Source organism: Pristiophorus japonicus, chromosome 22, assembly GCF_044704955.1.
Source record: "Pristiophorus japonicus isolate sPriJap1 chromosome 22, sPriJap1.hap1, whole genome shotgun sequence".
Classification (NCBI taxonomy): domain Eukaryota; kingdom Metazoa; phylum Chordata; class Chondrichthyes; family Pristiophoridae; genus Pristiophorus; species Pristiophorus japonicus.
Window position 1 is genome coordinate 51,853,126 of NC_091998.1, and position 71,540 is coordinate 51,924,665.

General features: G+C 47.8%; 2 protein-coding genes across 2 annotated transcripts in view; one reads left to right on the top strand and one right to left on the bottom strand.

Annotated features, from left to right (window-relative positions):
* Nucleotides 1-2,590: 2,590 nt before the first annotated feature.
* On the bottom strand, nt 2,591-58,063 carry cds2 (CDP-diacylglycerol synthase (phosphatidate cytidylyltransferase) 2). The gene is made up of 13 exons (XM_070866121.1): nt 57,810-58,063; nt 42,323-42,444; nt 40,474-40,570; nt 36,940-37,037; nt 28,968-29,107; nt 25,608-25,666; nt 24,531-24,613; nt 22,106-22,193; nt 19,955-20,023; nt 16,587-16,739; nt 15,877-15,996; nt 12,773-12,876; nt 2,591-10,385 (listed from the first exon to the last, which is right to left on the bottom strand). The coding sequence occupies exons 1-13, from the start codon at nt 57,885-57,887 to the stop codon at nt 10,262-10,264; spliced, it is 1,335 nt and encodes a 444-aa protein (XP_070722222.1). The 5' UTR covers nt 57,888-58,063; the 3' UTR covers nt 2,591-10,261.
* A 9,644-nt stretch (nt 58,064-67,707) lies between these two features.
* The window catches only part of LOC139235029 (proliferating cell nuclear antigen), a 7,546-nt gene continuing 3,713 nt past the window's right edge, over nt 67,708-71,540 (top strand). Inside the window, exons 1-4 of the mRNA XM_070866122.1 lie at nt 67,708-68,084; nt 69,972-70,069; nt 71,064-71,131; nt 71,255-71,449. Of these exons, the coding sequence (XP_070722223.1) occupies nt 67,864-68,084; nt 69,972-70,069; nt 71,064-71,131; nt 71,255-71,449 (582 nt within the window). The 5' untranslated portion in view covers nt 67,708-67,863. The remainder of the gene's footprint in view (nt 68,085-69,971; nt 70,070-71,063; nt 71,132-71,254; nt 71,450-71,540) is intronic.

Sequence of the window (71,540 nt, forward strand, 5' to 3'; positions counted from 1 at the left end):
GCGGTCAGTATCACGTTAACTGTTGAGTCTTCTAGTGGTGTCCCTTCAAATATACCACCCACTCTACCGACCCCCCACCCCCCCCCCCCGCTACCCAAACTGCAACAACAAAATATCCTTTGTAGTAACTTTGCCATGGAAAACACATTCCCTTGTTGTCAGCGAAAGTGGATTGCCTTCTTACTCTCAGCTCCATTTTACATTTATTTAATGATTGGCACCATCTAGTGGTGCTTTTCTAGTTCCATGTTGCAGTGGATTTCAATCGTTTCAGACAAAAGCACTTCTCACTGGGAAACCCAGGGGAAGGGCAAAGAACGCAAGCAGGTCGGAGAGAAGTGCCGATTCGGTGATACCAAACCTGGATTTTAAAAGATTGTTGAAGGAATGGAGGAGTTTCACAGTTTTGAGGTTTTGAAAGAGAGATTCCAAACAGTGTCCAGCATGGACTCGATAGGCCGAATAGCCTCCTTCTGTGCCATAATGACTCGGGCAGTGTGTTAAAAAAAAACAATTGCATTTATATAGCGCCTTTCATGGCCTCGACATCCCGAAGGGCTTTACAGCCAATGAAATACTTTTTGAAGTGTAGTCATTGCTGTGGAAACGCATCAGCCAATTTTTTTACACAGCAAGCTCCCACAAACAGCAATGTGATAATGACCAGATCATCTCTTCAGTGATGTTACGAGATAAATAGTGGCAAGGATACTGGGGATAAAACCCCTGTTCTTCTTTGAAATAGTGACATGGGGCGAAATTCAGCCTCACAAAAAGGCCACTTACCGCTAGAAACCACCGGCGGAGTCGAGCGGCTGCTGACTGCCGGTCCAATGGCCGCCACAATCGAAACTCGCCTCGGGGAATTTTCTGGCGGTTCCCACTGCTGCCAACCGTCTGAAGCGTGTCATCAAAGTGCGCACCGCCGTTCTCTCTCACCTCATGACATCCCCACCCCACCCCCCCGCGAAATCTAGCTGGAAAAATCAGAGATCCACCGCGCGGTGTCCCCCGACAGCTACTTCTGGCGGTGCACCTTCCCTTCAGTGTGCAACCCCACGGCAGCGCTGCGGCCCTTGAAGGGGAGGGCGCACTGCTGCGGCCACCATGTTTTTTTTTGCCGGCCGACTTCCCGATCGGCCAGCCAATGATGGCCCCAGGTTTGGCCGGGCCGCAAACAGGCAGCCTGGCATACCCTCCTCAGTGGCCCAGCCTAAAATCGCGCTGCTTCTCGCCCCTTTAAATGAGGGGAGAGATGTGATGACGCACACGCGCTGTGACGCCGCCACCGCTGAGTGATAGCCACACCCCCACTTCAGCCCCTCGAGAGCACTTATCGCCATACTTCCGCCCCCATTATGACCGACTTACGGTCCGCTCCAAAAAAATTGCCAAAAAAAGCTGAAAATGGATCAAAAGTCCGCCTCGTCTGACCCGACGTTAAAAACGCTGAGAAAACGGGAGGTACACCAGGTTTCCAGCCGGGGTGAAGTTGTTCCCCCGGATCTTTTACATCCATCTGTGAGAGCACAATGTATTTATGGCTCGAGGGGAGGAACTTACAGGAGCAATGGTCAAAGTAGCAGTGAGAGAATTTAAAGACAAAAAAGATCGCGATAGAGAGAAAAAGTGGTTGGTGGGTACAGTTAAACGAAGGATTATCTCTTTTTTATCTCACAAGCTTGACATACAGTTTTGGTTTCCATATTTAAAAAAGGATATACTTACTTTGGAGGCAGTTCAGAGAAGGTTCACTATGTTGATTCTGGAGAGGGGGTTGACTTATGAGGAAAGGTTGAGTAGGTTGGGCCTCTACTCATTGGAATTTGGAAAAATGAGAGGTGATCTTATCGAAACATATAAGATTATGAGGGGGCTTGACAAGGTGGATGCAGTCAGGATGTTTCCACTGATAGGGGAGACTAGAACTAGGGGGCATGATCTTAGAATAAGGGGCCGTCCATTTAAAACAGAGATGAGGAGAAATTTCTTCTTTCAGAGGGTTGTAAATCTGTGGAATTCGTTGCCTCAGAGAGCTGTGGAAGCCAAGACAGTAAATACATTTAAGACAGAAAGCTTCCTAACCGATAAGGGATTAAGGGTTTATGGGGCCTGGGCAGGAAAGTGCACCTGAGTCCATGATCGGATCAGCCATGATCGTATTAAATGGCGGAGCAGGCTCGAGGGGCCATATGGGCCTACTCCTGCTCCTATTTCTTATGTTCTTATGTTATGTTCTTGAGACATCCGGTGGTCGTAAAAGGCGCTATATAAATGCAAGTCTTTTTTTTAATTAACCACTGCACTTCTTGTCACGGTTCATAGAAACATAGAAAATAGGTGCTGGATTAGGCCATTCGGCCCTTCGAGCCTGCACCACCATTCAAATAAGATCATAACTGATACAACGGAATAGCTTGCTGGGCCACTTGACAGGGCAGTGATGAGTCGACCATATTGCTGTGGGACCAGAGTCACATAGAAGCCAGACTGGGTCAGGACGGCAGATTTCCTTCCCTAAAGGACATCCTTGAATTTGTCTTATGGCAAGCTTAGAGAGCTTCATGTTCACTGAAGGAATAGCCAACTGTTTTGTCATTTAATAAGATTCTTTTTATTTGGAACATATATAAATGTGTACTCTTTAACACCATCATATATATATATGTGTGTGTATACTATTATATATATATATATTTATATATGCATGTATACGCACACACTAAAGTTGAAATGGTCAATATAAAAACGGGCACATATACAGTGACACATGGCAGCAAGTTTCATTTGAACGGAATGCTTCATACTTCACGGAGACACACATGGAGAAGCATTAATAAAATAAGCAATTTACTCAACCACTTTACCTAAATAAAGGTCTGCAGTAGTTCTTTCTGTAATCTAACTAGTGCTAAAGAAATGCTATGCCTGGCCTACGAGAGGTTTCAACATTATTGCAGTTCCCTTCATTTTGACAGGTTAAATATTCAGAACGGTTACATTTTTGATTGTGCTTCCCGTGAGCGCCAGTGCATAACTCGCACATCAGATGAGCTTATTGCATAACTCGCTTGTCAAACCGGCTTGCTGTTTAGAGGGTTGAAAGTCAAGCAGTCGTCTTAAGTATCACGGCTCACTCGGATAAAAAGTGCACACACCTGCTCCGTCCTTCTGGACTCTCTCTCGGGGTTCTGGCCTCCCACACCTCTTCTCCCCACCTGCCTGTCCCCGAACTATCTCTCCCGGGCACCCACTCCGTGGGGCAGCACTTGTGACACAGTCAGTGTGCGTTACAATTAAACATCCTGCTCTCTGGGGAACCATGGTGACTGGTGGAATGTCTTATACTTGGGCAGCAGTCTGCACATTATACATAATAGACTCCTCATTTCTTTTTGGCTACATAATATCAGTCATTGAATCCCAAAAATGAATTTATTATGTGATTGATGCAAGAAAGTTTTTTTTAAGTTTGGCAATTCATATAGAGGCAAATAATTTATTTTTAAATTTGGACAAGCAACTTGCAAAATGTTTTAAATTGCATGAATGTTATTGAATTTGTTGTTTGCAAGAAGCTGTACCCAGCACACTGTTTAATGTCCGCTCATGTTCAGTGCCACAGGACGAGTTCGAACTCAGCTCTGCTCAGTTCTCAGCCTAAGCCGTGTCCAGCGAGAAGTCGCTATAAGCTGAGGCGTCTCCCTACGAGAGGGAGCGAAGAGCATGGTACTACATTTCACCACCTCGTGACCCGCTGTAAAGGGCATTGGAGCAGGACTTGGCTTCAGAGGGGTCAGTCTGAACAGATCAAAATAACAGAGCGGATTCATATCCAAAAATAGCCCCAGGAAATCTGGAAATTAAGAAAGAATCTGCACCAACATTTTTTATTTTTAATAAACGCACACCATTTTTGGAACAGAAAGTTGAGAAAAATTTAGAGCATTTTGGGTTTTTTTCTGGCTTACGCACAAATATATATTTACATGCACCCCATTACTTATTTTATTTTTCTCCTCACAGCATTCAAGTGTGCTTGGAAATAAGTTTTCCAAACTGCATGCAAGTTTGGGAGTCAGCTAGGAAATCCATTCAATGTCAGCAAAGCAAGATAGCCTTCAACACTGAACAGCATTTAAACCCCAAATTCGGAGCAGTACTTCACATTGTACCGGAGCTGCGTTACTGTTTTCCACACCTGCTCTCTGTCTGTCCTCCCCCGGGTGTGAGGCTGTCGCAAACCAGAGGTAGCTTTGTGCATGACCTCCAAATGCTGCATAAAACGCCGCTCTCTTTGTAACCTTCCCCTGAGCCGGAGACTTGACAAGTGTCACTCCCTGTCCTGGTTAAGATCAGCCATGATCTTATTGAATGGTGGAGCAGGCTCAACTCCTATTTCTTATGTTCTTAAACATGTTTTGTTAAATTTGTGGCTGTGCTATTTTAATCATTTAAGTGGCTTCACAGCAGCATTAGACTATTGCAAATCAGGAATTTTAATAAAGAGTGTAGCAAACAAGAGGCCTCCAAAAGCAGACATGGCGAATTAAATATCCTCACCTCCCCAGAGCGTAAAATGTGGGGTGTTGCAATGAGCTGTACTTTGAAATGACCAGGTTTATACAAAGTTCTTCACTGCTGTTCAACCCGAGGGCATTGCCCACTTATCCTAAGCCAGTGCAGGCAAGAATTTCATGCCAATGTGTTAAGCATTTGCAGATGATTATTCAGAAGCCTCAAAATATACTTCATTAAAACAGGCAGCAACACCTGTGTGTGATGCTGGGTAACCATTCCGCAGAGAGTTTTTAATCCTTTTTGAAAAGAAAAACACTTGAGCATTGCATTGCATTGTCATCATCCCAAAGGCATCTTAATACAACTTATCCTTCAGTGACTGACAGCCCATGTGACAGAAGGCAGCTGTAGCGCGTGTTAATTTTTCTCTGGTGGCGGATGTTGGAAGGACCAGTACTCCAGCGAGGCAGCTGCCACAGACTGGTTTTCAGGACATTATTGGGTCTGCGGCGGTTAATGTGTCCCAGATACACTGCAGCTGACTTTCAGTGTGCAAGATCAGAGTAGCAGATTATATACAAGCCGCGCAGCCTTTACAAACAGTACTAAATATAGCTTGCAGTGGGATTCTAGTAGTCAAATGAGGACTTCAAATGTATATATTTTTTTTTAAATACAAGGTGGTAACTTATACCAGTTTTTTGTAACAGAACAAATCCTAAACATGGCAACAACTTTGTCCTTCATCGAGCTCACAAAAAAATGTCTTTCCAGAATTGATTTTTTTTCTTATTAGTCCGATTTTTCAGCAAATTTTTAAAAAGTGTTCCCTCTTAAAGATGCTTTTGGTTCTTTTTATATAAATAAAGATTCAATCTGAACCTAACACTGGGACGCTGCGGAATTTTCTGGTCTATAAATGTGCAGCCGTTTTGAAGCTGATCACCATGTTACACAGGCTCCTGCTCTCAAATTAAACACACAGCTTTGTAAAACTATTTTCTACAGACATTTAACACCGAATATTCAGACAATCGGAAAAGTAAACAACAGAGACATTCTTAATTCACAGTATACAAAAAATACGTTTAAAAAAAAGGTTATATGCTGAATATATTTTGTGTTGCAATGCAGAAATCCTACTCACAGGGTTCACGAGACTCACAACAAGACAGGCAAAAGGAATCAAGGGAAGGATACTGCAATGCAAGTGGGGTTGTACGGGGATTCAGTGTGGCGCAGATTAACTGATTCCAACTGGTTCAAGAGAAAACCTGGAGCCCTGGACCATTCACACACCACAAGAGAAGCTACGACCCTCACTGGGTCATATGGGCGGCAGCTGCTGGTCCGGGGGGGGTGGGGGGAAAGAGAGGGAGCGAGGGGTACCATTGCTGCCTTGTGCATCTTCAAGTTGGACGACACAGGATCTGTTTGACCTCTCCTGTCCTTGCTTTGATCAGCGCCGGCAATGTTGACAGATTACCAGGCCTGCACCAATTCCCTGGGCACCCCCCCCGCCCCACAAGAAGGAACTGGCTCCAATGCCCACATCTAGCAAATGGGCAGAGGTGGCAGTCCACCGACCCCCCCACCCCCAACGTCACTCGGTAGCAGTGCAGATCGAGGGTACCTTGTCGGGACTGAGAACATTCTGTAAGCACACAACGTGTCGTCCAACTCGAAGATGCACAAGGCAGCAATGGTGCCCCTCGCTTCCTCTCTCCCCCGCCCGACCAGCAGCTGCCGCCCGTATGACCCAGTGAGGGGGGGGGGGGAGCGACAGACTGCTCCGAGGGAAGAAGTGACGACCGAGGATGACTGACTGTTCTTGGTGGTCTGCGGGTGCTGGCTAGCATCCAGGGTAAGGGAGGGGACACTGCCCAGTCTGGCGTGGGCACTGCCCAGCCTGACATGAGATGGGCACTGCCCAGTCCGACGTGAGATGGGCCGGCGGCTTACAATTGTGGTGCGGGAGCCCCAAGCCCCAAGGGAAAAATCTGCTGAGCGGTGGTGATGGAGCAGGGGGAGAGGGATTCATTCTCTAGCTCTACCAAGGAGACGGCACAGGCACGATGGGCCGAATGGCAGCCCGCTGCACTGTATCATTCTGTGAATCTCCAGGTTGCCGATCTCGAGAATTCCCTTTGACGGGTTCGACAATCTTGAGGGAATTCTCGCAACTCAACCTTTGCATGATCAGAGTATTTAAAAAATGATATACAATCAGTTTGTCAAACATTGAACTGGCCTCATTCAGAATATACAGGGAGCTGGATACCAATTTGATGCCAATACTATTTTTTGAACCAGCCATAATTCATTTATATCTTCAGCAGAACAATGAAAAAGTCTGGGGAAATACTTTACTGCCTGGGTCCTGTTTTTATTTCCGTGAAATTGCCGAGTTGATGCTGAATTATAATATAGGCTCCTACCCACCTGGATCAGAGTGGACACCGCCCCAAACTAGCTCTACGCTGCAGGATAGCTGTGGTAACAGTGACAAATCTCATCAGTCCGGGATGGATTGAAAGCAGAGTTTGAGGACTGGATGGACACGTGTCACCTCGGGGGCTAATCCACCCCTTCTCCTGGAGAATACACAGTGCGTTTAACTTCATGGAGAGAAGGGAATTGGAGTGACACTTGCTTCTTTGCCAGAGTGGTTTAACGATGGTGAGATGCATCGAGCATGCACTTTACCTTGGATACTCCTCATTTCCCAAAGTAATGCTGTGTGATCAGATCAGCCGTGATCTGATTGAATAGCGGAGCAAGCTCGAGGGGCCGAATGGCCGACTCCTGCTCCTATTTCTTATGTGATGCTGATCCCCATCCTTAAAACCCAAGAAGCAAGGCCATTGGTTTACAGGCCCTGACCATAACCCGTCACCTCTTTCACTAAACGTGCCATTGCTGTTGCACATCGCAGCAACCGTCCAGTGAATATGAAGCCACACCTTTCCCACTGAAGTCCCTCAAGTGATTGAAACTCAACCAGAAAAACCAGTCGCTCCAGAAAGAAACACAATCTGGCGCGGGGCAATCCTAGAGTTGTTCATACTTGTCCTGTCCCATCACCACCTCTCCCCGACTCGTCCCTCAAACAGTGCCCAACCCTACCTCGGCCCACCACAAAGAAACACAATGCTGAATGAAGGTCTCAACTAATCTACCTGCCGATTCTTCAGACAGCTGCATGCAACAATTCTCAGTATTTTTCTGCATGTGCACAAACTCCACTCTTTTTTTCCAGCACTTCCACATGCAGCAGGACAAGTAATCATGCAGAACAAAACAAAAAGGGTATTGGAGTGAAGGCTAAATAGAGAGAGAAAATAACACAAGCTGAAGATGCTAATTAGTGGGAAAGTATGTGACAGCTTAAACACGTTGGTCTCCTTTCATTACCCACTGAATATCGTCCAGTGCATGAACTGCACACTGAAGGGGACTCCACAGATCAATCCTTGCTCCCAAGGTGTGCGCACTTCATTGTTAAGGAGTGCCTCCTGCCCGGTTTACACACGGACTGTCCACACAGTATTTTGCCTGCGGAATTTGAATGACTTTTCACAGCAGTTGATTTTTGATGAAACCAAATACTGGGAATTGACAGACGTTGGGGTTATTTGAAATCCCGGGCACTGGATCAACAGGGGACGTGGGAGCTGGGGGAACTTTAACAAAGGGAGCCAGGCGGCAGAGCAGCTAACTTTAAAAATATCACTTTTGAAGAATTGGATGTTTATTTAATCCCAAGTTTTGTTGGAATACCGATGAAATGATCTGCGCAATCTCCTTGGACTATTCCGCCGTCCCTCAATGTCTCGTACTATCGTCAGCCGAGTGACATTTTACTGTCCTGTTCCAGTGGGATTCTCCAGGCGTGCCAGCCACATTAGAAAAATATGGCTGTGCCTGCCTTTTGGCAGCCCATAGTCCTGTTAGATGCTCATGGACACAATCCCTGCCCACGCTACCATGACCTACCACTTTCAAAGGTGGGGTGTTGTCATGGGTACTGCTGAGTGGAGGCTAGCCTGCTTTTACACTGCCCCAACCCCCACTTGTTGGACCAGGGAAGAATAAATGTGATGGCAGGTTAGCACCGGGGGCTCGGCAGCTTGTCCTGGTGACCGGCTAAAGAACAACCCTCTCACAAGCCTGTGAGAGGTCTCCCTGCCTACCTTCAGTGGAGCAGCGCTGATCCAGACCACCCTGTTCTGCAATATATAGTTTAGTTAACTGACAAAGTATTTACTGAGCACAGATACAGGCCAATTGTCGAAACTCTGTGCCAAGTTAACTGATCTCACCCAGGCTGCGAGAGGTGGGGGGGGGGGGGGGAATGCTGTGACTGATCCCACTGTCCTTGGGTTGGGAAGGGGTAACTCACCCAGGGCTCCCGATTACAATCCAGCGTGCTTGTATCGATACTGGGGGAGGGAGGGGGGGGGGAGGGGGGAGAAGTTGGCCTTCGTTGTGATACCTTCTGTAGTGGAATAGGCTGCAGATACCATCTAGGCTTGTACGTGAAGAATGGCCACATAGCTGAGGTACCAGAGCACACCTGCAGTCCTTAAAACCATTCCAGCGTCTCCCCCCCACCCCCGCCAAAAAACTCCAGAATTCAATTGAATCCACGTGGCAGCGATTCTCTTGCAAGACCTTATATGACACCTTTGTGAAGATTGTAGGTAATATCTAAATACTACTCGTGTGCACATATTCTTTTCAGATATATATATATGTATATATTATAGTTTCATAAAAGCAAACATTTTTTTTTACTAATTGATGGGGACACCAGGTTCTGTTAAATGGAGATGTTTGTCTTAAAGGGACTGCACCACCTGTGAAAATTTCAGAACCAGATAATGCTTTTAGCAGTGGTATAACTTCATTCAGGTCGCAGGGCCACCGGGTCACCGTGTCGGACAAGTGACGTATATATCTGGAGAATTCTGTCCTTTGACACCCCACTGCAAATGCTTCATCACTGTTCTGGTGCCTCCATTCTCCCTTGTTGCAAGCTCTACTTGTTTCTATCACACTTCTCTACCTACTAGAATACAGCCGGTGCACACATGGGTATCGGAAGCTCCTTTGGCTGGCTCAAGGAGCCCTATGGATACAAACTGTAAAACTGCACGGTCTTTTTCCAAAACTACACGGTTCGTGCGACACCAATTTCTACATCTACTCCACCCTGAAGCTTACATTTGGGCTGAGGAACAAGTAATTGTGGGAAATCAGTCAGACCTTAAATGCGAGGCCCCTGCACCGGGCTTGGGTTGGCACTCGACTGGGCTAAAGTCCATGATTTACACACAGTTCACATTCAGCCTCACAACCTACCTTCATTCGTTGTGTATCGCAAACAGCAATGGTTGAATCATTTGCAAAAAGCAACGCAATTTATGTGTGTGTGTGCGTGTGTGTGTGTGTGTGTGTGTGTGGGTTTAATGGTTAATCGTGAGCGCGGCCCATCAGCGGCCATTACGGCTTTCAACCGTTTTACTAATGGGACCGAGACTCCATGATTAAACACACACCCACACCTTAATTATTGCATCAACCGGTACGTGAAGAGTGCTTTGTTTAGTGCCTCTTGGTTACATAGGGAAATTGCTGGTGGGATACTCGCACTGTGTTTGAGAGCAAGGTCGGTCGCAGGCTGGACTCTCTTCCCCAGGCCGTTTCGCTGCCACCGCGTCATTCAACTCCTCAGTCCTTACGCCCCAGCCGGCAGCAAGCCCTTCTCGATCAGGTTGGCCTTCAAGCTCTTGAATATCTGGAGCTGCTGGTCCAGGCGGAGGGCCATCAGCTGCTGCAGAAGTTTGCTGGGATTCGGGCCCCTAGGAACCATCAGAGAGAGAGACAATTCAATACGGACCCATTCCCAACTCCAGCTGCACTCTCCTGGTGAAGGAACATTGCTCACCGGGAGAAAAAAAAAAAACGACTTACATTTATATAGCGCCTTTCGCAAACTCAGGACGTCCCAAAGTGCTTCACAGTCAACGAAGTACTTTTTTGAATTGTAGTCACTGTTATAATGTAGGAAACGTAGCAGCCAATTTGTGCACAGCAAACTCCCACAAACAGCAAAGTGATAATGACCAGATCATCTGTTTTAGTGATGTTGATTGGGGAATAAATGTTGAGCAGGACAACAGGGATAACTCCCACTGCTCTTCTTTGAAATAACGGCCGAGGAATCTTTTACGTCCACCCGAGAGAGCAGACGGGGTCTCAGGTTAACATCTCATCCGAAAGACGGCACCTCCGACAGTACAGCACTCCCTCAGCACTGCACTGGGAGTGTCAGCCTGGATTTTGTGCTCAAGTCACAAGAGTGGGACTTGAACCCACAACATTCTGACTCAGAGGCGAGAGGGCTGCCCACTGAGCCACGGCTAACTGGCCACGGGTGCAGCCTATGATTTTCCATGCATTGATGGGCATGGACTACACGCGCACAATTCCGATAGATGCTTCTGGTGGGCAAGGCTCGACGCAAGGAGTGAGTTATGGGAACATTTACCCTCCAACTTATCCAGTTGAAGCGCACCGTGCAGAAACAACAACTTGAAGTTATATAGCACCTTTAACAGATGGAAAAAGTCCCAAGGCGCTTCAGGGGATGTAAACAGTCATAAATTGACACTGAGGAGATATTAGGAGAGATACTTTGGGTCTTGAAGGAGGAGAGAGAAGTGCTGAAGCGGAGGGGTTTAGGAAAGAGAATTCCTGAGCCTAGGGCCCAGTTGGCTGAAGACACTGCCTCAAACCGTGAATAGGAGGCCAGAGTTAGAGGAACACTGAGCTCTCGGAGGGTTATAAGGAGGTTACCGAGCGAGGCAGGGGCGACAAAAATGGTTATTTCTACTTATTCATAACATAGAAACATAGAAAATAGGTGCAGGAGCAGGCCATTCAGCCCTTCTAGCCTGCACCGCCATTCAATGAGTTCATGCTGAACATGCAACTTCAGTACCCCCTTCCTGCTTTCTCGCCATACCCCTTGATCCCCCGAGTAGTAAGGACTTCATCTAACTCCATTTTGAATATATTTAGTGAATTGGCCTCAACAATTTTCTGTGGTAGAGAATTCCACAGGTTCACCACTCTCTGGGTGAAGAAGTTTCTCCTCATCTCGGTCCTAAATGGCTTACCCCTTATCCTTAGACTGTGACCCCTGGTGCTGGACTTCCCCAACATTGGGAACATTCTTCCTGCATCTAACCTGTCTAAACCCGTCAGAGTTTTAAACGTTTCTATGAGGTCCCCTCTCATTCTTCTGAACTCCAGTGAATACGAGCCCAGTTGATCCAGTCTTTCTTGATCACAATACTCCAGGTGTGGCCTCACCAAGGCCCTGTACAACTGTAGCAACACCTCCCTGCCCCTGTACTCCAATCCCCTCGCTATGAAGGCTAACATGCCATTTGCTTTCTTAACCGCCTGCTGTACCTGCATGCCAACTTTCAATGACTGATGTACCATGACACCCAGGTCTCGTTGCACCTCCCCTTTTCCTAATCTGTCACCATTCAGATAATAGTCTGTCTCTCTGTTTTTACCACCAAAGTGGATAACCTCACATTTATCCACATTATACTTCATCTGCCATGCATTTGCCCACTCACCTAACCTATCCAAATCAGAACCCCCAGAACCAGTCAATTTACAGCACTGAAAGAAAGTAGTCCTTTCTCTCAGCACATTGTGGCCAAACTACACTTCGGGTCCATACGTGCAATCATGGGATGTTTTGCTATGTTAAGAGTGTTACATGAACGCAAGTTATATAATGCCTTATTCCAAAACGCCTCACAGCCAATTTATTCCTTGTGGAAGCTTGAGCCATCCTACGCTGAAGTGAAGGGTGCTCACAGTCACTAGAAGGAGACGGAGCTTTGCAATCACTGAAATTCTGGCCTCTTGCAAATCCCTGATTATAATCGCTCAACCATTGGTGGCCTTGCCTTTAGCTGCCTGGGCCCCAAGCTCTGGAACTCCCTGCCTAAACCTCTCCGCCTCTCTTTCCTTCTTTAAGACGCTCCTTAAAACCTCCATCTTTGACGAAGCTTTTGGTCACATGCGCTAATTTCTCCTTATGTGGCTCAGTGTCAAATTTATTTGTTTTATCTTATAACACTCCTGCGAAGCGCTTTGGGATGTTTTAGTGTTAAAGGCGCTATATAAATACAAGTTGTTGTTGTTGTTGAAAGGCTTTTACCTTATGAAGCTGGCAATGTAGACGTTGACAAAGGTCGCCATGAGATACTGACAATCGAAGCGGTCCATAATCCCACCGTGTCCAGGAATGGTGTCGGCAAAGTCCTGGGACGAAAAAATGACCAATTAGTTCATGGGAATTCCACTTTTTCCTTGCGGTTATCTGTTGGAACAGTGATCCGGATCAAGAGCAGGCTCCGAGGGGAATTGTGCAAAGACTGAGCTCTACAGCAAAAGTCTCAATCTCCATTTTAAATGGTGAACTAGCTTTAAAAGTACGTTGATCTGTACAAAATGCGATAGCAGTCGTCGAGGACTGCTAACTCGGGAGACCTTTGCGAGACCCCCTCCTGAAAGCTGTGCCTTTGGCCATCGGAGACGGACCAGCACCCCCGATCGGGTGTGGGATTCTTCGGGGAAAAATGTGGGCTGTTGCTAATATAGCGCTGTGGAACCATTCACGGGGGTGCTCTGGGAAACTCCGGATTTTGCACATGGCCACTCCACCCGGATAATTGGGAGGAATTAGCTGAGCACTTTTAAAGCAACAGTCTGAAGAGGAGGTGCTGTCAATGCTGCAGTAAACACAGCCAAGGCGCTTTTAAGAACATAAGAATTAGGAGCAGAAGTAGGCCATACAGCCCCTCGAGCCTGCTCCGCCATTAAATAAGATCACGGCTGATTTACCTCAAATCCACTTTTCCGCCCGATCCCCATATCCCTTGAATCCCTTAGTATTAAAAAAAAAATCTATTGATCTCTGTCTTGAATATGCTCACTGAGCCTCCACAGCCCTCTGTAGTAGAGAATTCCAAAGATTCACAACCCGCTGAGTGAAGAAATTTCTCATCTCAGTCCTAAATGGACGACCCCTAATTGTGTGAATGTGACCCTGGTTCTCGACTCTCATGCTAGGAAAAACATCTTCTCAGCATCCACTCTGTCAATCCCTCTTAAGAATGTTATATGTTTCAATTAAATCACCTCTCACTCTTCTAAGTGGCAGAGTGCTTATAAAATGTTTCCAGATCGCCTGAGAGCAGGAGGAAGTTGCAATGGAACAGTAGTAGAGAATAGCTATTACGGACACATCAATGATAAAAGTCTCCCCAAGGTCAGTAACCAGCACAAGCGAGGGTTGAGTATAACGGAGATAAGAATTACTGAGCAGAACTGTGAGAACTCACGTGCTAAGCAAGTCATTTTATTTGACTTTACTAGAAAGATTATGAACACCAAAGGAGGTGAAATTTTTCACACCGCTAATTTTACCAAACGTAAGGTTACAAAACAGCAAATCTCGGTTTGCATTCTGGCCAACCGAAGGACAGGAGGGATTTCACACCTCAAGTCGTTTCTGATTTGAACACCTCATTAAACATGAGTGGCATCAGGTCATGGTGACATTCATTCCTCTTCCAAACCCCTTCTCCTCATCTTCCTGGGCTGATTGACATCTGTACTAGGGGGGGCAAGCGACTGACTTAATCCCGATCTCTGCTGATGCTATTAGGAGACACATGATGGGAGTCTAGGTGCAACTTTCATTTTCTCTCTCTTCCCCACCTCCCATTGCATGATGTTGGAATATTTTTAAAAATTGGGAGAAAAGAGAAGGGGTGGGGAGAGTGGGACTAATTGCATAACTCTTTTGAAGTTTTCTAATTTTTGGGCTCTAGGGGGGGATCTATGGAGATCAGACGGGAAAGTGGAGTTGAGGTCGAAGATCAGCCATGATCTTATTGAGTGGCGGAGCAGGCTTGAGGGGTCGAAGGGCCTACTGCTGTTCCTATTTCCAAAGTGCTGGCACAGACACGATGGGCTGAAAGGGATGAGGGAGTTCAGTTATGCGGCGAGATCAGAGAAGCTGGGATTGCTCTCCTATAGAGCAGAGACGGTTAAGGGGAGATCTAACAGAGGGGCTCAAAATTATTAGGGGTTTTGATAAAGTAGAGAGAAACTATTTCCTCTGGCAAGTGGGTCGGTAACTGGAGGTCAGAGATTTAAAATAATTGGCACAGAACTAGAAACATAGAAAATAGGTGCAGGAGTAGGCCATTCGGCCCTTCGAGCCTGCACCACCATTCAATATGATCATGGCTGATCATGCAACTTCAGTACCCCATCCCTACTTTCTCTCCATACCCCTTGATCCCTTTAGCCATAAGGGCCACATCTAACTCCCTTTTGAATATATCTAACGAACTGGCATCAACAACTTTCTGTGGTTGAGAATTCCATAGGTTCACAATTCTCTGAGTGAAGAAGTTTCTCCTCATCTCGGTCCTAAATGGCTTACCCCTTATCCTTAGACTGTGACCCCTGGTTCTGGACTTCCCCAACATCGGGAACGTTCTCCCTGCATCTAACCTGTCCAATCCCGTCAGAATTTTATGTTTCTATAAGATCTCCTTTCATTCTTCTAAATTCCAGTGAATATAAGCCTAGTCGAACCAGTCTTTCTTCATATGTCAGTCCTGCCATCCCAGGAATCAGTCTGGTGAATCTTCGCTGCACTCCCTCAATAACAAGAATGTCCTTCCTTCCTCAGATTAGAAGACCAAAATTGTACACAATCTTCAAGGTGTGGCCTCACCAAGGCCCTGTACAACTGAAGTAAGACTAGAGGGCAAATGAGCAGAAATTTCTTCATACACAACGCACTACCCGAGAGGGTGGAGGAAGCAGAATCCATGAGAACTTTCAAAAGGAAATTGGACATGTACTTCAAGAGGACTCATCGGTTATGGTGAAAAAAGGGACAAGGGAGTAAAAGGTTATGGGGAGCGGGCAGGGAAGTGGAGCTGAGCACAAGATCAGATCAGCCATGATCTTACTGAATGGTGGAGCAGGCTCGAGGGGCCAAATGGCCGACTTCTGCTCCTAATTCTTATGTTCTTAAAGCTGGGGTGTGGGACTAAATTGGACAGCTCCTTGAAAGATGATGTGATGGGCTGAAAGGCCCCCCTCTGTGCTGTAAGAGTCCATGATTGTCATGGTCTGCTTGTGTGCTGTAGGAGTCAATGTATCTTGCTACTCGCAAACTTTGCACAGTCACTCCTCTCTGTCCCAACCCTTTGCCACCAAGCAGAGGCTGAGAAATACCTTGATTTTGAATGCTCTCTTGAAGCCGCTGGCAAAGAATCCTCCAAATGGGCTGATCAGCGACGCAAAGGAGGAAAGGGCGATGCTGTGAATCTGGAAGGGATACATCCGGACCGTTTGCTACAGAAATGGGACAAGAAAAAAACACAAATAATTCATGGATAACAATTCTGCTCCTTTCACCTTTGAGCACATAGCATTAGGAAGGGCTGACTTTGTGAGCCTTGTTCACCAGCCATGCACATGGAGCAATTACTGGACTATTAATCCAGAGGCCTGGACTGATGATCCAGAGACATGAGTTCAAATCCCACCACGGCAGCTGGGGGAAATTTAAATTCAATTAAATAAATCTGGAATAAAAAGCTAGTATCAGTGACCATGAAACGAATTGTCGTACAAACCCATCTGGTTCACGAATGTTCTTCAGGGAAGGAAATCTGCCGCCCTTACCCGGTCTGACCGATATGTGACTCCAGACCCACACAGCAATGTGGTTGACTCTTAACTGCCCTCTGAAATGGCCCAGCGAGACACTCAGTTGTATTCAAGAAGGCAGCTCACCACCACCACCTTCTTAAGGGCAATAAATCCCTGAGCATGGATTGACAAAAAAAATAGGCAGGATAAAAATAAACAACATCTGGGCCCACTCAAAGTCGGAAAATCAGCCGTTAAAACTCGATGAGCTCACAAAGCGTCGTACATACCCAGCCTAAAATGGAATGCAGGCCGCAGGGGATGGTATAGCTCTGCAGCTGGAACAGCTCGGATGGCTCACAGTCCACGGTGAAACTGTTTGCGTCGTTGTTGAACTCGAACGGGCAGACAAAGTACTTGTAGCCAGACATCACGTAGGATAGCTGCAAAGAAAAAGAGAAAGCAGCGAATGAAAACAGCAGGCCGGCACGGATTTCGAGGGACTGACTATGGTGATGATATAACTCCTCATGACTTTGCACACCTCTATTAAATAGCTCATTAACCTTCTCTGCTCTAAGGAGAACAACCCCAGCTTCTCCAGTCTCTCCATGTAACTGAGGTCCCCCATCCCAGGGGCCATTCGAGTAAATCTCCTCTGCCCCGTCTCCAAGTCCTTTTTCTCCCCATAAAATTTAAAGCAACGGCCTTTCGCCCCCTTCAAGTGCAAGCCATTACCTCGGTAAGTAGGAGAATTGTGCCTATGCCTCTCAAACTGAAAGGGTGAAATTCAGGTTGGGGCTTGGGACAGGAGCAGCAGCATCACTAAAACAGATTATCTGGTCATTATCACATTGCTGTTTGTGGGAGCTAGATGCGCGCAAATTGGCTGCCGCGTTTCCCACATTACAACAGTGACTACACTCCAAAAGTACTTTATTGGCTGTAAAGCGCTTTGAGATGTCCGGTGGTCATGAAAGGTGCTATATAAATGAAAGTCTTTCTTTTCTTTCATCATTTTCTTTCACAACTTCCAAACCCGGTTTTACTGGCGTGGAGACATCCAGAGTAAAGGGCCTGCCTCCGCTCACCTTCTGCTGAAACCCTCATCCATGCCTTTTTTTAAACCTCTAGACTCTACTATTCCAAAGCTCTCCTGGCCTCCCACCTTGCATGCTCTCTAAATTTTAACTCATCCAAAACTCTGCTGTCCGTACCCTAATTCATACTATGTCCCGTTCACATATCATCACCCCTGAGCTCGCTGACCTACATTGGCTACCGCAGAGCTACATCTGGCAATGCCTCAAATCTAAATGTCTCATCCTTGTGTTCAAATCCTTCCATGGCCTTGCCCCTCCCTATATGCATAACCTCCTACAGCCCATGTGAAATGAGTAAAGGACATAGAATAATTACAGGAGATTTTAACTAGTCCTAAATAAACTAAGAAAAAAAATAGCAAAAGGAGTGCATGGAATGGGGATTTTACAATGTGTGCAGGACTCGTTTCTTGCCTAGCATGTAAAAAGTCGAACAAGAGAGGGAGCACTGCTGGATCAAGAAATGGGAAGTGAACCAGAACTGATAAGAGAAGCAAGTGTAGGGGAACATCTAGGCAATAGCGATCACAAGATAATAAGGTTTAAGATAAAGATTGAGAAGGACATTAGTAAGACAAAGACCAAAGTAATAAATTGGAAAATCGCTGATTTTAAGGGGATGAGAATGGAAATTGGGAAAATAAACTGGAAAAATTTACTGACAAACAAATAGAACAGCAGAGGGAAACATTTAAAATGGGAATCAAGAGAGTCCAGGATAAATATATTACACTAACCAATAATGACGCACCATGGATAAATAAATAATGAAGGGCAAAACTGAAACTAAAAAAAAAGGCACACACTAAGTACATAGACAACAAAGGAGAGAGTGATGAATGGGAATATAAAAAGATTAAGAAGTCAACAAAACAATTAGGAAGGTAAAGAGAAACTATGAAATTAAATTATCAAGAAATAGCAAGGTATTCTACAGACAGATAAATAACAAAAGAAAAATCAGGACAGGGATAGGACCATTAAGGGATACCCATGATAAACTCACAGGTAATGATAGTGCAATGGCAGAAATATTAAAAATTACTTTGCCTCTGTATTTACCAGGAGACTAACATGGTGGACATAACATTAGATCAAAAAATATATAACGATATTTAAGATAGAAAGAGGGGAGTTAACTGATAAACTTCAAGAGAATAAAACTCCTGGTCAGGGTGAACTGTATCTGTGCATATTAAAAAGTTAGGGAAGAGATAGCAGAGGCACTATTACATGTTAAAAAAAATATGGGCAGGCAGTTCAACTAATTCTCGGCGTTAGCTGTATACCGAAAGTTACGTCGGCGATAATTGGGCGTTAATTTCTATTTTTAATCAAATATGGGCGTTAAACTCAATCTCAGCGGTTAATTGGGCGGTAACTGAGCAGTAGCTGGGCGAACCCGATGGAAAGTTGGCAGGAAAAAAAATCAAATTATTATTTAAATGGAGAAAGATTGCAAAGTGCCACAGTACAGCGGGACCTGGGGGTACTTGTGCACGAAACACAACAGGATAGTATGCAGGTACAGCAAGTGATCAGGAAGGCCAGTGGTACCTTGGCCTTTATTGCAAAGGGGATGGAGTATAAAAGCAGGGAAGTCTTGCTACAGTATTGGTGAGGCCACACTTGGAATACTGCGTGCAGTTTTGGTTTCCATATTTACGAAAGAATATACTTGCGTTGGAGGCAGTTCAGAGAAGGTTCACTAGATTGATTCCAGGGATGAAGGGTCGACTTATGAGGAAACATAGAAACATAGAAAATAGGTGCAGGAGTAGGCCATTCGGCCCTTCTAGCCTGCACCGCCATTCAATGAGTTCATGGCTGAACATTCAACTTCAGTACCCCATTCCTGCTTTCTCGCCATACCCCTTGATCCCCCTAGCAGTAAGGACCTCATCCAACTCCTTTTTGAATATATTTAGTGAATTGGCCTCAACAACTTTCTGTGGTAGAGAATTCCACAGGTTCACCACTCTCTGGGTGAAGAAGTTCCTCCGCATCTCGGTCCTAAATGGCTTACCCCTTATCCTTAGACTGAGTAGGTTGGACCTCTACTCATTGGAATTCAGAAGAATGAGAGGTGATCGTATCAAAACATATAAGATTATGAGGGGGCTTGACAAGGTGGATGCAGAGAGGATGTTTCCACTGATGGGGGAGACTAGAACGAGGGGCATAATCTTAGAATCAGGGGCCGTCCATTTAAAACAGCGATGAGGAGAAATTTCTTCTCTCAGAGGGTTGCAAATCTGTGGAATTCGCTGCCTCAGAGAGCTGTGGAAGCTGGGACATTGAATAAATTTAAGACAAAGATAGACAGTTTCTTAAACGATAAGGGGATAAGGGGTTATGGGGAGCGGGCGGGGAAGTGGAGCTGAAACCATGATCGGATCAGCCATGATCTTATTGAATAGCGGAGCAGGCTCGAGGAGCCATATGGCCTACTCCTGTTCGTTTTTCTTATGAGAGGCACGACTGTATCAACAGGTGGTAGTGACTCTGAGCTTTTCATTCTGACCCTGTACAAGCGATAATTTATTGACTCTCACCAATATGCCAAATAAGACAGTCGCAAAGAATCCTCCGATAAATCCTTCCCAGGTCTTCTTGGGCGACAGCTGTAAAAACACAGACACAACTGAGGATCAGATCATTCCATTGTTTACTAAAAATTGCTTTGAAAATGTAAGTGGATAGAAGTATCTACAACAAAGGAGGAGATCAAGCTAGAATACAAGTCTTTCTATCTTCTCCTCATTACATAGTATTTATAGCACAGAAACAGGCCATTGGGCCCAACAGATCTATGCCAGTGTTTATGTTCCATATGAGCATCCTCTCACTCCATTTCATCCAACCCCATCAACAGATCCTTCTATTCCTTTCGCCCTCATGTGCTTATTTAGCCTCCCCTTAAGGAGGCAATCTGTCTTGACTTCTTGTGGTGGCGAGTTCCAGAACAGTTCTCTCACACAAGAAAGCAGGGAAGTCTTGCTACAGTTGTACAGGGCATTGGTGAGGCCACACCTGGAATACTGCGTGCAGTTTTGGTTTCCATATTTACGAAAGGATATACTTGCTTTGGAGGCAGTTCAGAGAAGGTTCACTCGGTTGATTCCGGAGATGAGGAGGTTGACTTATGAGGAGAGGTTGAGTAGGTTGGGCCTCTACTCATTGGAATTCAGAAGATTGAGAGGTGATTTTTTTCGAAATGTATAAGGTTATGAGGGGGCTTGACAAGGTGGATACAGAGAGGATGCATCCACTAATGGGGGAGACTAGAACTAGGGGGCATAATATTAGAATAAGGGGCCGCCCATTTAAAACTGAGATGAGGAGGAATTTCATCTCTCAGAGGGAATTCACTGCCTCAGAGAGCTGTGGAAGCTGGGGCATTGAATAAATTTAAGACAAAGATAGACAGTTTCTTAACCGATAAGGGAATAAGAGGTTATGGGAAGCGGGCAAGAAAGACTGGATCAACTGGGCTTGTATTCACTGGAGTTCAGAAGAATGAGAGGGGACCTCATAGAAACGTTTAAAATTCTGCCGGGGTTAGACAGGTTAGATGCAGGAAGAATGTTCCCAATGTTGGGGAAGTCCAGAACCAGGGGACACAGTCTAAGGATAAGGGGGAAGCCATTTAGGACCGAGATGAGGAGGAATTTCTTCACCCAGAGAGTGGTGAACCTGTGGAATTCTCTACCACAGAAAGTTGTTGAGGCCAATTCACTAAATATATTCAAAAAGGAGTTAGATGAAGTCCTTACTACTAGGGGAATCAAGGGGTATGGTGAGAAAGCAGGAATGGGGTACTGAAGTTGCATGTTCAGCCATGAACTCATTGAATGGCGCTGCAGGCTAGAAGGGCCAAATGGCCTACTCCTGCACCTATTTTCTATGTTTCTATGTTTCTATGGAGCTGAGTTCATGATCGGATTAGCCATGATCGTATTAAATGGCAGAGCAGGCTCGAGGGGCCGTATGGCCTACTCCTGCTCCTATTTCTTATGTTCTTATGTTCTTATACAAGGGATCAGCCTTGTGGTGCCTCAGTAACTAGAACTGAACAAGGTGCAGCCGAGCCAGCCAGAGCACAAGACAGTCTGAGACTTCAACGCTACTAATCTGGCACCATCCCCTCTCCTCTACCTAGCTCAACACACTGCCCTTTTTTTTCTTCCAACCTGTAAAGCCTTGCACTTATCTGTATTGTGCACCACCCGCTCACTTGTAAATATTGCTTTAAATGCGTCTGCTACTCCTTCACTGCTTCATCAGACTCTACTTGTTTAATATCCGAAAATTTGACCAACTAACATTGCATCAATGGGCAACGAATATTCACAATGAAGCATGACTTCCACACTGGATTGTAGGGCAATTGTTAGCTGCATATAAACTTGTTAGAAAGGGAAGCTTCACGGTGCCATGTACTCCAGTGCTAGCATCAAGCACTCCCGAGTCAAATGGAGAACAAGTATAGCGTGAAGATCCCTCTACTCCACCCCATAAAGCGCTTCAGCCTCCACTCCTTTTGTAGCTGGGTGCCATTTTCCATTTCCCACACCTGCTTGGAGTGATGTCGCCATTTCAATGCAAACCAAGTACTGAATTGGTGACTTCTAGTTTTTTTTTTATAAAAAGAAACTAAGTTTCTCTCCAACGTGGGCGAACATTTCTTCATTGTCCCCACTGACCTTGATGAGTGGAGTTCGGCCAAAGAAGAATCCAAACATGTAGGCCATGATGTCATTGCAGATCACACAGGAAATTGGCACGATGAACCTGAAAAGCAAGAACGAATGGCCAAAGATAAAACAATATCTGGAGACACAAAGGCACACACCATTTTACTTACACAGGATATACAGCACAGAGACAGGCCATTTAGCCCAACGAGTCCATGCCGGCGTTTATGCTCCACTTGAGCCTCCTCCCATCTTTCCTCATCTAAATCTATCAGCATAACCCTCTATTCCCTTCTCCTACATATGCTTGTCTAGCCTCCCCTTAACTGCATCGATACTATTTGCCTCAACCACTCCCTGTGGCAGCGAGTTCCACATTCTCACCACTCTCTGGGTAAAGAAGTTTCTTCTGAATTCCCCATTGGATTTCTTGATGACTATCTTATTGTTGGCCTCTAGTTATGCTCTTCCCCACAAGTGGAAACATTCTCTCTGCATCCACTCGATCAAAACCTTTCATAATTTTAAAGACCTCTATTAGTGCACCCCTCAGCCTTTCCCCCCCCCGCCCCCCCCCCCCCAAGAGAAAAAAGACCCAGCCTGTTCATCCTTTCCTGATATGTATACCCTCGCATTTTTAGTATCATCTTTGTAAATCTTCTCTGCACCCTCTCCAGTGCCTCTATATCCTTTTTAATAATATGGTAACCAGAACTGTACGCAGTTGGGGGCTCTTGATCTTTATTCCACGCGGAAACCCAAGCCATTCCTTTTCAGGCACTCGAATCAGCAATTGACAATTCTACTCTGAATGAGGCAGCACTCTGTGAAGCTGTGAACTATACTGTTAAATGCAACTCTCTGTGAATGTGACTTGTGACATTTTTATGTTGATCTTCAGGTGCCCAGGACCCACAACCTCGGAGCTCTGTACCCTGCAATGTAGCCTATCGGCCCGGAAATCAGCGCGAACCCGGCCTGCAAGATCAGCAGCAGGCCGGGGCCATTAGAGGGAGCAGCATGCGGCGGTATGCCACTGCAGGGAGCAGCGCGTGCTGCTGCAGGATGGTGGCGGCTGACTGCAGTGCGGGCAGGTACAGCAGGAGCGGCGAGGTCAGGGCAAAGGAGCGGCGAGGAATCGTAGAGGGATGTGATCTGGGCCCAAGAGAGGCGCAAGTTCGGGGCCCAGAAGAGGAGAGGGCCCAGGGGTAACACGGGCCAGCCCACATTGAAATGTGTGTGTGCAGTAGGTCTATGCAGCAGAGCAGGTCTCCAGTTGTCTTGATTAATCCTTGCCACTGAACCAAGACCTAGCTCTGTCAAGCCCGTGTGGTGGCTGGTGTGTAACGGCCACCACACTTTAAACAAATCCACGCACAGGCATCTTCCACCCTTCAACATGTAGTTCAGGATCCGGAATATTAGGTCCTTCATTGAAACAACTGTAAACTCATCCCTTTTCAGCGTGGAAGCAAGTCATCCTCGTTTCGAGGGACTGCCTATGATGACGACCCCGCAGTGGGCTGGCTCAGATGTAGGCCTGCATTTGTGGGTTTTCGACATCCGCTGTTAAGACACAGTGCCTTATCCTGAAGAACGATGACAGGTGTGGGAGAAAGATGGGTTTGGGTTTAGACGGAGTTATGCCAACATTAAGTTGCTAAGGCCAAAGTGTCTTCAAGACATATTGAGCATGGATTTCTCATGTGTGCGGTTGGGAAGGTTACATATAATAGACAGCACAGATACAGGCCATTCAGCCCAATCAGTCCATACCGGCGTTTATGCTCCACTCGAGCCTCCTCCAACTCGATCAGCATAACCCTGTATTCCCTTCTCCCGAATATGCTTATCTAGCCTCCCCTTAAATGCATCTATACTATTCAACCACTCCCAAGTTCCACATTCTCCCCACTCTCTCCATGAAGAATTTCTTTAAACGGCGCTGAGAGATGGTTTAGTGCTCCCATATAATAGGACAATTTAACAACGAAATGTGCTGTTGGTACCTGGTGGTATCATTGCTGCTTCTGCTTTAACCAGGAATCTCAGCAACAGCCAATTCCCCAAAGAGGTAAAAATAGAATTTTCCTCACACCTGAAACTAGTATCACTGAAAAACAGGATGCCTAATCTTGTATTTCACTGATTTTTGTTGTGTGCAAAATGCCTGCCACACTTGCCATATAACAGTCACTGACTTCAGAGGCCATTCATTGTGTGAAGTGCTCGGAAATTTCAACTATGCTGTAAAGCTCCATGGGAAAAGCGTGTTCCCATGGGCTTAAAAATCCCACGCAAAGGAATCCTGTGATGGGGGAACAGGTTGAACTTGAGAGAAGTGTGAGAAACTGCGCCAACTGTTAAAATAGGTTTACACGTGCAATTTAAACAATAATGGAGAATGGAACAAAGTTTCTGGGCTGTCACGTACCAAATCATTCCATCAAAGAGGTTGTGGATGATGAGATGAGACTGAGTGACTACAATCAGCAACGTAACGTGGGTCCAGCCAAACTGTAAAGGAAAAATGGACATCAGATAAACCATAGGAGAGGGCTGTAAAATCAGACCAGATTACAAACATTTTAAACCAACTGAAATTTAAACAACCAGATGTTTTTTTTATTCGTTCATGGGATGTGGGCTTCACTGGCGAGGCTGGCATTTATTGCCCCTCTCTAAATACCCTTGAGAAGGTGGTGGTGAGCCATCTTCTTGAACCGCTGCAGTCCGTGTGGTGAAGGTGCTCCCGCAGTGCTGTTAGGGAGGGAGTTCCAGGATTTTGACCCGGGGATGACGAAGGAACAGACGATATATTTCCAAGTCAGGATGGTGTGTGACTTGGAGGGGAACTTGGAGGTAGTGGTGTTCTCACGCGCCTGCTGCCCTTGTCCTTCTAGGTGGCAGAGGACATGGGTTTAGGAGGTGCTGCCGAAGAAGCCGTGGAGAGTTGCTGCAGTGCATCTTGTAGATGGTGCACACTGCAGCCACGGTGCGCCGGTGGTGGAGGAGGGAGTGAATGTTGAAGGTGACAACCGGTCGTGAATTGGGGTTCCAAGGGTACACAGCACAGAATTCTGCTGTTGGAGGTATTGGGACCGAGCCCTGGCAGGACTGATCATCCTTCTGTGGATAGAGCGAGTATCATACTTTAGGAAGCAGGAAGCTTCACAGACTGGCCGCTATATCGGTCTTCCGACACTGTCGGCTGATCAGCACCGCACCCAAATAAGCACCCGATATGTGATGGAGACTGGCCTTGGCGGGTGATCTCTCTCTAGCTCCGCCTCATTCCATTGCCTCAGCAGAGTAACGACCAACAGGGCGAGACGTGTCAAGTTAGCCCCTGCCCAACACAGAACTCCATTATGGCTCCCCCATTATGGCTCCAGCTTAAGGCTCACCCAAGATGCTGACCAAACCCACCCCCAGATTGGGACGTTGGGCAACGCTGAGCCTGGAGCCGGTTGGAAAGTGTTTTTACTCTGAACGACAGTGAGGTACGTACCATGTAGAACTGCAGTCGGTAATGCTTCTTCACCAGGCTCAGGACAAACATGCAGAACCCTAGAAAGAAAGCAAAGGACAAAGTCATCATCTCGTCCCTTTAACTGGACTTGCAGAAACGTATTTAGTCCTGTTGCAATGAACGGGGAAGGCTGCTTAGTGAAGTGGCTTGTCCCTCTGATGCACACTTCCCCGGGAGTTCGGTCGGTAATTACACCACCCAATGTGGAGCTGCCCCCCCACAGGATGGGAAGGGGCAAAGTGTGCTCCTTGGTTGGTCCTGAGTTAGCTGACCTCCGCTCAGATGGCAGTTGGGTGCAACAATTATGTTCAGCAATGCTGCACTTGGAGATGGGGGCATGTAACATAGAACATACAGCACAGAAACAGGCCATTCGGCCCAACAGGCCTATGTCAGTGTTAATGCTCCACACCAGCCTTCTCCCACCCCTCTTCATCTCTCCCCATCAACATATCCCTCTATTTCTTTCTCCCTCATGTATTTATGATCTAACTTCTCCTTAAATGCATCTATGCTACTTGGCTCAATTTCTCCTTGTGGTAGCGAGTTTCACACTCTAACCACTCTCTGGCTTTCTCCTGAAGTCCCTATTGAGTTTACTGGTGACTGTCTTAACAAAAACAGCCAGAGTTCCGAGTCGCGACCCATGCTGAGAGTGGGGGCCAGGATCAGGCTTGGATGCAATTGCCTCCACGGCCAAATAGCCGACCAACATTCCATAATATAAGAACATAAGAAATAGGAGCAGGAGTAGGCCATACGGTCCCTCGAGCCTGCTCCGCCATTTAATACGATCATGGCTGATCCGATCATGGACTCAGGTCCACTTCCATGCCTGCTCCCCATAACCCCTTAATCCCTTATCGGTTAAGAAAATGTCTATCCCTGAATAGACAATGTCCTGGCTTCCACAGCTCTCTGAGGCAGCGAAGTCCACAGATTTACAACCCTCAGAGAAGAAATTCCTCCTCATCTCAGTTTTAAATGGCCGGCCCCTTATTCTAAGATTATGCCCCCGAGTTCTAGTCTCCCCCATCAGTGGAAACATTCTCTCTGCATCCACCTTGTCAAGGCCCCTCATAATCTTATACGTTTCGATAAGATCACCTCTCATTCTTCTGAATTCCAATGAATTCCCTAGCGCGCACTTGAAAATGGGCCACGTGGTGTGGCTGGGGCGGCCGGAATCAGATGGTGCCTGTGGAACACTAGCCCAACAAGCAACAGCTTCAGGAGAAGGCAGGAGTAAAATTAAACTTTGAAGACAAGGTCCCTTTTGCATCTGGCCAGATTGGCTGCAGTGGTCTTGTTTGGCCCTGCACTATCCTGTGTCCCTCAGGCGCACGCATTAAGCACCTCGCTTCAATTCTTGCCACTTTTCTTGGAAGTGAAACCTCATCTTGTTTAGATTAAAAAGCCTGTGCTGTGTCCTTCCGTCCCCTTGGTTGTTCGCCTGTCCCATTACTCAGAGATACGGAGGGGCTGAGTGAGATGGCAGTAATCTGATTCAAGAGCATGAGATGACCTCAAGCCAGAGCATGCAAGCCCAGCAATTTCTAAACATTATCTGTAACCCAAGATAAGATTAGCTTCGGGTTAACAGTCAGCATTTTCTGTAACGGCATAATTTCACCCAACTTTTGGAGATGCTGAGATACAAAAAAGAGCATTCAATATATTCCTCCAGTAAAAGCATCTGCACGCCACAGACGACTTACATAAGAATTAGGAACAGGAGTAGGCCATCTATCCCCTCGAGCCTGCTCCGCCATTCAATAAGATCATGGCTGATCTGGCCGTGGACTCAGCTCCACTTACCCGCCCGCTCCCCATAACCCTTATTGGTTAAAAATCTATCTATCTGTGATTTGAATACATTCAATGAGCTAGCCTCAACTGCTTCCTTGGGCAGAGAATTCCACAGATTCACAATCCTCTGGGAGAAGAAATTCCTTCTCAACTTGGTTTTAAATTGGCTCCCCCGTATTTTGAGGCTGTGCCCCCTAGTTCTAGTCTCCCCGACCAGTGGAGACAACGTCTCCGCCTCTATCTTGTCTATCCCTTTCATTATTTTAAATGTTTCTATAAGATCACCCCTCATCCTTCTGAACTCCGAGTAAAGACCCAGTCTACTCAATCTATCATCATAAGGTAACCCCCTCATCTCCGGAATCAGTCTAGTGAATCGTCTCTGTACCCCCTCCAAAGCCAGTATATCCTTAAGTAAGGTGACCAAAACTGCATGCAGTACTCCAGGTGCGGCCTCACCAATACCCTGTACAGTTGCAGCAGGACCTCCCTGCTTTTGTACTCCATCCCTCTCGCAATGAAGGCCAACATTCCATTCGCCTTCCTGATTACCTGCTGCACCTGCAAACTAACTTTTTGGGATTCATGCACAAGGACAACCTGACTGCCTGCCTCTCTTCCGCTCTTACATCCGGTCCAGGGTGTCCTTGGAGATGGAGCACGCGGTGTCCACCGGTACGCTCGCGGCCTTCCGCGAGAGGTGGGCACCGGAGGGACTGGAGTGCATCATCACGCCCGGCAACCAAATTTTAATTTGATTTTACGTTTTAAAGTTTAATTTGTTTTAATTGCCGGTGCTTTTAGTGTCCCCCTCTCCTTTTATAGGGGGCACTGGAAAAAGGAAAAAATTTGATTTTAGTGCCCAAAAAAAAAACCAAAAAAAGAAAGAAAAAACAAAAAAGAAAAAAAGGGCCTTGTAAATGTCTGGTGTGTCATCCAGGTTGGGTGGCATGGATAAATGTTTTATGTTTTGCAGGTAGACTCTAAAAGAGGTTAATGCACAAGGACCCCCAGGTCCCTCTGCACCTCAGCATGTTGTAATTTCTCCCCATTCAAATAATATTCCCTTTTACTGTTTTTTTCCCCCAAGGTGGATGACCTCACACTTTCCGACATTTCTCCAGTTAGAACTCCGTCACCGATGGTGACTACGCTCCAAAAGTACTTCATTGGCTGTAAAGCGCTTTGGGATGCCCGATGATCGTGAAAGGCGCTATATAAATGCAAGTCTTTCTTTCTGTATATGAAGACTAATCACACAGCGCTTTGTGTACAGTGTGCACTTCCTGTAAACGTCACGATTACTTCCTGCCATACTTCAGCCCCGTCACTGACTGTCCGTAATACATATTTGACTGTTTAATTAAAAAGTTTAAAAAATAAATGTAGCCCACCAAATCCTGCATGCTCAATAAGACAAAAACGATTGTTTGGCAAGTTGTTGTCTGCTTACTGAGAGATTAAAAGGCCCGCCTGGTGTCACTTTTAACACATTCCGCCAAGCTGATTGGGACAAGCAGGCAGCAGTACCTGCTAGGTAAAGAGCAAAGGAAATGAAGCGATGGTATTTGCTCAGGATCCGCAGGGGCTCCTCTCTCTGAACCAGTGCGAAAAACGTGTCCGTCACTGTCTCCCCGTAGAAGAAGTAATTGGCGCACAACAGGAAATACCTGAGAGAGAAAAACAGTTGAAAAATTTATCTCAAAACTCCTCCAATCGAAAAAATTAAACCCTTTTGCATTAGTGATCAACAAGAACTTGCATTTATATAGCGCCTTTAACATAGTAAAATGTCCCAAGGCGCTTCACGGGACCATTATAAGGCAAAGAATTGACTGCGACCAACACAAAAAGAAATTACGGCAGATGACTAAAATCTTGGTGAAAGAGGTAGATTTTAAGGAGTGTCTTAAAGAAGGAGAGTGAGGTTTACACAGGGAGTTCCAGAGATAGGACCCAGGCAGGTGAAGGCACAGCCAATGATGGTTTAGAGATTTTAATTAACAAAGCGATATCGTGTGCGGAACCATGGAGTCAAGGCATTCTACCCACCCTACACCCTGGGATGGATTGGCGAATGATACTTAAGGGGTTGACTGTGGATGGGCAATGGCAGACATTTAGAGACCGCATGGATGAACTACAACAATTGTACATTCCTGTCTGGCATAGAAATAAAAAAGGGAAGGTGGCTCAACCGTGGCTATCAAGGGAAATCAGGGATAGTATTAAAGCCAAGGAAGTGGCATACAAATTGGCCAGAAATAGCAGCGAACCTAGGGACTGGGAGAAATTTAGAACTCAGCAGAGGAGGACAAAGGGTTTGATTAGGGCAGGGAAAATGGAGTATGAGAAGAAGCTTGCAGGGAACATTAAGACGGATTGCAAAAGTTTCTATAGATATATAAAGAGAAAAAGGTTAGTAAAGACAAACGTAGGTCCCCTGCAGTCAGAATCAGGGGAAGTCATAACGGGGAACAAAGAAATGGCGGACCAATTGAACAAGTACTTTGGTTCGGTATTCACGAAGGAGGACACGAACAACCTTCCGGTTATAAAAGGGGTCGGGGGGTCTAGTAAGGAGGAGGAACTGAGGGAAATCCTTATTAGCCGGGAAATTGTGTTGGGGAAATTGATGGGATTGAAGGCCGATAAATCCCCAGGGCCTGATGGACTGCATCCCAGAGTACTTAAGGAGGTGGCCTTGGAAATAGTGGATGCGTTGACAGTCATTTTCCAACATTCCATTGACTCTGGATCAGTTCCTATGGAGTGGAGGGTAGCCAATGTAACCCCACTTTTTAAAAAAGGAGGGAGAGAGAAAACAGGGAATTATAGACCGGTCAGCCTGACATCGGTAGTGGGTAAAATGATGGAATCAATTATTAAGGATGTCATAGCAGTGCATTTGGAAAGAGGTGACATGATAGGTCCAAGTCAGCATGGATTTGTGAAAGGGAAATCATGCTTGACAAATCTTCTGGAATTTTTTGAGGATGTTTCCAGTAGAGTGGATAAGGGAGAACCAGTTGATGTGGTATATTTGGACTTTCAGAAGGCGTTCGACAAGGTCCCACACAAGAGATTGATGTGCAAAGTTAGAGCACATGGGATTGGGGGTAGTGTACTGACATGGATTGAGAACTGGTTGTCAGACAGGAAGCAAAGAGTAGGAGTAAATGGGTACTTTTCAGAATGGCAGGCAGTGACTAGTGGGGTACCGCAAGGTTCTGTGCTGGGGCCCCAGCTGTTTACACTGTACATTAATGATTTAGATGAGGGGATTAAATGTAGTATCTCCAAATTTGCGGATGACACTAAGTTGGGTGGCAGTGTGAGCTGCGAGGAGGATGCTGTGAGGCTGCAGAGCGACTTGGATAGGTTAGGTGAGTGGGCAAATGCATGGCAGATGAAGTATAATGTGGATAAATGTGAGGTTATCCACTTTGGTGGTAAAAACAAAGAGACAGACTATTATCTGAATGGTGACAGATTAGGAAAAGGGGAGGTGCAAAGAGACCTGGGTGTCATGGTACATCAGTCATTGAAGGTTGGCATGCAGGTGCAGCAGGCGGTTAAGAAAGCAAATGGCATGTTGGCCTTCATAGCAAGGGGATTTGAGTACAGGGGCAGGGAGGTGTTGCTACAGTTGTACAGGGCATTGGTGAGGCCACACCTGGAGTATTGTGTACAGTTTTGGTCTCCTAACCTGAGGAAGGACATTCTTGCTATTGAGGGAGTGCAGCGAAGGTTCACCAGACTGATTCCCGGGATGGCGGGACTGACCTATCAAGAAAGACTGGATCAACTGGGCTTGTATTCACTGGAGTTCAGAAGAATGAGAGGGGACCTCATAGAAACATTTAAAATTCTGACGGGGTTAGACAGGTTAGATGCAGGAAGAATGTTCCCAATGTTGGGGAAGTCCAGAACCAGAGGTCACAGTCTAAGGATAAGGGGTAAGCCATTTAGGACCGAGATGCGGAGGAACTTCTTCACCCAGAGAGTGGTGAACCTGTGGAATTCTCTACCACAGAAAGTTGTTGAGGCCAATTCACTAAATATATTCAAAAAGGAGTTAGATGAGGTCCTTACTACTAGGGAGATCAAGGGGTATGGCGAGAAAGCAGGAATGGGGTACTGAAGTTGAATGTTCAGCCATGAACTCATTGAATGGCGGTGCAGGCTAGAAGGGCCGAATGGCCTACTCCTGCACCTATTTTCTATGTTTCTATATGTTTCTATGTTTCTATAACCCCTGCCACAGCTCATCCGCTGAAACCCTCACCCATGCCTGTTACCTCTAGACTTTACTATTCCAATGCTCTCCTGGCCAGCCTCCCATTTTCCCCCCTCCATAAACTTGAGCTGATCCAAAACTTGGCTGCCCATATCCTAACTCGCACCAAGTTCCGTTCATTCATCACCCCGTGCTTGCTGACCTACACTGGAATCTGGTCATACAGCGCCTCGATTTTAAAATATCTCCATGGCCTCGCAACCGCCCCCCCCCACCCCCCCGCATATCTCTGCAACCTCCTCCAGCCCTACAACCCTCCGAGAACTCTGCGCTCCTCCAATTCTGGCCTCTTGCGCATCCTCGATTTTAATTGCTCCGCCAGTGACTGGAGCTGCCTGGGCCCGAAGCTCAGGAGTTCCCTCACTGCCTCTCTCCCACTCCTTTAAGACGCTCCTTAAAATCTACCGCTTTGACCAAGTTGGTCACCAGTCCCAATATCTCCTACGTGGCTTGGTGTCTAGCTTTTTTTTTAATATGCTCCTGTGAAGCACCTTGGGACGTTTTACTATGTTAAAGCTGCTATATAAATGCAAGTTGGTGTTGTTGCTTGCTCAAAAATGGTATAGGGAGCAAATGACGAGGAATCGCAGATGTAGCTAATTAAACAAGACAAGGACACCAAGTTTTGAAATAAAATGCCCTCTCAATGGGTATTTGTTTCCAGCTGTAACACCAATGGCTGGTCTTAACACGTTCCCGCTGGAATTGAATGGGTTTTACATAGAAACATAGAAAATAGGTGCAGCAGTAGGCCATTCGACCCTTCGAGCCTGCACCACCATTCAATAAGATCATGGCTGATCATTCACCACAGTACCCTTTTCCTGCTTTCTCTCCATACCCCTTGATCCCTTTAGCCGTAAGGGCCATATCTAACTCCCTCTTGAATATATCAAATGAACTGGCATCAACAACTCTCTGCGGTAGGGAATTTCACAGGTTAACAACTCTGAGTGAAGAAGTTTCTCCTCATCTCAGTCCTAAATAACTTACCCCTTATCCTTAGGCTATGTCCCCTGGTTCTGGACGTCCCCAACATCGGGAACATTCTTCCTGCATCTAACCTGCCCAGTCCTGTCAGAATTTTATATGTTTCTATGAGATCCTCTCTCATCCTTCTAAACTCCAGTGAATACAGGCCCAGTCGATCCAGTCTCTCCTCATATGTCAGTCCTGCCATCCCGGGAATCAGTCTGGTGAATCTTCGCTTCTCTCCCTCAATAGCAAGAACATCCGTCCTTCCTCAGATTAGGAGACCAAAACTGAACACAATATTCCAGGTGAGGCCTCACTAAGGGCTTGTACAACTGCAGGAAGACCCCCCTGCTCCTATACTCAAATCCTCTCGCTATGAAGGCCAATATACCATTTGCCTTCTTCACCGCCTGCTGTACTTGCATGCCAACTTTCAATGACTGATGTACCATGACACCCAGGTCTCGTTGCACCTCCCCTTTTCCTAATCCGCCACCATTCAGATAATATTCTGCCTTCGTGTGGATAACCTCACATTTATCCACATGATACTGCATCTGCCATTCGTTTGCCCACTCACCTAACCTGTCCAAGTCACCCTGCAGCCTCTTAGCGTCCTCCTTTCAGCAACTATTGTGGCTCTGAGTTGGGTAGCTCGCCATTATCAGTCCCATTCCGTAACCATCACAAAAGGCAGCCATTGCCCCCCAACCAGAAACTGATTCCATTCTTCCCATTGAAAAGCTAGATCTGAAAAGTTAACTTGAGCAATAAGTTGAAGCTGCTGTAAACATTCAGGTCCCAATAATTTTTTTGAGTCCCAGGTCTGTCTAGGGGGGCAGAGGGCATGAGCAGACCTTATCCTTCAGTTCAAAAACTATTGGTACCTGAATGTTTACAGCAGCTTCAACTTATTGCTCAAGTTAACTTTTCAGATCTAGCTTTTCAATGGGAAGAATGGAATCAGTTTCTGGTTGGGGGGCAATGGCTGCCTTTTGTGATGGTTACGGAATGGGACTGCAGTGCCTGCAACCCACATGACTGATACTATCGTGGGGGCAGGGGGGAGAGGGGGGCAAGGGGCTGCTAAAAGCAGACACTCAGAAAGCAACTTCGAACATTACATTCAAATGTTCAGATATTCAGACAGACACAAATTTATTATAAAGGTAGATTGATATTGTTTCGCCAGTCATCTGAAGTGAATATAAATGCTGTCTTTGACATTTACATTACAAGGACCAACATAAATGTCACAACACAATAACATCGCAGCTCGGGTAGGGGTGAAAAATCTATTTTTTATATATATATATATATATAGACTTGGGGCGGCCCTGAAATCCTCAGTGTAGCACAATCCCAGTTCACCCAGGTAATCAGGGAGAGACAGGGGAGAAATCAGCCAGGGTTCCTGATCTGTATCATTATCCAGTGACTGCTAGAACATGTGGATATTGGGAGAGGACAGGATTGAGCACAGTTGTGATACACCCCACCACCCCTCAACCAACTTGCAACCGCTTACTCTCTAGCTACACATCTGGTTGGGGGGGAGGGAGGGAGTGAGTGGTGAGGTAGGGAGGGAGAGCGCGGTGAGGGAGGGAGATGGAGCGCGATGAGGGAGGGAGGGAGTGGAGAGAGGGAGAGAGAGAGAGAGAGAGCGGGGTGTGAGTGAGAGAGAGAGAGAGAGCGGGGTGTGAGAGAGAGAGAGAGAGAGAGAGCGCGGGGTGTGAGAGAGAGAGAGGGGTGTGAGAGAGAGAGAGCGGGGAGGGAGAGAGAGAGAGAGGGAGAGGGGAGGGAGAGGGGGAGGGAGAGGGAGGGAGGGGAGGGAGGGAGGGAGGGGGAGGGAGGGGGAGGGAGGGGGAGGGAGGGGGAGGGAGGGGGAGGGAGGGGGAGGGAGGGGGAGGGAGGGGGAGGGAGGGGGAGGGGAGGGGGGAGGGGAGGGGAGGGAGGGGGGAGGGGGAGGGAGGGGGAGGGAGAGCGAGGGAGAGCGAGGGAGAGCGAGGGAGGGGGAGGGAGAGCGAGGGAGAGCGAGGGAGAGCGAGGGAGGGGGAGGGAGAGCGAGGGAGGGGAGGGAGAGCGAGGGGAGCGAGGGAGGGGAGGGAGAGCGAGGGAGGGGGAGGGAGAGCGAGGGAGGGGGAGGGAGAGCGAGGGAGGGGGGAGGGAGAGCGAGGGAGGGGGAGGGAGAGCAGGAGGGAGGGAGAGGAGGGAGGGGGAGAGCGAGGGAGGGGGAGGGAGAGCGAGGGAGGGGGAGGGAGAGCGAGGGAGGGGGAGGGAGAGCGAGGGAGGGGGAGGGAGAGCGAGGGAGGGGGAGGGAGAGCGAGGGAGGGGGAGGGAGAGCGAGGGAGGGGGAGGGAGAGCGAGGGAGGGGAGGGAGAGCGAGGGAGGGGGAGGGAGAGCGAGGGAGGGGAGGGAGAGCGAGGGAGGGGGAGGGAGAGCGAGGGAGGGGGAGGGAGAGCGAGGGAGGGGGAGGGAGAGCGAGGGAGGGGGAGGGAGAGCGAGGGAGGGGGAGGGAGAGCGAGGGAGGGGAGGGAGAGCGAGGGAGGGGAGGGAGAGCGAGGGAGGGGGAGGGAGGGCGAGGGAGGGGAGGGAGGGCGAGGGAGGGGGAGGGAGAGCGAGGGAGGCGAGGGAGAGCGAGGGAGGAGCGAGGGAGAGCGAGGGAGGGGGAGGGAGGGGAGGGAGGGGGAGGGAGAGCGAGGGAGGGGGAGGGAGGGGGAGGGAGGGGGAGGGAGGGAGAGCGAGGGAGGGGGAGGGAGAGCGAGGGAGGGGGAGAGCGAGGGAGGGGGAGGGAGAGCGAGGGAGGGGGAGGGAGAGCGAGGGAGGGGGAGGGAGAGCGAGGGAGAGCGAGGGAGGGGGAGGGAGAGCGAGGGAGGGGGAGGGAGAGCGAGGGAGGGGGAGGGAGAGCGAGGGAGGGGGAGGGAGAGCGAGGGAGGGGAGGGAGAGCGAGGGAGGGGGAGGGAGAGCGAGGGAGGGGGAGGGAGAGCGAGGGAGGGGGAGGGAGAGCGAGGGAGGGGAGGGAGAGCGAGGGAGGGGGAGGGAGAGCGAGGGAGGGGAGGGAGGGCGAGGGAGGGGAGGGAGAGCGAGGGAGGGGGAGGGAGAGCGAGGGAGGGGGAGGGAGGGAGGAGGGAGGGGGAGGGAGAGCGAGGGAGGGGGAGGGAGAGCGAGGGAGGGGGAGGGAGGAGCGAGGGAGGGGGAGGGAGAGCGGGGGAGGGAGGGAGAGCGAGGGAGGGGGAGGGAGAGCGAGGGAGGGGGAGGGAGAGCGAGGGAGGGGGAGGGAGAGGAGGGAGGGGGAGGGAGAGCGAGGGAGGGGGGAGGGAGAGCGAGGGAGGGGGAGGGAGAGCGAGGGAGGGGGAGGGAGAGCGAGGGAGGGGGAGGGAGAGCGAGGGAGGGGGAGGGAGAGCGAGGGAGGGGGAGGGAGAGCGAGGGAGGGGGAGGGAGAGCGAGGGAGGGGGAGGGAGAGCGAGGGAGGGGGAGGGAGAGCGAGGGAGGGAGGGAGGGAGGGGAGGGAGAGCGAGGGAGGGGGAGGGAGAGCGAGGGAGGGGGAGGGAGAGCGAGGGAGGGGGAGGGAGAGCGAGGGAGGGGGAGGGAGAGCGAGGGAGGGGGAGGGAGAGCGAGGGAGGGGGAGGGAGAGCGAGGGAGGGGGAGGGAGAGCGAGGGAGGGTGAGGGAGAGCGAGGGAGGGTGAGGGAGAGCGAGGGAGGGGGAGGGAGAGGGAGGGAGGGGGAGGGAGAGCGAGGGAGAGCGAGGGAGGGGGAGGGAGAGCGAGGGAGGGGGAGGGAGAGCGAGAGAGAGCGAGTGTGGGGAGGGTGAGAGAGAGAGAGAGAGAGAGAGTGAGTGTGGGGAGGGTGAGAGAGAGAGAGTGTGGGGAGGGAGGGAGAGAGAGAGAGAGAGAGAGAGAGAGAGAGAGAGATATTGTGGAGGAAGAGAAAAAGACTGAGGCAGGGCAGTGGATTAATTTTGGGTCAGGCACTGTAGGCCAGCCTATGCCGGTGAAATTGTACCCCAACAGGAATCGACCTCCTCCGAAGAACAGACAAAATTGGAGGGGTAAAATAGAGTTGCACTCTGGATAAAAAAGAAATAAAGTTTGTGGCTGTTCCCACGAATGAATGTGTGCATCGAAATGTTCATTTCTCGTGATGCCACTGGTTTAATTTTACAGCAAGGGTTTTTCCAACTGTGCCTTTGTTCCTGTGTTTGTGCCAATTGTCTGTCATGTGCTCACCAGCTAAGAGTCCGGAACCATGGCAGATGGTAGGAGTGATAAACGTTGTATCCAATGAGAATGATCTCATGAAAGCATTTGATCTGTACACCGAGGACCTAGGATATCAAGAGAGAAACAATAAACTGATGATCTGTGCTTTGTGTTCCGGCGGGCATTGATCACTCGATGATGCGTTGCACACTTTGTCGTACTGAGCGAGAAAATTCAACCCGCTTTTCTTTATAAAAACTGTCAGTATTGCGTATGTGATGAGTATCTGGGGATCTGTTACATTAAGGGAAATACTTTAAGCTCCAAGTATAGTGCAAAGGCTTCACATAAAACACAAACTTCCAGTGTTCTTGAGGCACGTTGTATTAGTGTTCTCGAGACACACACACGTGGAGTTGTGGGAACGTTTTCATTCCGAGTCGTGGAGCACACAGGATCCTTGACTGAATTCTTTTTTGAGATCAAGGGCCGCTTTAATATATTGTGGGGCATCAGCTTGGAAATAACACACTGCGATATTACAGTGCTGAAGCTTAATGCAGTCAGATTGAATCCATGTGTCTGCTACTTCATGGAGACATTAACCTAGTGAAAGAAAGACTTGGATTTATATAGCGCATTTCACGACCACCGGACGTCCCAAAGCGCTTCACAGCCAATTAACTACTTTTGAAGTGTAGTCACTGCTGTAATGTGGGAAACACAGTCAATTTACACAAGCAAGCTCCAACAAACAGCAGTGTGATAATGACCAGATAATCTGTTTTTTTGTTATGTTGGTTGAGGGATAAATATTGGCCCCGGGGAGAACTCTCCTGCTCTTCTTCAAAATATTGCCATGGGATCTTTTACGTCCACCTGAGAGAGCAGACGGGGCCTCAGTTTCACGTCTCACACCAAGACGGCACCTCTGACAGTGCAGCACTCCCGCAGCGCTGCATTGGAGGGTCTGCCTGGTTTTGTGCTCAACTTCTGCGGTTGGGAAAATGTTGGAGTCCATTATTAAAGAAGCAGTAGCAGGACATTTGGTCAGGCAGTGTCAGTGTGGATTTATGAAGGGGAAGTCATGTTAGACAAATTTGCTGGAGTTCTTTGAGGATGTAACGAACAGGGTGGATAAAGGGGAACCAGTGGATGTGGTGTATTTGAACTTCCAGAAGACATTTGACAAGCTGCCACATAAAAGGTTACTGCACAAGATAAAAGTTCATGGGGTTGGGGGTAATATATTAGCATGGATAAAGGATTGGCTTTTTAAATTTTTATTTATCAAAAGCAGAGCAGGCTTGAGGGGCTAGATGGCCTACTCCTGTTCCTAATTCTTATGTTCCTGGAGTGGGACTTGAACCCACAACCTTCTGACCCAGAGGCGAGAGTGCTACCCACTGAGCCACAGCTGACACATGGGCCTTATAATTGTGCACAAAGCAGTTTGCTATGCACATCATTAACTCAATGGAGTTCCCAGCCAGTTGAATTTTATCCCTTGCATGTTGCAATCAACAATCCTAAAGATATTTAAAGCTAATTCGTATACTTCAAACTCCAAAAACAAAGCTCAACTACTATTTGAGCATGGCTTCAACCCTTAGTGTCGGCTGTGGCTCAGTGGATAGCACCCTTGCCTCTGAGTCAGAAGATTGTGGGTTCAAGGCCCACTCCAGGCAGTTGAGCACAAAACCCAGGCTTGACCCTGCGGTGCAGTGTGCACTGTCGGAGGTTCTGTCTTTCGGATGAGATGTTAAACCGAGGTCGTGATTGCTGGATGTAAAAGATCCCATGGCACTATTTCGAAGAAGAGCAGGGAAGTTATCCCCAGTGTCCTGGTCAATTTTTATCCCTCAATCAATAGTCTGTTTTTGTTATCACACTGCTGTTTGTGGGAGCTTGTTGTACGCAAATTGGCTGCCGCGTTTCCCATGTTACAACAGTGACTGCACTCAAAGTACGTCATTGGCTGTAAAGCACTTTGGGATGACTGGTGTTCGTGAAAGGCGCTATATAAATGCAAGTCTTCTCCCTGTTTTGAACTTTCTGACGCTGTTCTGATATATTGCTAACTGATCTCATTATGACTTCCACGTTTACTGTCTGTTCTTATGTCAACAGCCAGATTGTTTTTTTTTAAATAATCAGATAAGAGTGCACCAGGACACAAAGGGATTGTTTTACTGATAAATACACATTTGCGGAACTCCAGTATTGTGTAACAGAATTTTTTTCAACTGAATATTGCTCTTTGTGAAAGTATTTTGTAATAAGTGGATGTTTACAACGTCATACTGTTTCTGTACATATCTTCACTCTTTTCCGAATTTACTGCCCCAGATACAAGTTTCAACTTTAGGAATGAGTTCACAAACTTACAAGCGAGCAGTCTAGCATGAAACCACACACACAAGATAGGCCTGGGTTTAATCACTGCTCCATGCAGAGATAGCTGGGGCATCGATTTATGTTCTACAATCACACACGGTGCATCGGGGTTGGGGATGGCCAAAATCAGAGGGCAATGTTTGGCCCTCAGCCAACAACTGAAAATAAATGATCTGCCCATTTATTTCTTGCTGTTTGTAGCATCTTGCGGAGACAGCGTTGGTGGTATTTCTCCAGCAAATTGAGGTGTCTACTGTAAGATCCTACAAATTTCCTGAACGGACAGACGCACCAACGTTAGCGTTCTCGACCAGGCCAACATCCCCAGCATTGAAGCACTGACCACACTTGATCAGCTCCGCTGGGCAGGCCACATTGTCTGCATGCCTGACACAAGATCCCAAAGCAACCGCTCTACTCGGAACTCCTTCACAGCAAACGAGCAAAAGTTGGGCAGAGGAAACGTTACAAGGACACCCTCAAAGTCTCCCTGATAAAGTGCAACATCCCCACTGACACCTGGGAGTCCCTGGCCAAAGACCGCCCTAAGTGGAGCAAGTGTATCCGGGAGGGCACTGAGCACCTAGAGTCTCATCGCCGAGAGCATGCAGAAATCAAGCGCAGGCAGCGGAAAGAGCGTGCAGCAAACTAGTCCCACCCTCCCTTTCCCTCAATGACTATCTGTCCCACCTGTGACAGGGACTGTGGCTCTCGTATTGGACTGTTCAGCCACCTAAGAACTCACTTTTAGAGTGGAAGCACATCTCCCTCAATTCCGAGGGACTGCCTATGATGATGATGCTGTTTGTGGGAGCTTGCTGCGCACAATTTGGCTGTCACATTTCCCTACATTACAACAGAGACTGCACTCCAAAATGTACTTAATTGCCTTTTGTGAAAAGCTTTGTCCTGAGGTTGTGAAAGGTGCTATAGAAATCCTCGTTCATTCTTTCTTTGGGAGGGGGGTACTGAATGGTAACAAAACCCCAGTACAGGTCAGCGCCTTAGGGGGAAGAGAGGGAGACAACTGGAAGAAAAATCACTTCCTGCACACGTGGGAGGTCCACAGGAGCTTGACAAAGTCATGGAAATCAGTTTTACATGGGAACCAAATGTACATAGAGCAGGGGGGCGCAAAGGATTAAGCTCAGCACTGTAACCTACTATCATCATCAGAACCATGGGGCCGAGGTAGATGATGAAGAAAAAGAAAGTGATCATGGCCAGTGTCAGGATCCCTCGCACCCACCAGTTCTTCCATCTGTCAAAGGAAAGAGAAACAGCTTTTACAGTTCCGGCCGCAAGGATTAAATCCAAATCACAAACATGGTTAGTCAATCTATTTCGGGACCTTGATCTCCGTGATTCCCCGAGAAGTGACAGCTTGCCTCAGCAGTGCACTCACAGCAGTCACAAGCACGTGGGTTTAAACACCGTGCCCCGTCCCCTCCCCCAGAACCGTCAGCCCATCATCTAGGCTGACATTTCAATGCAGTACTGAGGGAGTGCTGCACTGTCGGAGGTGCCGCCTCCTGAATGAGACGTTAAACTGAGTTAGCTCTCTCAGGTGGACGTAAAAGATCCCATGTATTATTCGAAGAAGAGCGGGGGTGGGGCTTTGAAATTCCACTTGCTGGGGTTAATGTGCTCACATCAAATTCCTGTCAGTACTGTTTTCATTAAATTGTTAATTGTTCATTTTTGTTTAAAGTTCAAACTCCACCACAGCAGCTGGGGAATTTAAATTCAGTTAATTAAGTAAATCTGGAATTAAAGAAAATGCTAGTATCATCAATGGTGAAAATGAAACTACCGGATTGTCGTAAAAACCCATCTGGTTCACTAATGCCCTTTAGGGAAGGAAATCTGCCGATATGTGACTCCAGACCCACAGCAATGTGGTTGACTCTTAACTGCCCTCTGAAATGGCCCGGGGAGACACTCAGTCGTACCAAACTGCTGCGATAAAGTCAGCACTGGGGGAGTACCTTCACCACACCTGACTGCAGCAGTTCAAGGCGGCTCACCACCACCTTCTCAAGGGTTGATTAGGGATGGGGCAATAAATGCCAGCCTTGCCAGTGACGCCCACATCCCGTGAACTAATACGTATTTTAAAATGCACGCAGGAATGTGACATGAATGTATTATCAGAAGACATTCATCCCCCAAATTTCTGTTCTTTTTAAATAAAAGGTCTGTTTCTTCTATCTGTCCTCCACCCACCTCGCATGCTGTGTTAAGTGGTTGGTTGCTGAAGTTGCATCATGTTTACAGCACAGATACAGGCCATTCGACCCAACAGGTCTATGCCGGTAAAGTCACGGATGAATTTTTAGTATCAGCATACAACAGAACTCAACCTGTAATCACGCCCTCCATTTCCCCCTTCTATAGCGCCACAGGTGGCAAACTCAAAGGATGGAGACACCCAGGGAATTGGAGAGAGAGGTCCCATTGGTTCATCAAGTGCGGCTGGAATATGTTAAAAAGGAGAGCTTTGTGGGGCTCGGTGGGGGGGGCGGGGAAGAGGGAGAGAGCGGGGAATTGGGTCTAATTGGCAGCTCTTTCAAAGGTTTGGCACAGGCATGATTAGCCTCCTTCTGTGCTGTATTTCATTTCTGAAAACTGTTTTGTGTGTTTGGGAATATTTGTACACTTGTTTCGAGTCGAGCGTGACTTGGGTTACATGGTGGGGGGCGGCGAGAATTTTAACCTAGTTCGCAGGACAGGACCGAGTGCAAGTCGGGATTTACACCCTACCCAATATTATTCTCAGTTGCCTTTAATGGAAAGTAGATTCGGGCAGGGAATGTAAAACAAGCTTTGCGTCAGTTCCCGACAGGCGAGATGGGTTAACATTATCCCCTGTACTGTCAGCCCAAAATCCCAAGCCGAAACCGCTCTGGTCAAAAGGGACCGACAGCAACGTGCTGCCATGCATTGCATGTGTCGGGGGCAAACCCCCTTGGAGCCAGACCGCAGACAGTATCCGTTGCCGATAATACTGCACCTTGAAGACAGACCCGACAGAGCCTTGTTCAGCACCTCTGGAGTGTTATCAACTGAAGGAGGAATGTCCGAATTGTTCGAACCCACTTTCACCTCACTTCCAGTCGTCAGCGGGTCTGCATCCTACAAGTGTGAAAAAAAAACATCAGGTCAGGACGTTGAAAATCTGAATTTATAGGAAAATGCTGGAAACTCACGGCAGGTCAGCAAGCATCTGAAAGAGAGAGGTTAATGTTTATGATGAAACACTCTGGTGAATAGTGCTCCTATTTCTTTTGTTCTTATAGAAACATAGAAAATAGGTGCAGAAGTAGGCCATTCGACCCTTCGAGCCTGCACCACCATTCAATAAGATCATGGCTGATCATGCAATTTCAGTACCCCATTCCTGCTTTTTCTCCATACCCCTTGATCACTTTAGTCATAAGGGCCACATCTAACTCCCTTTTGAATATATCTAACGAACTGGCCTCAACTACTTTCTGTGGTAGAGAATGTCACAAGTTCAAAGTTCTCTGAGTGAAGAAGCTTCTCCTCATCTCGGTCCTAGATGGCTTACCCCTTATCCTTAGACTGTGACCCCTGGTTCTGGACTTCCCCAACACCGGGAACATTCTTCCTGCCTCTAACCTGTCCAATCTTGTCAGAATTTTATGAGATGAGGTGAAGACAGATTTTTGAACGTTAAGGTAGGCAAGGTTCATGGGGAGCGGGCGGGGAAGTGGAGCCGAGGCCAAGATCAGATCAGCCGTGATCTTATTGAATGGCGGAGCAGGCTCGAGGGGCTGTTTGGCCTGCTCCTGCTCCTATTTCTTATCAGCATCATAGGCGGTCCCTCGTATAGAGGATGACTTGCTTCCATATAGGAAGGCGAATGGAATGTTGGCCTTCATTGCGAGAGGGATGGAGTACAAAAGCACGGAGGTCCCTCTGCAACTGTACAGGGTATTGGTGAGGCCGCACCTGGAGTACTGCGTGCAGTTTTGGTCACCTTACTTAAGGAAGGATATACGAGCTTTGGAGGGGGTACAGAGACGATTCACTAGGCTGATTCCAGAGATGAGGGGGTTACCTTATGATGATAGATTGAGTAGACTGGGTCTTTACTCATTGGAGTTCAGAAGGATGAGGGGTGATCTTATAGAAACATTTAAAATAATGAAAGGGATAGACAAGATCGAGGCAGAGAGGTTGTTTCCACTGGTCGGGGAGACTCGAACTAGGGGGCACAGCCTCAAAATATGGGGGAGCCAATTTAAAACCGAGTTGAGAAGGAATTTCTTCTCCCAGAGGGTTGTGAATCTGTGGAATTCTCTGCCCAAGGAAGCAGTTGAATACATTCAATGAGCTAGCCTCAAGTCACAGATAGATAGATTTTTAACCAATAAGGGAATTAAGGGTTATGGGGAGCGGGCGGGTAAGTGGAGCTGAGTCCACGGCCAGATCTGCCACGATCTTGTTGAACGGCGGAGCAGGCTCGAGGGGCTAGATGGCCTACTCCTGTTCCTAATTCTTATGTTCTTATGTTCTTATGCCAAAAAGGGATGAGTTCACAGATGTTTCAATGAAGGACCTGATATTCCAGGTCCCGAAATACATCCTGAAGGGTGGAAGATGCCTGTGCGTGGATTTTGTACTGTGTGTGGCCGTTGCACACCAGCCACCACTTTAAAAAAAATATTTTTTATGTTTATTTATAAAATTCCTATTTCTTATGTTCTTATTATGAATGGTCCCACTCGACATGGGAATCCTACCTTAGACTTTTAGATGCTGATCACACTGCTGTGTCTTTCCACCACCTTCTGGGGAATTTTGTTTTTTTGTTATGTGCCAGTTCACAACTGCCTGAAGTGGTCAGAAATCCCAAAAAGTAGTTCACTGTGCTTCGTCAAAGCGTGAAATAAACAGTACTCCACTTTTACCGAGATTGCTGCATTGATCAAGCAATATCAGCTGTGGCTCAGTGGGTAGCTCCCTCGCCTCCCATCAGAAAGTTGTGGGTTCAAGTCCCACTCCAGATACCTGATTGCAAAAATCTAGGCTGACACTCCAGTGCAGTGCTGAGGAAGTGCCGCACTGTCGGAGGGGCCGTCTGCTCTCTCAGATAGACGTAATAGATCCCGGCACTTATTTCGAAGAAGAGCAGGGAGGTTATCCCTGGTGTCTTGGCCAATATTTATCCCTCAATCAACATCTCTAAAAACAGATTATCTGGTCATTATCACATTGCTGTTTGTGGGAACTTGCTGTGCACAAGTTGGCTGCCGCGTATGCCACATTACAACAGTGACTACACTCCAAAAGTACTTCATTGGCTGTAAAGCGCTTTGGGACGTCTGGTAGTCATGAAAGGCGCTATATAAATGCAATTTTTTTAAAAATAGCTCGAAGGCTTCAACGGTATCCTTTCCACATGCTGGGGCCCAGAAAAGGCGAGGGCCCAGGGGCAGCACAGGCCAGCCCACACTGCGACGTGTGCGCGCACTAGGTCCATGCAGCAGAGCTTGGTCTCCAGTCGTCTTGGTTAACCCTTGCCACTGGACCAAGACCTAGCTCTGTCAAGCCCGTCTGGTGGCTGGTGTGCAACGGCCACCACACATTAAAAAAATCCACGCACAGGCATCTTCCGCCCTTCAGGATTTAGTTCGGGATCCGGAATATTAGGTCCTTCATTGAAACACCCTTGAACTTTTTGACGTGGGAGCAAGTCATCCTCGATTCGAGGGACTGCCGATGATGATGATCATGCTGGCTGCAAACAGTCTTAAAGACACAAGGTGGCTGAACTTCAGTATTTGAAGCCACAGAAACTCAAGATTTACAATGGGCACCGCACGTTAGTTGTGTCGCAGTGCTATTCTAGTCAGTGGTGAGAAGGAGATTCCCAAATCCACACTGACCACAGTAGCATCGGGGTAATCAACCCACTCTTTGGGCCGAGGACACTGGACAAAGCCTGTAAGTGGATAAACGACAGGTGCTGAGGTACAATAAAGGCATTTGATTTTCAAACATGTGAAGTTAGCTCAGTGAACTTGCCTGCGAGCGTGAAGGGAAACAGGCGTTTGTGGTCTGACAGCGTGTGTGGGAGAACGCAAGTCAGAAGGTAATTTCGGCTGCGATGGAAAGTAAAGAAACGGGCGAGCATTCGGAGCAGCTTTCGTTCTGTGTCCCCACTGCCGCCGACCCTTCTGCATTTGGCTCTTCCCATTTCCAGTCGGAACGTTGCTTTTCCTTCCTGTGCTATCTTGCTCAATCCGAGACTCAGCATCTGCCTGCTGCTCTGCCCATCTGTGCCGATTGGAGCCGTGCCAAGGTTGCATGCAGTTCAGGACGAAACCCAGTGTCGTGGTGGCGCATCACATGAAAAAGGGATTCAGAGTCTTCTCGCCTCCGAAGGCTGGGCATGCAGCGTCGGGGATGCAATCTCTCTCCATTACCTCAGCCCAGTGGTATGTGTGTGTGTGTGTGTGTGTGTGTGTGTGTGTGTGTGTGTACATACAGTGAATGTCAACAGGCTCTTTGATCACGGTAGCCAAGATCCATCCTGTCATCATCCAACAGGGCAACACTCTCCAGCAAGTTCACTGGCTCGCGATCAGAGGTGGGCCAGTAAGGCGAGAGACCAGCCAACTCGGCCCAGACCAACAACAACAACAACTTGTATTTATATAGCTCCTTTAACGTAGTGAAACGTCCCGAGGCGCTTCACAGGAGCAAACAAACTCATGCCTCTCGTAAAAATAGCAGACAAAGAAATGTCACACATCATGCGTTAATGTGCAAACAGGGATTGAGCCCATCATTTCTCTTGAATGTCTATTAATCATTAGATTAGCCTCCGATTAACTAGAACTTCTGCTGTGACATTGTGGACACAGACTGTCACTTGGATTGTCTCCCTCCCCACAGTGTCAGCTGTGGTTCAGTGGGCAGCATTCTCACCTGAGTCAGAAGGTTGTGGGTTCAAGTCCCACCCCAGGGACCGGAGCACACAATCTAGGCTGACACTCCAGTGCAGTGCTGAGGGAGTGCTACACTGTCGGAGGTGCTGTCTTTCGGATGAGACGTTGAATCGAGGCCCCGTCTGCCCTCTCTGATGGATGTAAAAGATCCCACGGCACTATTTTGAAAAACAGTAGGGGAGTTATCATAGGAATCGCAGGATAGCTCAGATGAATACATGGCTTGAGGAGTGGTGCACAAGGGAGGGATTCAAATTTCTGGGACATTGGAACCGGTTCTGGGGGATGTGGGACCAGTACAAACCGGACGGTCTGCACCTGGGCAGGACCGGAACCAATGTCCCAGGGGGAGTGTTTGCTAGTGCTGTTGGGAAGGAGTTAAACTAATATGGCAGGGGGATGGGAACCTATGCAGGGAGACAGGGGGAAGTAGAATGGGGGTAGAAGCAAAAGATAGAAAGAAGAAAAGTAAAAGTGGAGGGCAGAGAAACCTAAGGCAAAAAGCAAAAAGGAAAAAGGGCCACATTACAGCAAAATTCTAAAGGGGCAAAGTGTGTTAGGAAGACAAGCCTGAAGGCTCTGTGCCTCATTGCGAGGAGTATTCGGAATAAGGTGGATGAATTAACTGCGCAGATAGCAGTTAATGGGTATGATGTAATTGGCATCACGGAGACATGGCTCCAGAGTGACCAAGGCTGGGAACTCAACATCCAGGGGTATTCAACATTTAGGAAGGATAGACAGAAAGGAAAAGGAGGCGGGGTGGCATTGCTGGTTAAAGAGGAAATTAATGCAATAGTAAGAAAGGACATTAGCTTGGATGATGTGGAATCAGTATGGGTGAAGCTACGGAATAGCAAGGGTCAGAAAATGCTAGTGGGAGTTGTGTATAGACCACCAAACAGTAGTAGTAAGGTTGGGGCAGCATCAAACAAGAAATTAGGGATGCATGCAATAAAGGTACAGCAGTTGCCATGGGTGACTTTAATCAACATATTGATTGGGCTAACCAAACTGGTAGCAATGCGGTGGAGGAGGATTTCCTGGAGTGTATTAGGGATGGTTTTCGAGACCAATATGTTGAGGAACCAACTAGGGAGCTGGCCATCCTAGACTGGGTGATGTGTAATGATAAAGGACTAATTAGCAAACTTGTTGTGCGAGGCCCCTTGGGGAAGAGTGACCATAACATGGTAGAATACTTTATTAAGATGGAGAGTGACATAGTTAATTCAGAAACTAAGGTCCTGAACTTAAGGAAAGGTAACTTCGATGGTTTGAGGCGTGAATTGGCTAGAATAGACTGGCAAATGATACTTAAAGGGTTGACGGTAGATGGGCAATGGCAAACATTTAAAGATCACATGGATGAACTTCAGCAATTGTACATCCCTGTCTGGAGTAAAAATAAAACGGGGAAGGTGGCTCAACCGTGGCTAACAAGGGAAATTAAGGATAGTGTTAAATCCAAGGAAGAGGCATATAAATTGGCCAGAAAAAGCAACAAACCTGAGGATTGGGAGAAATTTAGAATTCAGCAGAGGAGGACAAAGGGTTTAATTAAGAGAGGGAAAATAGAGTATGAGAAGAAGCTTGCCAGGAACATAAAAATTGACTGAAAAAGCTTCAATAGATATGTGAAGAGAAAAAGATTAGTGAAGACAAATGTAGGTCCCTTGCAGTTGGATTCAGGTGAATTTATAATGGGGAACAAAGAAAGGCAGACGAATTGAACAAATACTTTGGTTCTGTCTTCACGAAGGAAGACACAAATAACCTTACTGAAGTACTAGGGACCGAGGGTCTAGTGAGAAGGAGGAACTGAGGGAAATCCTTATTAGGCGGGAAATTGTGTTAGGGAAATTGATGGGATTGAAGGTCAATAAATCCCTGGGGCCTGATAGTCTGCATCCCAGAGTACTTAAGGAAGTGGCCCTAGAAATAGTGGATGCAATGGTGATCATTTTCCAACAGTCTATCGACTCTGGATCAGTTCTTATGGACTGGAGGGTAGCTAATGTAACACCACTTTTTAAAAGAGGGAGGGAGAGAGAAAGCGGGTAATTATAGACCGGTTAGCCTGACATCAGTAGTGGGGAGAATGTTGGAATCAATTATTAAGGATGAAATAGCAGCGTATTTGGAAAGCAGTGACAGGATCGGTCCAAGTCAGCATGGATTTATGAAGGGGAAATCATGCTTGACAAATCTTCTGGAATTTTTTGAGGATGTAACTAGTAGAGTGGACAAGGGAGAACCAGTGGATGTGGTGTATTTGGACTTTCAAAAGGCTTTTGACAAGGTCCCACACAAGAGATTGGTGTGCAAAATCAAAGCACATGGTATTGGGGGTAATGTACTGGCGTGGATAGAGAACTGGTTGGCAGACAGGAAGCAGAGAGTTGGGATAAACGGGTCCTTTTCAGAGTGGCAGGCAGTGACTAGTGGAGTGCCGCAGGGCTCAGTGCTGGGACCCCAGCTCTTTACAATATACATCAATGATTTGGATGAAGGAATTGAGTGTAATATCTCCAAGTTTGCAGATGACACTAAACTGGGTGGCGGTGTGAGCTGTGAGGGGGACGCTAGGAGGCTGCAGGGTGATTTGGACAGTTTAAGTGAGTGGGCAAATGCATGGCAGATGCAGTATAATGTGGATAAATGTGAGGTTATCCACTTTTGGGGGCAAAAACAGACTATTATCTGAATGGTGGCAGATTAGGAAAAGGGGAGGTGCAATGACACCTGGGTGTCATGGTTCATCAGTCATTGAAAGTTGGCATACAGGTACAGCAGGCGGTGAAGGCGGCAAATGGTATGTTGGCCTTCATAGCTAGGGGATTTGAGTATAGGAGCAGGGAGGTCTTACTGCAGGGCCTTGGTGAGGCCTCACCTGGAATATTGTGTTCAGTTTTGGTCCCCTAATCTGAGGAAGAACATTCTTGCTATTGAGGGAGTGCAGCAAAGGTTCACCAGACTGATTCCCGGGATGGCAGGACTGACATATGAGGAGAGACTGGATCAACTGGGCCTTTATACATTGGAGTTTAGAAGGATGAGAGGGGATCTCATAGAAACATATAAGATTCTGACGGGACGGGACAGGTTAGATGCGGGTAGAATGTTCCCGATGTTGGGGAAGTCCAGAACCAGGGTACACAATCTTAGGATAAGGGGTGGGCCATTTAGGACTGAGATGAGGAGAAACTTCTTTACTCAGAGATTTGTTAACTTGTGGAATTCCCTGCCGCAGAGAGTTGTTGATGCCAGTTCATTGGATATATTCAAGAGGGAGTTAGATATGGCCCTTACGGCTAAGGGGATCAAGGGGATGGAGAGAAAACAGGAAAGGGGTACTGAGGGAATGATCAGCCATGATTTTATTGAATGGTGGTGCAGGCTCGAGGGACCGAATGGCCGACTCCTGCATCTATTTTCTATGTTTCTCTATCCTGGCCAATATTTATCCCTCAATCAACTTTAAAAAAAACAGATTATCTGGTCATTGCTGTTTGTGGGAGCTTGCTGTGCGCAAATTGGCTGCTGAGTTTCCCATATTACAACAGTGACTACACTCCAAAAGTACTTCATTGGCTGTAAAGCGCTTTGAGACGTCCGGTGGTCGTGAAAGGCGCTATATAAATGCAAGTCTGTCTTTGTTTTATAATAGATTCCAGTCTATTGCGGACACAGGATGCTCACTTGGACTGCCTCCCTCCCCTCCCAGATTTCTCTCCTTCACTGAAGGTTTATGCACATCTTGCGGTGCCCTGCCCAAGCAGCTGTTCATTTCTGAGCCTCGTGAATCCTGGGCAGGCGATTAGACTGCGGAGAGTGGAGCAGCCACACCCAAACCTGCCCTCATCCAATCCCCAGCAGCGAACACTGATGACAGATAGCTGTAGCTAGGAGAGGAGTAGTTCCAGGCGGATTCTGGGCACAGCACCCAGGTGAAATGGTGATGTTCTGATCCCCATCATCATAGGCAGTCCCTCGGAATCAGGGAAGACTTGCTTCCACTCTAAACATGAGTCCTTCGGTGGCTGAACAGTCCAAAACGAGAACCACAGTCCCGGTCACAGGTGGGACAGACAATTGTTGAGGGAAAGGGTGGGTGGGACAGGTTTACCCCACGCTCCTTCCGTTGCCTGCGCTTGGTTTCTGCATGCTCTCGGCAATGAGACTCGAGGTGCTCAGCGCTCCCCCAGATGCACTTCCGCCACTTAGGGCGGACTGGTCTTTGGCCAGGGACTCCCAGGTGTCGGTGGGGATGTTGCACTTTATCAGGGAGGCTTTGAGGGTGTCCTTGTAACGTTTCCTCTGCCCACCTTTGGCTCATTTTCCATGAAGGAGTTCCGAGTCGAGTGCTTGCTTTGGGAGTCTCGTGTCTGGCATGTGAACAATGTGGCCCACCCAATGGAGCTGATCAAGTGTGGTCAGTACTTCAATGCTGGGAATGTTGGCCTGGTCGAGGACACTAACGTTGGTGCATCTGTCCTCCCAGGTCACTGACTGAATCAGCCAATCCCAAAGAAACTGCGCTTCAGTCTATGCACGGTAACTGCTTCATCGGCAGAGCGAATAATTTGTTTACCAGTGAATCATTGTGAAATATTAGCACTTCCTTGGGGGAGTGAATTCAAGTGACGATGAAATTAATGTCTGGGAAAATACTTGAACTCAGAATCTCCATTGGGTAATTATAAAATGGAGTTGAGAAATTTCACGGATGGGGCAATCCCTTTACTGGAAAATGTGTTTTGAGAGCTAAATGGAAGTGTCCAGCACTGCTCAGTCCTGTACGTGGACAAATTATGGAATCACTGTTAATTAGGAAACCTGCCATTATCTTTATCCTGTATAGACACTCACTCACTCATTCTTTCCTTCTCACTCAATGACTGAACATCCACGGCGCTCTGGGGTAGAAAATTTCAAAGATTCACAGCCCCCCCCCGTAAGTGAAGAGATTTCTCCTTATCTCAGTCCTAAATGGATGACCTCTATTTCTCGACTCTCCAGCCGGGGAAAACAGCCTCTCCGCATCTACTCTGTCAAGCCCCTTAAGAGTTTTAAACGTTTCAATGAGATCGCCTCTCATTCCTCCAAACTCCAGGGAATGTTGGCCCTAGTCTGAATTTCTCCTCATCGGACAATGCCCCCCATCCCAGGAATCAGTCAGTAGTTGATAGAAATGCAATCCCACAGCCATCAGCACTCATAGGTTAACCTGTGCTTATCCGCATCTCCTTTGCAAACATTACCAGTCTCCATAAACCCAGCCACATTGGTCACCGGCCTGTTCAATGCATTGATAAGCGATCAATTTGAGGTTCAACCCATCCTTCTGGTGTCAAAGTTCTTTGGCGTTGCCTTTACATCATGGGCAGGCCACATCGCTCGCATGCCAGACACGAGACTCCCAAAGCAACCGCTCTACTCTGAACTCCCTTCACGGCAAACGAGCCAAAGGTGGGCAGAAGAAACATTACAAGGACACCCTCAAAGTCTCCTTGATAAAGTGCAACATCCCCACCGACACCTGGGAATCCCTGGCCAAAGACCGCCCTAAGTGGAGGAAGTACATCCGGGAGGGCGCTGAGCACCTCGAGTCTCGTCACCGAGAGCACGCAGAAACCAAGCGCAGGCAGCGGAAAGAGCGTGCAGCAAACCTGTCCCACCCTCCCTTTCCCTCAACAACCGTCTGTCCCACCTGTGACAGGGACTGTGGTTCCCGTATTGGACTGTTCAGCCACCTAAGGACTCATGCTAAGAGTGGAAGCAAGTCTTCCTCGATTCCAAGGGACTGCCTATGATGATGATGAAGAGGCAGGGCACAGGTTTCACAGGCTGGTCACAAATGACCTTTTGGTGTTTGATCGGCGCGCAGCAGTGACCTCCTGCTCACAGCCCACAGCCACCCGGGGCTCAATCCTTCGGGCATCAGTTCTTATGCTCATCGACTGCGATCAATCACTTCAAATTACAACGTGGAGTAGCGCTCCAGACTGACAACTGCAAACATTTCCAACAATTTCCTGTTACAATCGATAACGTGGCCTTGTGCATGCTCAATACTGAATTCCATAGGAAGGGAGGGGGATATAAAAATAAACGCCTGTGTTCTCTGCGTGGCCTGGACTGGGATTAAAGAATAAAATCAGAAGCCGTCCTTGCCAGCAGGGGTCAGTCTCACTGGATAGATGCACAGTGGGAAAACCATTCCTCCAAACATCACTCGACAGAAGGTGGTGGGTTCACGTCCCCCTCCAGGAACTTGAGCACAGAAATCTCGGCTGACACTGCTAGTGCAGTGCTGAGGGAGCGCTGCCCTGTCGGAGGTGTCGTCTTTTGGATGAGACGTTAAACCGAGGCCCCGTCTGCTCTCTCAGGTGAACATAAAAGATCCCGCGGCACTACTTCGAAGAAGAGCAGGGGAGTTCTCCCCGGTGTCCTGGCCAATATTTATCCCTCAATTAACATCACAAAAACAGATTATCTGGGTCATTATCACATTGCTGTTTGTGGGAGCTTGCTGTGCGCAAACTGGCTGCTGCATTTCCCACATTACAACAGTGACTACACTCCAAAAGTACTTCATTGGCTGTAAAGCACTTTGAGACGTCCGGTGTTCATGAAAGCCGCTTTGTAAATGCAAGTCTGTCTATCTTTCTAATGGAACTGAATCTCGCAGTGGATCATTATTTTAACCCTGCAGAAACCAGCACTACATGCAGAAAGTTGCAGCAATCCCACAATCAGTTGCTGCAATTAACCGAGCTATCCCAGTTCCCACTTGCACTGCCCACTGAACAGGGAATGATCTGTCCGAATTGCTCACGGCTGAATGGACGGGCTGTTTTCCCACGCTCACAGTAAAAGGGCAGAACCACCACCACCAAGCCACCCCCCCAATCTAAAGGCTTTGGTGAAAATGAAGTGGAACAGTGTCAGCATTATCGGTGGTCTCTCGAACGAGGATTACTTGCTTCCACACTAAAACGGATGAGTTCACAGATGTTTCAATGAAGAACCCAATGTTCCAGTCCTGAACTCGAATTTAAAGGGTGGAAGATGCCGGTGCGTGGATTTTTTTAACGTGTGGTGACGGTTGCACACCAGCCACCACACGGGCTCGACAGAGCTAGGTCTTGGTCCAGTGGCAAGGGTTAACCAGGACCACTGGAGACCAGCTCTGCTGCACGGACCTAGTGCGCATACACATATCGCAGTGCGGGCTGGCCCGTGCTGCCCCTGGGCCCTGTACCCGCAATCGCCACAAACATTCGCCGCTCCTCCACCACAAACATTCGCCGTGTGGCAGCTGCCCTTGTCCTTCTAGCTCCGAGAAAGACGAGGGTAGCAGGCACACGGAAACACCACCACCTGCAAGTTCCCCTCCAAATAACACACTGTCCTGACTTGAAAATATATCGGCTGTTCCTTCATCGTCGCTGGGTCAAAATCCTGGAACTCCCTCCCTAGCAACACTGTGGGAGCATCTTCACCACACGGACTGCAGCGGTTCAAGAAGGTGGCTCACCACCACCTTCTCGAGGGGCAATTAAGGATGGGCAATAAATGCCAGCGTCGCCCACAGCCCGTAAATGAATATTTTTTTTAAAAGCGGATAGTCACAAATAAAAATGCTGGTGATAATTAATTGCCTAAACATTCACCGAAGATAACGGGGCGATTTTCCCCCAACAGGTCCCAACTCACACAATGCAGCGGACGCACACTCCCACGCAGCAAGCACACATTTTAAAAATGTACATGTCATTTATTTATAAGTCTAGCCACAGTCTGGTCGCGGATCCCATCTATCGTGGTTGCCAGTGTACCTTGGAAAGTAAGTGTCTCAATGTGTTGGAGGAGCAGAGAGATCTGGGCATACACAGATCACTAAACATTGCGTCGCAGGTTAATAAGGCCATAAAGAAACGCAAACAAAGCACTGGGGGTTCATTTCGAGAGGGATAGAATTGAAAAGCAGAGAAGTTATGTTAAACTTGTATCGAACCTTGGGTAGGCCAAACTTGGAGCACTGTGAACAGTTCTGGTCTCCGTATTATAGAAAGGAAAGAGGGACACTGGAGAAGGTGCACAGATATACTAAAATGATACCTGAACTGAGGGGTTACGCTCATCAGAAGAGATTGAACAGGCTGGGGCCTTTTCTCTTCAGATTATGAAAGGGTTTGATCGGATAGACGCAGAGAAGATCTTTCCACTTGTGCGAGGAGATCAGAACTAGAGATCATAAATATAAGACAGTCGCTTCCTTCATTACCCAAAGAGTGGTTAGATTGTGGAACTCGCGACCACAGGGAGCAGTTGAGGCAAATAACGCAGATGCATTTAAGATGAAGCTCGATAAGTTAATGAGAGAGAAAGGAAGAAAAGGATATGTTGATGGGGTGAGAGGAGGCTCGTGTGGAGCACAAACACCGGCACGGACCTGTTGCTGCTAATACTATACAACATAAAACATTCCTTTGAAATGCTGGGTTCTTCGGACCTGGAGCCAGAAACACACAATTAACCTCCAGGTGATCTCAGAGATTCACCTATTTAGACCACTTTCTCCACAGGGACGAGCTGACTAGGGGTCTGAGAGGGGCAGGCCAGTTTAAACTGCAGCACCAGCTTGACAGCGAAACATCCTCGCTGTTCTCCAGATCCCAGACTGCTCCCGACAAGCACATTGCATCCTCCCAACTGCTGCCCAAACAGGACATCCTGAAAAATAAATCCTCCTCAGAAACTTCGAGAACGTAAAACACTGATGAAACCAACCTTGCTTGATCCAGCCTAGCACGTACACCCAGGAGAACAAGGTTCTGACGAAAGATCATCGACCTGAAACGCTAACTCTGTTTCTCTCTCCTTAGATGCCGCCTGACCTGCTGAGTATTTCCAGCATTTTCTGTTTTTATTATATATTATTAAAAAACTACAGTTCCCCCCCCCCCCACCCCCGCATCATTCTGTTAATAATTCCAAGAGTTTTGCCTCTACCCTCCTACCCAGAGATCTCTTCAGCGAGTTACATATGGAGCAGGAGTAGGCCATTTGGCCATTAATTATTCTTTATCCTAAATTTGCCTTTTGCTGGTCTCAATAGTTTGACGCAAAATAGGAGGAGTAGGCCATTCGGTCCCTCGAGACTGCTCCCTGCTCAGTCATTCAATAAGATCATGGCCGATCATCGACCTCAACACTTTCCTGCCTGATCTCCATTCCCCTTGATTACCCTGGACATACTCAACGACTCAGCATCCACAGCTCTCTGGGGCAGAGAATTACAAAGATTCACAGCCACCTGAGTGAAGAAATTGCTCCTCATCTCCGTCTTAAATACCCCTTATCCTGAGACTGTGCCCCCTAGTTCTCGGCACTCCAACCAGGGCAAACAATCTCTCAGCATCTGCCCTGTCAATCCCCTTCAGAATCTTGTATGTTTCAATGAGATCACCTCTCATTCTGCGAAACTCCAGAGAGTATAGGTCCATTCTACTCAATCTCTCCTCATAGCAACCCTATCATCGCAGGAATCAATCTAGTGAACCATCATTGCACCTTCTCCAACGCAAGTATATCCTTCCTTAGGAATGGAGACCAAAACTGTGCACAGTACTCCAGGTGTGGTCTCGCCAAGGCCCTGTACAATTGTAGCAAGACTTCCTTATTCTTACACTCCAACCCCTTGCAATAAAGGACAGCATGCTATTTGCCTTCCTTATTGCTTGCTGTACCTGCATGCTATCTTTCTGTGTTTAACATGCACCACCTCCAAGGCAAGTATATCCTTCCTTAAGTAAGGAGACCAAAACTCTGACCCCAGATCCGACCTGGAATCCAGTCACATCTCATCCAACACCCCAGTCCTGCAAACTACATCCAGGATCCTGTGCTGGGGTAGATGCCAGTGCTGGGTGAGGTGTAACTGTGGGACTGGGATCGTGAATGGGAAATGGGTGGGTGCCTAGGGCAAGCGAGGAGATGGGGAGGGGGTCATGCTGGGATTTGTGTGGGTGGGGGGGATGGATGTCGGGGGCGGGGGGAACGGGTCTGACTGTCGCGGTGAGTATCTGGCTGGTGTCTGGGAGGAGGTCTTGGTGGGGAGGTGGTGTTAGGGGGGCAGTGTGCAGTCTGGGTGTCTTTGGGGGGGGGGAGGGGAGGGGAGGGATTTGGGGGTGTCGGATGTGTGGTGATAGGGAGGGTCTGGTTATCTGAGGGGAGGTGTCTGGCTGGGGTTTTGGAGGGGTTGTCTGGCCGGGTATGTTGGGGGGGGGGGGGGATGTTAGGGTATCTGTCTGGGGATGGGGTGTCGGGGGGGGGGGGGGGATGGGGTGTCGGGGGGGGGGGATGGGGTGTCGGGGGGGGGGGATGGGGTGTCGGGGGGGGGGGATGGGGTGTCGGGGGGGGGGGATGGGGTGTCGGGGGGGGGGATGGGGTGTCGGGGGGGGGGGATGAGGTATCTGTGGAGGAGGGGGGTCTGGGGGAGATGTCTGAGTGTTGGTGTGGGGGGGATGGTGTGTTGGGGGGGTGTTATCTGTCTGGGATGGGGTGTCTGGGGGGGGGAAGGGGTGGGGGGAGTTGTCGGAGTATCTGGAAACGGTTGCATGTCTGGGATGGGGGGGGATGAGGTGTCTGGGGGTCTTTCTGTGTGTGTGAGAGGGAGGTGTCTGGGTGTTTGGGAGGGAGGGGGGGGAGTCTATCTGTGTGTGTGTGTGTGTGTGTGTGGTGGGAGGGGGGTCTGTCTGTGTGTGTGTGTGGTGGGGGGGGTCTGTCTGTGTGTGTGTGTGTGTGTGTGTGGTGGGGGGGGTCTGTCTGTGTGTGTGTGTGTGGGGGGGGGGGGTGGGGGGGGGTCTGTCTCTGTCTCTGTGTGTGGTGGGGGGGGTCTGTCTGTCTGTGTCTGGGTGTGTGTGTGGTGGGTGGGGGGGAGGTCTGTCTGTGTGTCTGGGTGTGTGTGTGTGTGGTGGGGGGGAGGGTCTGTCTGTGTGTGGTGGGGGGGTCTGTCTGTCTGTGTCTGGGTGTGTGTGTGGTGGGTGGGGGGGGGCTGTCTGTCTGTGTCTGTGTGTGTGTGGTGGGGGGGTGTGTGTGTGTGTGTGTATGGTGGGGGGTGTGTGTGTGTGTGGTGGGGTGTGTGTGTGTGTGTGTGTGTGGTGGGGGGGTCTGTCTGTGTGTGGTGGGGGGGTCTGTCTGTCTGTGTCTGGGTGTGTGTGTGGTGGGTGGGGGGGGGCTGTCTGTCTGTGTCTGTGTGTGTGTGGTGGGGGGGGTGTGTGTGTGTGGTGGGGTGTGTGTGTGTGTGTGTGTGTGTGGTGGGGGGGGGTGTGTGTGTGGTGGGGGGAGGGGTGTGTGTGTGGTGGTGGGGGGTGTGTGTGTGTGTGTGGTGGGGGGGTGTGTGTGTGGTGGGGGGGGTGTGTGTGTGTGTGGTGGGGGGGGGGGGGTCTGTCTGTGTGTCCGGCCCCGCCGCCGGTGGGGGGGAGCCGCGTCCCGGCCCGATTCTCTCACCCGCTCCCGCTCCTCCAGCGCTTCATCATCGCGGGCCCGGCGCCTCAGCTCGGACATGTCGACGCCCCGCCGCTCCATCTGTCGGCGGCTCGCTTCACGCTTCCCTCGCAACCTCCCCCGGGGGCTGTACACCGCGGCCTGGGGCCTGGATCCCCAACAACAGCGAGTGGCACCGGACCGACAGGCAACCTCACTCCACACTCGACACCGCCTGACAGCGAGCACTGTGTGATGGTCCTCCCACCGCCATGGGGGGGAGTGGGCTGTCTGATGGTCCTCCCACCGCCAGGGGGCGCTGCCTAATGGTCCTCCCACCACCAGGGGAGCGCAAGGGAGCGCCGCACAAGCTCCTCCATGCATGCGCGCAGTGGTTTGCAGCCTTTCCCTTGTATTTCTGCTGTAATCTCTCTTTTCTGACCCCCGAGTAGGTCATTTCTTTTTGCAACTATATTTTACATAAATTTAACTTTGACATGATGTTGCCCTAAATATTAAATTGCTGCATCCTGACAAGTAGCATCATTCCAGCAAGACTTTATCAGTTTCAGGGGTCTGGGCAGCTATGCAATTAACAGGGAATTTTACATTACATAAGAACATAAGAATTAGGAACAGGAGTAGGCCATCTAGTCCCTCGAGCCTGCTCCGCCATTCAAAAAGATCATGGCTGATCTGTGCACTCAGCTCCACTTATCCGCCCGCTCCCCATAACCCTTAATTGGTTAAAAATCTATCTATCTGTGATTTGAATACATTCAATGAGCTAACCTCAACTGCTTCCTTGGGCAGAGAATTCCACAGATTCACAACCCTCTGGGAGAAGAAATTCCTTCTCAACTCGGTTTTAAATTGGCTCCCCCGTATTTTGAGGCTGTGCCCCCTAGTTCTAGTCTCCCTGACCAGTGGAAATAAGCTCTCTGCCTCGATCTTGTCTATCCCGGAGTTGGAGCTGAGAGTGGATTCACTCTGGAGCATCCACGATGCTGAGAATGACGTGAGTAGCACGTGTAGCGAGTTGGTCATACCACAAGAGAAGGGGCCACAGCTAGATAGGGAATGTTCAGCCATGAACTCATTGAATGGCGGTGCAGGCTAGAAGGGCCGAATGGCCTACTCCTGCACCTATTTTCTATGTTTCTATGTTTCTATGGAAGACCAGCAGGAAGAGCAGTGCAAAGAAGGTAGTGCAAGGGTCCCCTGTGGTCATCCCCCTGCAAAACAGATACACTGCTTTGAGTACTGTTGAGGGAGATGACTCATCAGGGGAGGGCAGCAGCAGCCAAGTTCATGGCATCGTGGCTGGCTCTGTTACACAGGAGGGCAGGAAAAAGAGTGGGAGAGCGATAATGATAGGGGATTCAATTGTTAGGGGAATAGATAGGCGTTTCTGCGGCAGCAACCGAGGCTCCAGGATAGTATGTTGCCTCCCTGGTACAAGGGTCAAGGATGCCTCGGAGCGGGTGCAGGACATTCTAAAAAGGGAGGGAGAACAGCCAGTTGTCGTGGTGCACATTGGTACCAACGACATAGGTAAAAAAAGGGATGAGGTCCTACGAAATGAATTTAAGGAGCTAGGAGGTAAATTAAAAAGTAGGACCTCAAAAGTAGTAATCTCAGGATTGCTACCAGTACCACGTGCTAGTCAGAGTAGGAATCGCAGGATAGCACAGATGAATAAGTGGCTTGAGCAGTGGTGCAGCAGGGAGGGATTCAAATTCCTGGGGCATTGGAACCGGTTCTGGGGGAGGTGGGACCAGTACAAACCGGACAGTCTACACCTGGGCAGGACCGGAACAATGTCCGAGGGGGATTGTTTGCTAGTACTGTTGGGGAGGAGTTAAACTAATATGGCAGGGGGATGGGAACCAATGGAGGGAGACAGAGGGAAACAAAAAGGAGATAAAAGCAAAAAACAGAAAGGAGATGAGAAAAAGTGGAGGGCAGAGAAACGCAAGACAAAGAACAAAAAGGGCCACTGTACAACAAAATTCTAAAAGGACAAAGGGTGTTAAAAAAACAAGCCTGAAGGCTTTGAGTCTTAATGCAAGGAGTATCCGTAATAAGGTGGATGAATTAACTGTGCAAATAGATGTTAACAAATATGATGTGATTGGGATTACGGAGACGTGGCTCCAGGATGATCAGGGCTGGGAACTCAACATCCAGGGGTATTCAACATTCAGGAAGGATAGAATAAAAGGAAAAGGAGGTGGGGTAGCATTGCTGGTTAAAGAGGAGATTAATACATTAATTAGGAATGACATCAGCTTGAATGATGTGGAATATATATGGGTAGAGCTGCAGAACACCAAAGGGCAAAAAACATTAGTGGGAGTTGTGTACAGACCTCCAAACAGTAGTAGTGATGTTGGGGAGGGCATCAAACAGGAAGTTATGGGTGCATGCAATAAGGGTACAGCAGTTATAATGGGTGACTTTAATATGCACATAGATTGGGCTAACCAAACTGGAAGCAATACGGTGCAAGAGGATTTCCTGGAGTGCATAAGGGATGGTTTTCTAGACCAATATGTCGAGGAACCAACTCGGGGAGAGACCATCTTAGACTGGGTGTTGTGTAATGAGAGAGGATTAATTAGCAATCTCATTGTGCGAGGCCCCTTGGGGAAGAGTGACCATAATATGGTGGAATTCTGCATTAAGATGGAGAATGAAACAGTTAATTCAGAGACCATGGTCCAGAACTTAAAGAAGGGTAACTTTGAAGGTATGAGGCGTGGATTAATTGGCGAATGATACTTGAGGGGTTGACTGTGGATGGGCAATGGCAGACATTTAGAGACCGCATGGATGAACTACAACAATTGTACATTCCTGTCTGGCATAAAAATTAAAAAGCGAAGGTGACTCAATCGTGGCTATCAAGGGAAATCAGGGATAGTATTAAAGCCAAGGAAGTGGCATACAAATTGGCCAGAAATAGCAGCGAACCCGGAGACTGGGAGAAATTTAGAACTCAGCAGAGGAGGACGAAGGGTTTGATTAGGGCAGGGAAAATAGAGTACGAGAGGAAGCTTGCAAGGAAACATTAAGACTGATTGCAAAAGTTTCTATCGATATGTAAAGAGAAAAAGGTTAGTAAAGACATATGTAGGTCCCCTGCAGTCAGAATCAGGGGAAGTCATAACGGGGAACAAAGAAATGGCGGACCAATTGAACAAGTACTTTGGTTCGGTATTCACTAAGGAGGACACTAATAACATTCCGGATATAAGAAGGGTCAGAGGGTCTAGTAAGGAGGAGGAACTGAGGGAAATCCTTATTAGTTGGGAAATTGTGTTGGGGAAATTGATGGGATTGAGGGCCGATAAATCTCCAGGGCCTGATGGACTGCATCCCAGAGTACTTAAGAACGTGGCCTTGGAAATAGCGGATGCATTGACGGTCATTTTCCAGAATTCCATTGACTCTGGATCAGTTCCTATCGAGTGGAGGGTAGCCAATGTAACCCCACTTTTTAAAAAAGGAGGGAGAGAGAAAACAGGGAATTATAGACCGGTCAGCCTGACATCGGTAGTGGGTAAGATGATAGAATCAATTATTAAGGATGTCATAGCAGTGCATTTGGAAAGAGGTGACATGATAGGTCCAAGTCAGCATGGATTTGTGAAAGGGAAATCATGCTTGACAAATCTTCTGGAATTTTTTGAGGATGTTTCCAGTAGAGTGGACAAGGGAGAACCATTTGATGTGGTATATTTGGACTTTCAGAAGGCTTTCGACAAGGTTCCACACAAGAGATTAATGTGCAAAGTTAAAGCACATGAGATTGGGGGTAGTGTGCTGCCATGGATTGAGAAATGGTTGTCAGACAGGAAGCAAAGAGTAGGAGTAAATGGGTACTTTTCAGAATGGCAGGCAGTGACTAGTGGGGTACCGCAAGGTTCTGTGCTGGGGCCCCAGCTGTTTACACTGTACATTAATGATTTAGACGAGGGGATTAAATGTAGTATCTCCAAATTTGCGGATGACACTAAGTTAGGTGGCAGTGTGAGCTGCGAGGAGGATGCTATGAGGCTGCAGAGCGACTTGGATAGGTTAGGTGAGTGGGCAAATGCATGGCAGATGAAGTATAATGTGGATAAATGTGAGGTTGTCCACTTTGGTGGTAAAAACAGAGAGACAGACTATTATCTGAATGGTGACAGATGAGGAAAAGGGGAGGTGCAACGAGACCTGGGTGTCATGGTGCATCAGTCATTGAAGGTTGGCATGCAGGTACAGCATGCGGTTAAGAAAGCAAATGGCATGTTGGCCTTCATAGCGAGGGGATTTGAGTACAGGGGCAGTGAGGTGTTGCTACAGTTGTACAGGGCCTTGGTGAGGCCACCTGGAGTATTGTGTACAGTTTTGTTCTCCTAACCTGAGGAAGGACATTCTTGTTGTTGAGGGAGTGCAGCGAAGGTTCACCAGACTGATTCCCGGGATGGCGGGACTGACCTATCAAGAAAGACTGGATCAACTGGGCTTGTATTCACTGGAGTTCAGAAGAATGAGAGGGGACCTTATAGAAACGTTTAAAATTCTGATGGATTTAGACAGGTTAGATGCAGGAAGAATGTTCCCAATGTTGGGGAAGTCCAGAACCAGGGGTCACAGTCTGAGGATAAGGGGTAAGCCATTTAGGACCGAGATGAGGAGAAACTTCTTCACCCAGAGAGTGGTGAACCTGTGGAATTCTCTACCACAGAAAGTTGTTGAGGCCAATTCACTAAATATATTCAAAAAGGAGTTAGATGTAGTCCTTACTACTAAGGGGATCAAGGGGTATGGCAAGAAAGCAGGAATGGGGTACTGAAGTTGCATGTTGAGCCATGAACTCATCGAATCGCCTACTCCTGCACCTATTTTCTATGTTTCTATGTTTCTATATCCCTTTCATTATTTTAAATGTTTCTATAAGATCACCCCTCATCCTTCTGAACGCCAATGAGTAAAGACCCAGTCTACTCAATCTATCATCATAAGGCAACCCCCTCATCTCTGGAATCAGCCTAGTGAATCGCCTCTGTACCCCTTCCAAGGCTAGTATATCCTTCCTTAAGTAAGGTGACCAAAACTGCATGCAGTACTCAAGGTGTGGCCTCACCAATACCCTGTACAGTTGCAGCAGAACCTCCCTGCTTTTGTACTCCATCCCTCTCGCAATGAAGGCCAACATTCCATTCGCCTTCCTGATTACCTGCTGCACCTGCAAACTAACTTTTTGGTATTCATGCACAAGGAGGCCTCCTCGTAGGACTGCTCCTGGGCACGGCCAAGGGTGCCATCAGCCGGTCCAGGCAGCGGGCAGTCGAGGGGGTCGTTCAACCTGACTGCCTGCCTCTCTTCCGCTCTTACATCCGGTCCAGGGTGTCCTTGGAGATGGAGCACGCGGTGTCCACCGGTACGCTCGCGGCCTTCCGCGAGAGGTGGGCACCGGAGGGACTGGAGTGCATCATCACGCCCGGCAACCAAATTTTAATTTGATTTTACGTTTTAAAGTTAATTTGTTTTAATTGCCGGTGCTTTTAGTGTCCCCTTCCCTTTTATAGGGGGCACTGGGGAAAAATTGTGAATTTAGTGCCCAAAAAAAAAACAAAAAAAAAACACAAAAAAAAAAAAAGGGGGGAAAAAAAAGGGCCTTGTAAATGTCTGGAGTGTCACCCAGGTCGGGTGGCACCATTTAATGTTTTATGTTTTGCAGGTGAACTCCAAAAAGAGTTTCATGCACAAGGACCATCAGCCGGTCCAGGCAGCGGGCGGTCGTTCAACCTGACTGCCTGCCTCTCTTCCGCTCTTACATCCGAGCCAGGGTGTCCCTGGAGATGGAGCACGCGGTGTCCACCGGTACACTCGCGGCCTTCCGCGAGAGGTGGGCACCGGAGGGACTGGAGTGCATCATCACGCCCGGCAACCAAATTTTAATTTGATATTACGTTTTAAAGTTTAATTTGTTTTAATTGCCGGTGCTTTTAGTGTCCCCTTCCCCTTTTATAGGGGGCACTGGAAAAAAAAAATTTGATTTTAGCACCCCAAAAAAAAAAAAAAAAACACAAAAAAAAAGAAAAAAAGGGCCTTGTAAATGTCTGCTGTGTCATCCAGGACGGGTGGCACGGTTTAATGTTTATGTTTTTTTTCAGGTAAACTTAAAAAGAGTTTCATGCACAAGGACCCACAGGTCCCTCTGCACTACAGCATGTTGTAACTTCTCCCCATTCAAATAATATTCACTTTTACTGTTTTTTTTTTCCAAGGTGGATGACCTCACATTTTCCGACATTGTATTCCATCTGCCAAACCTTAGCCCATTCGCTTAACCTATCTAAATCTCTTTGCAGCCTCTCTGTGTCCTCTACACAACCCGCTTTCCCACTAATCTTTGTGTCATCTGCAAATTTTGTTGCGCTACACTCTGTCCCCTCTTCCAGGTCATCTATGTATATTGTAAACAGTTGTGGTCCCAGCACCGATCCCTGTGGCACACCATTAACCACCGATTTCCAACCCGAAAAGGACCCATTTATCCCGACTCTCTGCTTTCTGTTCGCCAGCCAATTCTCGATCCATGCTAATACATTTCCACTGACTCCACGTACCTTTATCTTCTGCAGTAACCTTTTGTGTGGCACCTTATCGAATGCTTTTTGAAAATCTAAATACACCACATCCATCAGTACACATCTATCCACCATGCTCGTTATATCCTCAAAGAATTCCAGTAAATTAGTTAAACATGATTTCCCCTTCATGAATCCATGTTGCGTCTGCTTGATTGCACTATTCCTATCTAGATGTCCCGCTATTTCTTCCTTAATGATAGTTTCAAGCATTTTCCCCACTACAGATGTTAAACTAACCGGCCTATAGTTACCTGCCTTTTGTCTGCCCCCTTTTTTAAACAGAGGCGCTACATTAGCTGCTTTCCAATCCGCTGGTACCTCCCCAGAGTCCAGAGAATTTTGGTAGATTATAATGAATGCACCTGCTATAACTTCCGCCATCTCTTTTAATACCCTGGGATGCATTTCATCAGGACCAGGGGGCTTGTCTACCTTGAGTCCCATTAGCCTGTCCAGCACTACCTCCCTAGTGATAGTGATTGTCTCAAGGTCCTCCCTTCCCACATTCCTGTGACCAGCAATTTTTGGCATTGTTTTTGTGTCTTCCACTGTGAAGACCGAAGCAAAATAATTGTTTAAGGTCTCAGCCATTTCCACATTTCTCATTATTAAATCCCCCTTCTCATCTTCTAAGGGACCAACATTTACTTTAGTCACTCTCTTCCGTTTTATATATCTGTAAAAGCTTTTACTATCTGTTTTTATGTTTTGCGCAAGTTTACTTTCGTAATCTATCTTTCCTTTCTTTATTGCTTTCTTAGTCATTCTTTGCTGTCGTTTAAAATTTTCCCAATCTTCTAGTTTCCCACTAACCTTGGCCACCTTATATGCATTGGTTTTTAATTTGATACTCTCCTTTATTTCCTTGGTTATCCACGGCTGATTATCCCTTCTCTTACCACCTTTTCCTTTTCACTGGAATATATTTTTGTTGAGCACTATGAAAGAGCTCCTTAAAAGTCCTCCACTGTTCCTCAATTCTGCCACCGTTTAGTCTGTGTTCTCAGTCTACTTTAGCCAACTCTGCCCTCATCCCACTGTAGTCCCCTTTGTTTAAGCATAGTACGCTTGTTTGAGACACTACTTCCTCACCCTCAATCTGTATTACAAATTCAACCATACTGTGATCATTCATTCCGAGAGGATCTTTTACTAGGAGATCGTTTATTATTCCTGACTCATTACACAGGACCAGATCTAAGATAGCTTGCTCCCTTGTAGGTTCTGTCACATACTGTTCTAAGAAACAATCGCGTATGCATTCTATGAATTCCTCCTCCAGGCTACCCTGTGCGATTTGATTTGACCAATCGATATGTAGGTTAAAAACCCCCATGATTACTGCCGTTCCTTTTTCACATGCCTCCATTATTCCCTTGATTATTGTCCGCCCACCGTGAAGTTATTATTTGGGGGCCTATAAACTACGCCCACCAGTGACTTTTTCCCCTTACTATCTCTAATCTCCACCCACAATGATTCAACATTTTGTTCATTAGAGCCAATATCATCTCTCACAACTGCCCTGATATCATCCTTTATTAACAGAGCTATCCCACCTCCTTTCCCTTCTTGTCTATCCTTCCGAATTGTCAGATACCCCTGTATATTTAATTTCCAGTCTTGGCCACCCTGCAATCACATTTCTGTAAAGGCCACCAAATCATACGCATTTGTAATGATTTGTGCCGTCAACTCATTTACTTTATTTCAAATGCTGCGTGCGTTTAGGTAGAGTCTTTTAATACTAGTTTTTAAACCATGATATTTAGTTTTGACCCCTCCTGCAGCCCCTTTATATTCATACATATTGTCCCTTCCTATCACCTTGTGGTTTACACTTACCCCAGTGCTACTCTGCTCTGTTGCCTCCTGCCTTTTGCATTCTTTCTTGGGGTCCTGTTCATCTGAGCTCTCACCCACTCTAACTAGCTCGGAGCCCTCTCCTGGGTTCCGAATACTCCTTGCATTGAAGCACCGAGCTTTCAGACTTGCCTTTTTATTACACTTTGACCCTTTAGAATTTTGCTGTACAGTGGCCCTTTTTGTTTTTTGCCTTGGGTTTCTCTGCCCTCCACTTTTACTCATCTTCTTTCTGTCTTTTGCTTCTGTCCCCATTTTGCTTCCCTCTTTCTCCCTGCATTGGTTCCCATCCCCCTGCCATATTAGTTTAACTCCTCCCCAACAGCACTAGCAAACACTCCCCCAAGGACCTTGGTTCCGGTCCTGCCTAGGTGCAGACCGTCCGGTTTGGACTGGTCCCACCTCCCCCAGAACCGGTTCCAATGCCCCAGGAATTTGAATCCCTCCCTGCTGCACCACTGCTCAAGCCACTTATTCATCTCGGCTGTCCTGCGATTCCTACTCTGACTAGCACGTGGCACTGGTAGCAATCCCGAGATTACTACTTTTGAGGTCCTACTTTTTAATTTAGCTCCTAGCTCCTTAAATTCGTCTCGTAAGACCTCATCCCGTTTTTTACCTAAATCGTTGGTACCTATATGCACCACGACAACTGGCTGTTCACCCTCCCTTTTCAGAATGTCCTGCACCCGCTCCGAGACATCCTTGAACCTTGCACCAGGGAGGCAACATACCATCCTGGAGTCTCGGTTGCGGCCACAGAAACACCTATCTATTCCCCTTACAATCGAATCCCCTATCACTGTCGCTCTCCCACTCTTTTTCCTGCCCTCCTGTGCAGCAGAGCCCGCCACGGTGCCATGAACTTGGCTGCTGCTGCTCTCCCCTGATGAGTCATCTCCCTCAACAGTACCCAAAGCGGTGTATCTGTTTTGCAGGGGGGTGACCGCAGGGGACCCCTGCACTGCCTTCCTTTTAAAGGATATTTATAAAATCCTGTCGAATAAGAAAATAATCAAAAGCATTTGGTATTCATTGCAATAAATGGACACAATCTACATTTCTTAAGAAACTTCTGCACCAATGTAAAACTTTTGCAAAGTGTAATTAGTTGAATGGATTTTTGTGCAATAACAGAAGTTACTTCCAGCGGAAACGATGTAATAAATTGGAAAATGATGTACAAAATCTTCCACTGAGTCTCCGCGCCCAGATGACAGATCAATTTGCATATGTCAATTTCCAGGAATATCAATCTGGGAATAAGTTGAACTTTAGTCTCCGAGAACAGCTTGCAATTCAAACACAGGCTTATGGCAAAGGTTGCAATAGTTAAACATTTGAGATTTATTTTATAAATTGGAAATAATTTCGCGCCGTTACCATATATGGCAAGATGTCATTTGCATAAGCTTATATCAGGAAGTGAGCGAGCAGCTAGGCCCCTCATTTGGTGGTGAAACTGGCTGCACTTTGTTGCACTCTGTCTTTGCAAATCACTGGCTTCCTGCTATTGTATATATATATTTTAAAGCAGTGTTTTGCAAGAAAGCATTCCCTTTGCAAAGATGTTTGAGGCTCGCTTGGTGCAGGGCAGCATCCTGAAGAAGGTGCTGGAGGCCCTGAAGGACCTGATCACCGAGGCGTGTTGGGACATCAGCTCCACCGGCATCAGCCTCCAGTCCATGGACAGCTCGCATGTCTCCCTGGTGCAGCTCACCTTGCGGAGCGATGGCTTTGACACCTACCGCTGCGACAGGAACCTGGCCATGGGGGTTAACCTCAGCAGGTGAGTCTGGTCTGCATTTGCAACAACAACACAAAAACTTGCAACCTTGTGTTAAATCCGGTACATTTAATGCACACTAGGAAAAAAATATACGATTCAATCTTAAAAGCAAATGAACTATTTGCATGAGTTAGAGCTTGCACTCGTGCAAATAGTTCATTCCGAAAAAAACTGCATTCCTTTGGTGATAAAATTGTTGCGTATCTTGAAATAGATTTTAAGACCGAAGCTGGCGCCAGTTCTCAATGTTTGCTGTGCATTGACCGGTTGGGTAGTTTTATTTTAATCGTGGCAGGGTTATTAGGGGCTGGTTTCCCCCCCTCTGCCACTTTGCACCGAATTCTATTTCCCTCCGAATTCTTTGCAAATATAAAAAAAGGCGCCAGCGGCCCCGCCGTGACGTCATTTGCGCGCGAAAGGACAAAGGCCGGGGTTGGCGGGAATTTGCCCAGGCTTGTTGCAATTGTTTGATTTGTTACAGCAGGAAACAGGCCCAGAAATCGATCTGCAATCACTTTCATAACCTGTCACTTTGTTCTTTTTTATATATATATAGAACTCAATTTTGGTGCATCTGAAAAAGTAAAACTGCCCTGTTTAATGTATCTCTCCCTTGTGCTTTTCAAATGTTACATAATTCCTCCACCCCTGCAATTGCAAACTCTCACTGGGGTCTTATTCTGCAGCATCTCCTCGTCCTAAGTTAAGCCCCCCCCCCCCAGTTCCTTGCCCTGAGTCCCAGTAGAAAGAAAGACTTGCATTTATATAGCGCCTTTCACGACCACCTTGTGTCCCAAAGTGCTTTACAAAGTACTTTTTTGATGTGCAGTCACTGATGAAATGCAGCAGCCAATTTGTGCACAGCAAGCTCCCACAAGTAGCAGTGTAATCACGACCCAGATAATCTGTATTTTTAGTGATGTTAGTTAAGAGCTAAATAGTGGCCAGGACACCGGGGGAGAACGTTCTTCGATATAGTGCCCCTGGGATCTTTTACGTCCACCTGAGAGAGCAGGCGGGGTCTCGGTTTAACATCCCATCCGAAAAATGGCACCTCCGACAGTGCAGCACTGGAGTGTCGGCCTGGATTATGTGGTTCATTCTCTTGAGTCGGAAGGTTGTGAGTTCAAGGCCCACTCCAGAGGTGAGTATGCTACCCACTGAGCAACTGGCTGACACGGAATCAGGCCCCCTGTTGGTCGACCCTCCCTTCCCCCCACCCCAGCCGATATTTATCCCTCAACACCTGAAACTGATTATCTGGCCATTTATCACATTGCTGCTTGTGCGAGCTTGCTGTGCGCAAATTGGCTGCTGCGTTTCCTACATTACAACAGTGACTACACTTCTAAAACTACTTCATTGGCTGTAAAGCGATTTGGGACGTCCAGTGGTCGTGACAAGGCACTAAAGAAATGCAAGTCTTTAAAGGATTCTATAAATCCACACCATGGCAAAGTGTCACTATGCTATTGGACCATGGAGTGCATCGAGCTCTTGGGCATCCAAAAGTGGTAGCCCTGCTTGATTAATTGATTCACCCCCAATCCGCTTGCCCGCACCAAGAGCAAAATACTGCGGCTGCTGCTGGGAATCTGAAATTAAAATGAGGAAATGGTGGAAATACTCAGTGGGTCAGGCAGCATCTGGAGAGAGAACAAGAGTTAACGTATCTGGTCGATGACCCTTCGTCAGAACCAGTTGGTAACCTGGTTAACAGAATGACCTGTGTAGCTGTAATGTGATGGAGAGGGGTGGAAGGTAATCCTTTTAACTGATGCATTGGAAATGTAACACTGGGTTCGCAGTTAGTTCGTGAGGTCCTGGGGCTCACCAGTGCTCGGGTGCAATGGCCATGATTTCTAATGTTTCTGATTCCCGTTACAGCATGTCCAAAATTCTCAAATGCGCTGGCAATGAGGACATCATCACCCTGCGGGCGGAGGACAATGCGGACACGCTGGCTCTGGTGTTCGAGGCGCAGAGTGAGTATCCGTGTCGTGCTCCTCTCCCCGGGGCAAGGTCTGCCCGTTGAAGTAGCACTGGGCTGGTCGCGGTGCAGTGCAGCAGGCTTGTGAAGGCCGAGTGAATTCAGTTTAGCTTCCGGGGTCTAACTGCCTGAGCTGTGCCATATCGAAGAGCCAGAACTTGCCATTGCGTCAATGCAAAATGCGTTGTGTCAGCTGCTGAATTGATTTGAAGCCGAACTCAGGTTGATCTTGTCCTGGAATAGAATCGGAGCATGGGAGATTCTGTCCTGGAATAGAATCGGAGCATGAGAGATCCTGTCCTAGAATAGAATCCCAGCATGGGAGATCCTATCCTAGAATAGAATCCCAGAATGGGAGGCCTCTCGGCCCAGTGTGTCTGTGTCCGCTCTTTCTATTTGTGTAAGCTATCCAACTAGTCCTACTCTCCTCCTTTCTCCACAGCAAATTTTTCATCTTTGAATATTTATCCAATTCCCTTTTGAAAGTGGCTATTGAACTTGCGTCCACCGCCCTTTCAGCCAACGTGTTCCAGATCAGAACATCTTCATCTGGTTCCTTTTGCCACTTATCTTAAATCTGTCCTCTGGTTGCCGACCCTAAGATCATAAGAATTGGGAGCAGGAGTAGGCCATTCAGCCCCTCAAGCCTGCACTGGGATCATGGCTGATCTTCGACCTCGCCTGCAATATCCCTCGATTTCCTCTGCTAGTTTCTCCCTATGTGCTCTTTATCAAGGCCCATCATCATTTTGAGCACCCCTATTAAATCCCTCCTTGACCTTTTGCGTTCTGAGGAGAACAATCCCAGCTTCTCCAGTATTTCCACACCCGAAGCTTTGACCTGCTTCCTGGCATGTAGTGCCCAGGATACTCCCGTGATTTTAATAAAAGGTTTAGTGTAGCTTCCTTTGTCGGTGGAATAATGAGTGAAATTACAACGTTCTGGGCTGCAAACCACCGTGTGATCAGCTGACTGTATCTTGTTGCAGATCAGGAGAAAGTCTCCGACTATGAGATGAAGCTCATGGATCTGGACGTTGAACAGCTTGGGATTCCGGTAAGTGGGTTTTGACAATCCAGCATTGGTTTGGGTGAGCGGTATAAAATAATGCTGCGGCTGCACATGTTTTTATCGGCCTTGGTACAATCCCATTGACCGTTCTGTCCCCATGCTGTCCAGGAACAAGAGTACAGCTGTGTGGTGAAGATGCCGTCTGGAGAGTTTGCCCGCATCTGCCGGGACTTGAGCCAGATTGGCGATGCCGTGGTGATCTCCTGCGCCAAGGATGGGGTGAAGTTCTCAGCCAGCGGGGAGCTGGGAACTGGCAACGTGAAACTGTCCCAGACCAGCAACGTGGACAAGGAGGAGGAGGCGGTAAGTACCCTGGATTCCTCGCCGTGTCTTGGGGGAGAAAAATGGGCATCGCGAGAATGATCAGGTCACCTAGATGGTTCAATGATAAATC

Excerpts from the sequence above, each read along its gene's own strand:
- cds2 (XM_070866121.1), bottom strand. The coding sequence starts at position 57,887 with ATGGAGCGGCGGGGCGTCGACATGTCCGAGCTGAGGCGCCGGGCCCGC. Across the intron at positions 37,038-40,473 it reads CCATGGTTCTGATGATGATA|GTCCTCGGTGTACAGATCAA; the intron begins GTAGGTTACAGT and ends TTGATATCCTAG. Across the intron at positions 12,877-15,876 it reads AGAGAGCATTCAAAATCAAG|GACTTTGCCGACACCATTCC; the intron begins GTATTTCTCAGC and ends TTTTCGTCCCAG.